Source organism: Pinus tabuliformis, chromosome 8 (genome assembly GCF_031772625.1).
Source record: "Pinus tabuliformis cultivar Carrire ecotype Pingquan chromosome 8, CPIR1, whole genome shotgun sequence".
Classification (NCBI taxonomy): domain Eukaryota; kingdom Viridiplantae; phylum Streptophyta; class Pinopsida; order Pinales; family Pinaceae; genus Pinus; species Pinus tabuliformis.
The window spans coordinates 1034353116-1034425204 of NC_142294.1; positions in this window are offsets into that span (position 1 = coordinate 1034353116).

Genomic DNA, 72089 nt, shown 5'->3' on the forward strand with positions numbered 1-72089 from the left:
AGTTTGGGTTGATGCTATGGTGGAGGAGTATGACTCCATAGTTCAGAACAGTGTTTGGGATATGGTTCCAAGACCGAAGAACAAGTTAGTTGTGAGTTCCCATTAGCTTTCAAGGTAAAACAAGCTACTAATGGTAGTGTGGAGAAACATAAGGCAAGTTTTGTTGCCCATGGTTTCTCATAGGTCGAGGGGATCGACTATGATGAGACTTTTTCTCCTGTAGCAAGTACTCATCTATCAGATCGATGTTGACACTATCAGCACAGATGGGTTGGAAGATACATCAAATGGATGTGAAGACTGCATTCCTCAATGGAAATATTGAGGAAGAGGTGTACATAGAGCAGCGGAAAGGATTTGAGACCTTCGATCGTGAGTCGCATGTGTGCCAACTCAAGATAGCTTTGTACGAGTTGAAGTAAGCATGTCGTGCTTGGTACACCAAGATCATCAACTACTTCACCGGGTTGGGCTTCACAAAGAGTGTAAGAGAATGCGAACTTGTACCACATCATGGTGGAAGGTAAGTAGATGATCAATGTTATTTATGTTGATGATCTGATATTGATAGGTGATGATTAGTTGATCATGTATTGCAACAAGGAGGACCTTGCAAGAGAGTTCGAGATGAAAGACATGGGTCTCATGCACTACTTTCTAGGAATGGAAGTGTGGCAGAAGGAAGGGGAAGTGTTTGTGTTTCAAGGCAAGTATGCTAATGAGATACTCAGGAGATTCCACATGGAGAAGTGCAAGACCATGCAGACTCCTCTAGCAGGTAACTAGAGGAAGGAGGATGCTACTTCAGGAGAAGTAGTAGAGGCTACTGGTATCAGTAGCTTGTGGGTTCACTAATGTACTTAGTGAACAGATGACAAAATTTGTGCTACACGGTGAACCAACTGAGTCAAGCTATGGTTCAGCCTACCAAGCTGTTTTGGAAGGCAGCGAAGCTTGTTTTGAGATACCTCAGAGGCACATCTAAGTATGGATTACGGTATAGACAGTCAGAGGGAGTGAAGCTACAGGGCTTCATAGATGCAGATTGGGCAGGGAGTCCATCAAATTAGAAGAGCACATTAGGAGGAATTTTCAACCTTGGTTCAGCTGCAGTTTCTTGGTACAACAGGAAATAGAGGTCAGTTTCATTGAGCTCAGTAAAGGCTGAATACATGGCTACAAGGTAGGCAGCATGTGAGGCCATTTGGATGCGGAATATTCTAGCTGGTTTGTTTCCTCAGAGGATGGATCCAACTGTGATCTATTGTGATAATTAGAGTTGTATCAAATTGTCTGAGAATCCAGTATTTCATGACAGGTCCAAGCACATAGACATTCGGTATCATCATCTCAGAGACTGTGTGACGAGGAGGATCATGTTGTTGCATTATATTTCGACCAAGGAGTAAGATGCTGACATTTTGACTAAGGCATTGTCAAAGTGTAAATTTGAGTTCCACAGAAACAGGATCAGGGTGGCAGATAATCCCTTTCTTATTGAGAGGGAGTGTTGAACATAGCAACAAGAAATGCTAAAAATAACATTGTTATAGATAGCACTTCAAGATATATTCCAATTTTAATTTGTCCTTGAATTAAAATTCCAATTTAGTCTTACCAGTTGTTTGAAAAATAATTAATTAATTCATCTTGAGTTAATTAGTTGAAGAAATTCAAACATGAAGTCTTTGTGAAGACATTCAATAACTATCCCTTTGATTGAGGAAGTTATCCCTTAAATAAGGAGATAAGGATGAGTTTTATTTTAGATGTAATTAGGTAGCTCAATTAACTGAGTTAAGTCTAGTTAAATTAGTTCCAAATAGTTTGTGGAGCTAATTGTGAGTTCAATCAGTTAATGCATGCATGCATGCAACTAGTGTTCTCTAGATAATTGAATATTCTCTCATAAATAACCAATGCATGTCAGTTCAGACAAAGACTCGGTTGATATTAAAGGTAGGGACAGTATACTATCAGTTGCTAGAATATTCCCATGTGAATATCTCTTGCATGCAAAAGTAATTCATTCCTTGAGGATTGCACAGTTACTACAGAGGTCATAGTAGTGTGTGAGTTGAGAATCACACAAGTGGCAACTGGAGGACCCAGGAGAAACTATGCAAGGAAATAGGAGGCTTGGAGGACTGAAGGAAGGGATATGTGTTGTCTATTCTATCTATGAGCAGCAATGAGGGATTGTACTGAGAGATGGATAGCTTGAGAGCTAAAACTTTGTAATATTGAGATATTTCCACTTGTATGATAATACAGATAGTAGGGTTTTTAGCTGAGGCTTTCTGATCTGATATTCACCCTATGAGTGACATCAGTTAAAGATTTATTAAACAAAGGTATTACAGACTCATGTGCTGGTGTGTGTTCTGTGTTATTGAAGCAATGAATCGATCATATTTCCAATACACAAACATTAAAATGGAAAAGATAGCAGAGAAATACCGTAATAAAACACGACGACACAAGCAATTTTAATAAGGAGTTCACCCTATTCTCCAGGGCTACGTCTCTGGTCCAGCTCTCATGGTGGCCTTGTTTTATTGTGCCTTTGGGCAGAGAATTTATAATATAGGGACTCAATGTGAGTTCTCCTGAAGCAGGTTTGCTTGGCAAGGTGGTTCTTGGATTCCCCAAGCCATTGGAGTGCACAGACTCTTCTTCTTCCTACCAGCTCTGTGACCTTCTAGTCTACAGTGGAAAGAGCCAAATGTGATGCTCGGTCCGAACAGATTCCTCTATGGGATGGCTTGAATCTTCAAGCTCTCTGGTGCTTGATGCTGCCTTTAGTCAGCTCGGCCCTTTGTCTCCTTCTGCTCTGCTTTATTGTTCTCTTTGTTCAATCCTCCTCTCAAGGTTCACTATTCCACTTCTTCATCTCTCAACTCTACATTGACTAATTCGACTGTCTCTGTTAAGGGATTTATCCATTCGAATCCTATGCCTGTTTGGTTCCTCTTCCACCTATCGATTCACCTTCTGCAGCTGCGCTTGGAGTTCCCTGTTCGGCGTCATCATCAGAGCTCAAGGAGTGGCCACTTGTCTTCCTCTAAATGGCACCAACATGCTTCGTCAGTTTGTTTCTTCAGTTACTTCGTGGATGCATTCTTCCTCCACCGTGGTAGTCAAAAAGATTCCAAATCCCTTTAAAACGCGGCTTAATTCCCTATCAGTTCTTCTTCCTCCATCGGGTGCGATCTCAATCGTCCGATTTGGGCCCTCCAGATCCAACGTCATATGCACGTTTTGCACAGTTGAGTTGCTCGACCAATAGCACACGATCAACAATGATTTTCTCTCACCTCCGTCTGCCACACGATGTATGGAATCTCTCCGCTCTCATCCAAAACCTCTTACCGTTTAAGGGCACCCCAATTAAAACCATCGGTTTCCAGAGTGCAGGTCCCGCCATTGTATTTTAACGCTTTTTCCTTTTTTCGCCTGTAGTCCTCCGGTTCCCCCTGCGATCGAGTGCTCGGGCTTTTCCTTCATGGCCCTGTTCACCTAGCGATGCGTGGTTAGTCCTAAGCGCTAATCACGCATCAAAAATCACCTCTTTTTCCCATTTTGGGGCTCCCAAGGGCTACTTTGGCCTCCTGCGCGGTCTCCATGGGCCTCGGTCAGCGCGCTTTGACCAAGGTCCTTTTTGTTCCACGATGGCTGCCATTGTCACTGGTTCAAGGTGTTTCTAATCACAGTTTTTGATTTCTTTAGAGATTTGTTCGACTTGACACAGTCATGGTACTTTTATAGTCTTCTATGGATCCGATTCGAATCATGGCCTTCCCACTGAAAAAGCTTTTGGACCACCAAAAGTTGGTTTTCAAGCATCAACTAAGTGAGGATATCATTTCCTCACTTGTCCAATCTCAATCCACTTTGCACTGCTTGGCTTCGAACCTTTGAGCCCAATCCTGAGGTACTCAACTTCTCCCCTTCGCGTTGTCCTCACCTTCCTGTCCAACAATGTGTCTTCCTGCAACTCATTGAGGTATTCAGATAGCAGGTCATCAATAGAAGGAAATTGACTTTACTCGTCAGGGTCCTCAATCATTGAAGGTTCAAACAATCTCAAGCAATCTGCATTTACGACTGAGTAGATGTGCATGTAAGCTGGTAAATCAAGGCGAAAAGCATTTTCACCAATTTTCTCAAGTATCCTAAAAGGTCCATACCTGATAGGTTTTAGCTTTTGACCTTCACCTTGCATCCTGTCCTTGCTGATATACAACCAGACTTGGTCTCCAACTTGAAAACTATGTTCCATCCGATGCTTATCATGCTTGGCCTTATAACTGGCCTGGCTCTTTTCCAGTTGTTCCTATACTGCCTGGTGGATCTCCTCGATCTGTTCAATGAACCTAGTTTCCTTGTCCACATCAATGTGTCCATCAACCATGGTATCTTTACCAAAGACAAAATCCAAAGGATACCTTGGTGTGAAACCAAAATAGGTCTGAAAAGGAGATCTCTGTGTAGAATAGTGTTTGGCTCTGTTGTAAGCATGCTGCACATAACACAAGTATTCATCCCAAAGCTTAGGATGTTTACTGCAATATCCTCTCAGTAACTGGATCATTGTCTTGTTTACTACTTCTGTCTAGCCATCTGTTCGTGGATGAAAAGTTGTGCTTTTCTTAAGTTTGGTGTCCATCAGTTCCCACAAACTAGACCAAAACTTCCCCACAAATCGGGTGTCTCGATCAGATACAATGGAAGTGGGTAATCCAAAATGAACCCATACATGTTCAAAGAACAATTTTGTAGTCTCTTCAGTTGTGATCCGTTTACTACAAGGTATCAAAATACACATTTTTCTGAACCTATCCAGAACAACATATAGATAATCATGACCTTTCCTAGATTTAGGCAGTCCTCCAACAAAATCCATGGAAACACTTTCCCAAGGATGAGAAGGAACTGGCAATGGAGTGTACAAGCCTAGTTTCTATTTCCGGGCTTGCTTTTAGCACACATGGCACACCCTCTTACATATCTAGAAACTGTCTCATTCAGTTTCAGCCAATAGAAGAATCTTTGCAGTTGTGAAACTATTTTACTTACCCCAAAGTGACCTGATATTAGAGAAGTGTGTGCTTCCCTAATTATCTTTATCCTCTCAATTTGTGGAATGCAGAGTTTCCCACAATGATATAAGAGTAAGTCCTTTATATGAGATTCCAATTCTTCTACTCTTTTTCCTTGACTCAAAGTTGCATATATATCATTAAATTCCATATCCTGAGCATATTATTCTATGTAGCTTTCATGTAGCACAGAATTATGCTTAAGTATGGTAGATGCATTTATAATGGGTCTAGATAACATGTCTACAACCTTGTTATGTATGCCTTTTTTATATCTGATGAATAAGTGAAACTATTGTAGAAAACCCATCTATCTGTAATGTCTTGATTGCTGCAACCTAGTTTGGGAGTGTAGATATTGAAGTGGCTGATGATCAATATGTATAACTATCTCTTTGCCCATTAAGTAATGTTTCCACTTTTTCACACTCTGAACTAATGCATACAATTCTTTATCATATGTAGGATAGTTAACTACTGCAGGATTAAAAGTCTCGGAATGATAACATATGGGTTTGCGTGTTGTGTCAACACTGCTCCCATGGCATAGTCACTGGCATCAGTTTGGATCTCAAATGGTCTTTGTAGATATGGCAGTGCAAGTACATGCACTGTACTAATTTTCTCTTTCAAGGTGTCGAAGGGTTTTTGATGTTTTCCTCCCCACTAAAACACCTTATTCAATCCTGTTAAAGCATGTAAGGGAGCTGCAATCAAGGAGAAGTTAGAAATGAACTTTCTCCAATATTCTGTTGCTCCTAGGAAGCTTCTCACTTCTATGGCAGACCTGGGTTTAGGCCAATTCACAATGACTGCCACTTTAGAGGGATCTATTTTCAATTCACCTCCCCCGACTATATGACCCAAGTAGTTTAGATATGTTTTGCCAAATTCACATTTTGAGAGTATAACATAAAGTGTTTCTCTTTTCAAAACATCTAATGTCTGCTTAACATGCTTTAAATGTTCTTCCCACGTTTTACTAAAAATCAAAATGTCATCCAGATACACAATAACAAAATCATCAAGAAAAGGTTTGAGTACATCATTCATTAATCTCATGAAAGTCAGAGGAGCATTAGTTAAGCCAAAAGGCATAACCAACCATTCATACAATCCTTGCTTTGTTTTGAAAGCAGTCTTCCATGCATCTTTCTCTGCAACTCTGACCCGATGGTATCCACTGTGCCAATCCAACTTGGTGAAATAAACAGCTTCTTTCAATTGATCTAATAGATCATCTATGCGAGGAAGGGGATAATGATTTTTTATTGTTATCTTATTCAATGCTCGGTAGTCAATGCACATTCCCCAAGAGCCATCTTTCTTTCTCACCAAAACTATTGGTGACCCACATGGTGATGTGCTAGGCCCAATGAATCCCTTCTCGAGCAACTCTTGCACCTGCTTCTTGATTTCATCATTCTTTAAAGTAGACAACCTATACATCCCAATGTTAGGTAATGGAACATCTTGCTGCAAAATAATATCATGCACTATTCCCTTTTTCGGTGGCAGACCTTTAGGTTCTTGAAATAAGACATCATACTCTGAAATAACTTTTTCTATATTAGCTTGTTGTTCAGCATTACAACCCTCAAATACATTGGTTTTATCAAGATTATTTTCCTTTACAACCATCAGTAAGAATTGTTTACATGAATTTATCATTCTTTTCATCTATCCTGAGTTTATGAGAGTGTAATTATTCTTGAGCTTATGAGCTCTTACAAAGTATTTGATTCCATATTTGACAAGTAGATACTTGTTCTTAGGTCTATATAAATAGATTTTCTATCATACAAGTAAGGACTTCCTAAAACAATTCCACATATATCCAAAGGAATTATGTCTAACTCAACCTCATCTACAAATGTTGACCCAAAAGAAAACTTGAGTTTTCACTGTCTAGTCACTTGTAGTTGTGCTTTATCATTCAACCACACTGATGGGTATGGTTTCTTGTGAGGTGTAGTTTCTAATCCCAATTTCTTTACAATTGCTTCAGAAATCAAATTTACTTGTGAGCCACTATCAAACAAAGCATCAATCTTTTGATTTTTGGAAATAACTCAAATATGGAAAAGCTCATGTCTTTTTCTCTCATTTTTTTCATCAATAATAGATTTAGCATAATTACTAGTAGATGCTTCAGAATTCTTACCTTTTATACCTATGGCTGCGATAGTTGTTTCATCTCCCGAGTCAGACCCCAAATCTCTCTAAATAGCTACAGCTGTCTTCTTCTTCTTGCCCTCGGGCTTCTTAGGTCTCATCTTTGGATGCAGAATCCAACAATGCTCATCATCATGCCCCTCCATTTTACAATGAGTGCATGAAGCTTTGGCTTTCTGTGCAGTGTTAGCCTTCCTTGCTTTTCACTTTTGTTTTCTTTTCTCCTTGCTCTTGCTTATAATGGGTTTGGATGGTCCCCCAACTTCTGGATTGCCATTCTTTCCTCTAGCTTCTAAATGAGTAGCTTGTATAGATACCTCATCTATACTAGTGGGATTAAACATGAGGATGGTATGCCTCATGTAGTTGTGTAGACCACCAATGTACTTCAAAAGAGTCTCTGGTGAGTCTAGTGAGATACCCAACATCAATGCTCTCTTTCTGAATTCCTGAGTATACCCTTGCACACTTTTCCCTTTCAACTATCGAAGAGTTTGCCAACTCATCATGGCTTGTTGCATGTAGGCCAATGGATAGAATTGCTTTTTGATTGTAGCAACAAATTCACTCCAGACAGAGATGGTCTTGCCATGTATTTTCATATTAGCTTGGGTTTTGCGTTCCCACCAAACCAAGGCAGTGCCACCTAGGCGTAGGCTTGCCAACTGAATCTTACTCTTGTCTGAGTTTATGTTTTGTACCCTGCAATACACATCAATTCGTCTAATCCAGTTGTCCAACTTTTCAACATTTAGCTCTCCATCATATATAGGCAAATCAAATTTAACATCTAACTTAATCAAAGGTGCTTTCTTATTATGCACAGGGCTATTAGGAGGTGTGAGAAAGTGTTCCTCTTTCCCCTTTCCTTTGGAGTTGTCATGGAAGTGAGACTCATCTTCTTCTTTCTCTTGCTTAGAGCCTGATGCATCTTCCACCTTTTTCTTTCTAAAGTCTCTATACATTTCTTCAACCATAGACTTTATAGATAGGAGAATCTCTATGAATTGAGGGTCTGGCCCTAGAGAACCTTCTTCTGACATTGTCTTTCGAGGATAGACTCTCCCAATTTCAAGATTAGTTTCCGCCAACTCTCCTTCTCCTAATTTGAGCTTTGATCTTGTGAGCATTCACAGCTAAACCAACACAAGATTGTCTAACCTTACAACCTAGACTGCTTTGATACCACTTGATCTGATATTCACCCTATGAGTGACATCAGTTGAAGATTTATTAAACAAAGGTATTATATACTCATGTGCTGGTGTGTGTTCAATGTTATTTAAGCAACGGATCGATCATATTTACAATACATAGACATTAAAATGGAAAAGACAACAGAGAAATACAGTAAGCAAACAAAGACACAAGCAATTTTAATAAGGAGTTCACCCTATTCACCAGGGCTACGTCTCCAGTCCAACTTTCAGTGGTGGCCTTGTTTTATTGTGCCTTTGGGTAGAGAATTTACAATACAAGGACTCAATGTGAGTTCTCTTGAAGTAGGTTTGCTTGGCAGGGTGGTTCTTGGATTCCCAAAGCCACTGGAGTGCACAGACTCTTCTTCTTCCTACCAACTCTGTGACCTTCTGGTCTACAGTGGAAAGAGCCAAATGTGATGCTCAGTCTGGACATATTCCTCTATGGGATGGCTTGAATATTCAAGCTCTCTGGTGCTCGATGTTGCCTTTGGTCAGCTTGGCCCTCTGTCTCCTTCGGCTCTGCTTTACTATTCTCTGTGTTCAGTCCTCCTCTCAGGGTTCACTGTTCCACTTCTTTGTCTCTCGACTTCTATGTTCTCAACTCTACAATGACTGATTCAACTGTCTCTATTCATGGCTTTAGCCATTCGAATACTATGATTGTTCAGTTCCTCTTCTGCCTGTCGATTCACCTTCTGCAGTTGCGCTTGGAGTTCCCTGTTTGGCGTCATCATCAGTGCTCAAGGAGTGGCCACTTGTCCTCCTCTAAACGGCGCCAACATGCTTCGTCGGTTCGTTTCTTCAGTTACTCCGTGGATGCATTCTTCCTCCACCATGGTGGTCAAACGGATTCCAAATCCCTTTTAAACACAACTTAATTCCCTGTCAGTTCCGCTTCCTCCAACGAGCACAATCTCAGCCATCCGATCTAGGCCCTCCAGATCTGACGCCATACACATATTTCGCGCGATTGACTTGCTCGACTGATAGCGCGTGATCAACGATAGTTTTCTCTCACATCCACCTATCATGCATCGATGGATGTATGCAATTTCTCCACTCTCATCCAAAACCTCTTACCATTTAAGGGCGCCCCAAACAAAATCGCTAGCTTCCAGAGTGCAGGTCCCACCATTGTATTTTAGTGCTTTTTCCTTTTCCTGCCCACGGTCCTCTATTTCCGTTGTGTGACCGAGTGCTTGGGCTTTTCCTTCATGACCCTATTCACCTAGTGATGTGTGATTAGCACTAAGCACTAATCGCGCATCAAAAATCACCTCTTTTTCCCATTCCGGGGCTCCCAGGGACTACTTTGGCCTCCTGTGTGATCTCCATGGACCTCGATCAGTGCGCTTTGACTGAGGTCCTCATCATTCCATGTTGGCTGCCATTTCCACTGGTTCAAGGTGTTTCTAATCATAGTTTTGGATTTCATTAGATATTTTTTCAACCTGATACAGTCATGGTACTTTGACAGTCTTCTATGGATCCAATTCGGATCACCTTCCGCAGAGTATTCTTCTGTGTTTCATGTGTGATTGATTCTTCTTCTCTGTTATATGTGTTATGTTTGATCTTTCTCAATATTTATTAAGCTTCCGCAAGTTTTATTTTAGAAGTAGGTTAAGTATTTTGCTTTAGTACATTACATAATCAGTTTAATCTAGAGTGAGAATTTCTACATGCCTTCCTATACCACACCAATTGCTTCATGATTTTGAGGACCTTATAGGAAGCCAAATTACGTCTTAGAGATGGATTTGGATAAAATGGGCTTCAGTATCATGGTTATAACTTTTTCAATGACTTTATAGATGCAATTGCATAGAGAGATAGGAATTAAAGCCTAGAAGAGTTCCAGAAAAAAAATTAACTAACCATCCATCAGGGCTCGGGGTTTTATCCCTTGAAAGGAGTGAAGAACCGATTTGAGTTCTGCGTCTTATACCTCCTTCACAAGTAATTGTTATCCTCCTCCTCGACAAAACTTGGGAAGGCTTGTTCTACTCGAATTATCTCTGCAAGAGAGACTCCTTTGGGTGCTTTGAAAAGTTCGTGAAAATGATTCTTTCCAAGATCGGCTAACTCTTTGAAGCTTGAGAGTTCATTCCCATCCCGATCCTTCAGGGACTAGATATTGTTGAAAGAATTGCAACCATTGACAAAATCTTGGAAGAATTTTGTATTTTCATTGCCACTCTTCAACCAAATTTCCTTGCTTTTAAGTCTCCAAGCTACTTCCTTCACTTCTAAGAGTGATATTCACGTACCGTCAACCCGAAACACTGCCTCCCTTGAATAAGAATTGGTGAATCCTTCATCCCCTTTATTTGATAATGAGAGTAGATCCTTCTCTACTTTTTGAAGTTCAAGATCCTCAGCCTGTCCTTTTTTGAAGGCCCATTCTTTAGAAAGACTTTTTGTGAGTTTGAGGTTGGTTTCAAATTGGCTTGCTGTAGAAGTTCCCACATGGAGGTCATAACTTTTCTAGTGCTTATTTACAGGAGAAACAAATTCCTCTACTTTTAACAAATGGGAGTTCATTTTGGAAGGGCTTGTTGGCTTGTCATCTATCCCTTTGACTTCCTTAAAAATTGGAGAGTGATTAGACTCCCCCCCACTACCAACCCATTGTTTGATTAGATGGAAACGCTCAAGTAAGTTTTCAAAAAAAAATGATCAGTTCTTTTTGTAATGCAATCATCGTCTGTTCGACAGTTTCTCCAAGTCGACTTGAGCTTCATCGGTTCGATATATACTAACTTGGAGGATAACAACTTACGAGTAAAGAAATCAGCTAGAGGATCCAGTTTAGCCCTCTAACCCCAGAGCTCAGAAACGCCTAGGGAAAAGTTGAGATCCCAACCAATAATTAGTGAATTTGAATTGACCAAATATTTTTGAAAAGAATATATACCAAAAATCCACCTTGTTTTGGTATGGGCCATAAATATTGATGAGAGTCAGGGAAGTTTCAAGTTCTTCGGATAATAAATCGATAACTAAACCAAAATCAACACTCTAAGAACTGGAGACTCTAGAGTGCCATCCAATAACAAGACCCTTGGAACCACCTTTGACATTGAGGCCTATAAATTCCACCCACTCAAGATAGATTCCAATGATTTAGAAACAAGACAACCATCCCCCAGAGTTTCTTGAAGCAAGATCTAGTTAGGTTTGTTTAATTCAATTAATCTACAAAAACATGTTTTTTGGAGGAACATGCTAAACTCTTGTAGTTGAAAGAAATAATTTTCATTGGGGAACATTGTTGAGGGCTATCATTGCTCTTAGTGCCCCATGAATAGATTGTTGTTTCCTTCAACAAGTTCCTCTCAAGCCTTTTCTTTGGATTTTAACAGATGAGATTTCCTCCCTTTCCCTTTGGCCCCATGATTTGATAGGGAGGGTTTACCAAGCCCCAATGCAATTCTTTCAGGTACATGGAAAATTGTTCGGGATCAAAGGTTGCAAGCGATTTCCTCCTCTAGTGCATTGTTAGAAAGGTTTTGTGACACCGAAATCACTAGAGAAGTGAAATTGGAAACAACACTTAAGTAAGGGCAAGTGGGGTTTAGAGGAGGGGGGAGGAGACAAGTGGATTCAAGGAATGAGAAGGGAAGACAAAATATTCCAAACCCCTATAACCCCTTTCAACTTAACATGAGCTTAACACAAGAGAAACAGGGGAAGAGGAAAAAATAAAGATCTAAAATGTTTGAGTACCTTCATGTGGTCGCTGCATCAAGTCCTCTTCCGCCTGGTCTTGAAGGTTGTTCTCCTTTGAATGAAATGCTTCCACCTATATTTGTGGTGACTGTGGATTTATTGCTAGCGTTGCTTGTTCTTGGACATCCAAGACCAGTTCATCAACCCTTAAATCCGAGATTAAAGGGCCCTGATTCTTGGTGTTTCCCTTCTTGGAATCATAGGGCTCTTTGTGCAGAGGGAGCATGCAGTCTTTTGCTAGTTTTCCATACTTGTGACATCAATGATACCTAAAGGGGACTCCCTCACAGTTGAGAATCTGCCATTGGCATTCATGCTTGCTAGACCGTCATGTAGAATTATATTTAATAGAATTTTGGCCATAGACTTGTTCCTTGTTTGTTCATAAGATGTATCATGTTCCAAATAAAAACCTAAAGAATTCTGAAGGTCTTTAAAGATCAGGTTGTCCCAATATTAAAGGGGGGAGCCCTGGTAACTTGACCCATATTAGGACGACATCCATTCATTCTCTGCTTGCATCAAACAAGGGGATCCAAAATTTGAAAAGAACCAGGGTAGAGGTGATATGCCAAGCCTTTTGTGTTGTCCACAAGGATTCTTTTCCGTCCAACGTTTTTTTTTCGAAAGAGGTATCATCTTCTTTCCTTTAGGACATGGATACTGACCTACTTTGTCTACACTTCCATTTGAGTTTTGCCCTTCACTTCTTGCTATAGCCAAAACTTCATTTATGAAACTATTGGTAGTTGGATGTACGGTTTCATGAAGAGGGAACGGACTGACAAATGGCAAAGAAGGTTCTGCATTTAGCTGAAAACCACCTAAGCCTGAAAATCAATTGATTGGCATAATGGTTCTGATGTGGGGAGACCCCCTGACAAACCAAAATTAAGAAAACCACTCTAACCCACCAGCAAAGAATCTAGCTCATGACTGGAAAGATTAAAAAAGATAGGGGAAGGATGTGTGGAGAAAGTACCCAGAAACCTTGAGGAGGGTAGGACTGGTACCTCCATGGTAGAGACAAGGTTTTGTGAAAACCCCAAGTTTGGGTCAACCAAAAAAGAGACATTTGCATCGAAGTCGTCTACTTGGCCTTGGACCTCTATTGTGTCTAGAGCTATTGAAGAGGATCGGGGAAACATAGATAAGCCCACCACATCCATGTTGCACAAACCGACTGAGCTGGGCAAGAATTCTTGGGAGGTTTCCCATATTGGACCATCTCCTTTTGCTTCTACCTCGTAGTCAATGAGCTCTTCCTCCTCTATTATTCCACCTTATGCCAAATCATCAAGGTCCCAGGATCTCAACTTCCTATCCACCTACATTGCTGCTAGCTTTGACAACCCTCTGTTTACAGACTGTCTATACAAGTCCTGTCTACCTTTCCTCAGATTGTAAGAGTCCTCCGTTTACTATTTTTGTGGTTGCACTCTAACATTGGATCTGACTGCAAACCCTCGACACCTCCTCAGACCTGCAAACCTTGGTCCAACTCCCCAATTGTCATTATCAATTCTAGCCTCATGGTTATCATAATGACTATAAAAGCCTTCCATTTAGACATGGATCATATAAAAACCCTAGAAATAATTCAAATATATATAAAACAATGAAAATATACAATAAACCAACAATTCTTCCATGAAAAGGCTTTCTTTCAATCCCAAAAAGACATCTCAAAAACACAAACCAATCTTAAATATCAAAAAGATAAAACAAATAACATCTTTCCGAGTAGCAAGTTACATAAAGGCTAAGTTGAGTGTTAGAAGAGAGGTCGGAACTCAAGTGTGATGATGAATAGAGTCAAGTGAGTTACTCTATTTATATGAGGCCTATCACTCACTTTTACAAATCAAAATTAGACTACAAACCCTAAAACAAGTCTAATTTTAAGTGTTCATCAAAATACGAGGTTACAAGTCAACCCCATAGCTCAAAATAATAAAAGGATGCCATAAAAGCCCACAGGTATGAGCCCTAAGGGTTAGTTGAATTGGTCGGGTCCTCATCGTTAAAGTACCTTTGTTATTGACAAGTCATGGGTTCAATTCTCTCGACACCGTCGAGGTCAGGATCTGTGGTTGAGCTGATAGTTAGTGATCCCTTTAGGTGGATTTGCCTAGTACAAATATTTCGTGGACGTAGCAACCACTGATCTCCAGGGTCCATGAACCACATAGAAAAAAAGAAAGCCCACACATGTGGGTCAATACTATCCATAAACATGACATCATGCCCTTTTTTGGCAATAAATGTTGTAAAAGTGAATGGATGGGCTAGTGGAATGTCCCATCACCATAATCACCTTTAATAATTGAGGGGAAGCCCTCAAGAAGTGCCTTAAAATTCCTCCAAGTGTGAAAACCATGCTTTGGGTACTCTATGTCACCTTGTCAAGGGCTAGAAGGGCAACATGGCATCATCTCTCTCTGGCATTGGGACCCCAAGTGCTATTACAAGCCCTGCCTTGTCAAGTGCTATTACAAGCCCTGCCTTGTCATCTTTGGGATGACCATCATCTAGACTTTCGATGAAGCCATGTCCATCAAATAGTGTCAAAGCGAGCCTGGATGCAATCATCAAGAATCTCCAAAACCAAGCAATAGGAGCTCAATGTTTCAGCATTTGAGGGTGCTCTGAGGTGTCAACCATTTGTTGGAGTCTTCAAAGTGCCCAATGTTTTGCTCTAGAGGGGCAACAATGCATTTTCAATGTTATCAATACTCATAGGAAATGTAAAATGGCCTGGGCATGATGTGTAGTGGAGACATGAAATGTTCCCTCAAGCCCTCTGTTGTTGTGTGAACCACCACCTCGCAAAACCATCTCAAGATCAAGTGTGGGTTACCAATCATCTGGGACAATGACCATAGATGCATCGAAGTGGACTGTACTTGATTGTTAAAGGCATAATAATACTTCAAACTGGGATCACCTTCAAATATCTAACTAGACCAAGTCATGTAAGTGTTCCCTACCTGTGTGAGGGATGGATGGATGGTCAATACTATTTGGTTCGTTCAACCCCTAAGAGAAGGTAACATGTCCTAGATCAGTGATTTAATCCATAATTGTTTTTGATAATGTGGCAATGGAGGGGAAATGCTTCATGGCAAGGTTCCACGGTCATTGGACCAATTGATGGAGGTCCATCATCTTGAGTGTACAGATGTGTGGAGGGAGCAATAGTGGAGGCATGAGTTTCACCCTGCTAGCATGCCTTTTAATTACTTTTGATAATGCTTTGATAAGAAGCATAACTTAGGTGCTCAAGTTTGGTTTTAATGATATGACATTTTATTTACCCCTTAATGAAGAGTCAACTCACTGATCGAGGTTGGGACATGCAAGGGTTCGTTTATTATGTGATGGAGAATCAAGTGCTTAGGAATCAGGTGATGGCTAATAATGGGGTAGAGCTCACTGTAGGATTTTCCCGATGTGATAATTAATGTTCTAGCCATCATTTGCATTTTATCTTTTTTTTTATTATGGCCATCTTATGCTTTTTCTTTTCTTTTAGCTGCATTAACCTCTATGACAAAGTTTCTGGATAACATCTGGCTCCAACTCAAGGACATATCCTTATCCAACTCAAGGACATGTGCTCATCGTAAAGTGTATGAACCATATGCTTGAACGGGGAGTTCATGAGAACTACAGTGTTCTAGTATTCCATAGGCTTGTTGACCTTTTAAATGCACACCCAAATCAACTTGTTTGATAGCATGTGAATCGGTGTTGATCATCACTGTTGTGATTATATGAAATATAAAAAAAACCTGGAAGGGAAAGTTAGCGAAATGTCATCTAATCTAGTATGCAAACACATTAACATGAATACTTAATAAGTAGGTTGCACTCACAAAAATGTAAACATGAAAATCCAATGCAACTATCCAAATATGAATGCATTAGGTTCCATTAAACAAAGTAAGGTGTTTTCCTCGAATAAGAGAGGGCAACATCTCACAATCAAGTTTTGCAATGTAGAGATACGTAACCCCTACTTTTCCATAGATCCTAAAAGGATATGGGTTGTTATTGACACGTACCCATGGACCGTAAAAGGATATGGGTTATTGATGAGGACTACAAAGGCACCAACTTGAAAATCCTTTCCTTGGCTTTAAACCCATTGTTTCTGTTTTAATGTTTTGGAATGTTTGTTTCTTATTCTTGTTGACAGGGGTTGTTTTGATTTGACATACATTCCTTGATGTTGACTCAACTTGCTTGGGTCTATCACTAATCTTTGGCTCAAAGTGTTTTTTTATTTTATTTAATTGTTTATTAATTTTTTTAGGAATGTAGGTCTTTGGGAGAGGATTTCCACATGATCAGGCATGTGGGTTTCTCTATTCAGAATAAATGGTTTCTCATCCACGGTGTATGGTGGAGTATGACAAATCCATCTATAGTTTCCCACCTATAGATGCACACCATTTCTTGGACACAAGCATACCCCAAGCATCTGGCACATCAACAACTAGAATATCCATTAGCACTGAAATATCCTTATTAGTAGGCAGTGTTTAACTTCCTTCATCAAACCATACACAGGGATAAACTTTGAGTCAAAGCCACACATATTCCTATATAGTCTAGTGATTTGCATTTCCAACTAATTCATGACTCTTAGAGGTGTAGCATTTGTGAAGGCATTGTAGTTAAGCATAAAATTGTGTAAGATTAGATTATTTACTACTAGAGATAACAAGAAAGGCAGATGCCCTCCATTTTGTCCATTAAGTCCCTTTCTAACTTTCCCTCTTTGGGGTTCAAGTTTAGCTGATTCTAATAGCGGCACTTGCACATTCATCTTTACTAAAACACTTCCTAGGTCAACATCCAGGGACATGTTAGGATTAGGTGCATTGGGTTTTAGGATGCTCTTAGGAGGTGGGGGTAGCATCTCGCTCTTTTGAGGGATACTATTATTGATAATACTTGCTTGAGGGTGGTTTTGTTCGTTATTTCTCCTAGAGTAATGCAAGCCTTTAAAACTTCCTCCCTCTTAAACAACTATGATTAGTTAATCACAATCATTACTAGGTTATTCAATGGTTTCTTCATGCTCTTGTTGAGAACAAAAGAATGATTCACCCAACAAAGTATTAAATGGAGCATTATCATTTATCATATTAAGATGTTCTCGACTTTCCTCTTCTTCCATGTGTTTATATGGGCACTCCTCTTGACTATGGAATTTGTTACATGTGTGACACCAAGAGGGTCCTTCTTCACCAACCACGTTAGTTGGGGCAAGAGTATTAGGCACATTTTGTTGTGAGACATTATTTCCATTGTAAGGGTTCTTGTTGGGTGACCTATCTTTATTAAATTATGGTTTGGGAGGGAAGTTTTGTTGGGAAGCTTTTTCTATTTCTAATATAGAGGGCTTGTTCATCATGTATAGTTACCCTTGCATTAGCTTAGTGTTAAATTTATCAAATTCTTGGGAAAAAACTTGCAAGGTAGGGTCAACTTCGGTAGTAGGCTTAACTTTAACTTCAACATTAGCTCTTGGGTAGGAAAGCAAACCAGTGTTGGATGAGCTTATGTTATTTTCAATTTTCATAGCTAGGACCTTAGCTTTGTCCAAGGTCTTAAGTCCCTTGTCCTTTAAAGCATAATGCAAGTGTTTGTGGAAAACCTCTATGTATATGTCAAAGATATTTTGATCAACTAGCTTGTATAGGAGAGGGCCTTCCTTGAGTAATTTGTCAAATATTTGTGTAAACTCTTTAGTAGTTTCATTATTTGTTTTCTAGACTCCCTATAACTTATCTGTAAGTTGTATGCCTTCTTTGACCATGGCCCATCTTTTTTTGAATCCTTGATGGAAATGGTTCAATATTTTAAGGTTGCCTGTAGGAAAATCTAAGTACCAATCCCTAGCACTTCCTTCTAAGGACAAGATAAACAACATCATCACAACATATTCCTCTTCAATTAACTTTCCACTAACAACCCAATAAAATGCCCTTGCATTAACTTAGTGGTAACTTTAGTAAATTCTTGGGCAAAAACTTGCAAGGTAGGGTCAACTTGGGCAATAGGCTTAACTTTAACTTCAACATTAGCTCTTGGGTAGGAAAGCAAACCAGTCTTGGATGAGCTTATGTTATGTTCAATTTTCACAGCTAGGACCTTAGCTTCATCCAAGGTCTTAGGTCCCTTGTCATTTAGAACATAATGCAAGTGTTTGTGGAAAACCTCTATGTATATCTCAAAGTTATTTTGATCAACTAGCTTGTATAAGAGAGGGACTTCCTTGAGTAATTTGACAAATATTTGTGTAAACTCTTTAGCAGTTTCATTCTTTATTTTCTCAACTCCCTAGAACTTATCTATAATTTGTATGCCTTCTTTGACCATGGCTCATCTTTTGTCAAATCCTTGATGGAAATGGTTCAAGATTTTAAGGGTACCTGTAGGAAAATCTAAGTACCAATCCCTAGCACTTCCTTCTAAGGACAAGATTAAAAACATCATCACAACATCTTCCTCTTCAATTAACTTTCCACTAACAACCGAATAAAATCCGTGCTTATGTTTTCCAATGGTGATATAATTAGTACCATTGGATGACTGAGAGGCCATATATTAGGTTGATCTATTGCAAGGGAGAGAAGAGCAATTTTCCAAAGGTTGAATTGGATCTAGAAAGAGCGAGATTCAGGTGCTAGGGAATATTTTCAAAGGAGGCCAAATTTTTCCAGCCAAATCTTAATTTTCGAAGAGGCCAAATTGGAGCCAACTGAATTTTCCAAAGGATTTGTAGCTAGGGAATCCTCAAAAGGAGGCCGAATTATCTCAATTGTCAATTTGCCAGGTTTTTCCAAAATAAATTAATGTAAACTTTCCTAAGTATTATTAATAAATTTTGTTGCGTTTTTGTTGTAGCATTTTTCAATAAAAAAATTGTGATTAATCATTGTCCAATTTTTTTAAAATATATTAAAATTTTCAACAAATTTATTTTTGGAAATTTTATGAAGAAATTTGCTAGAAAATTTGTGAATTATATTAAAAGGGATATTCCATCTACATTGATTTGCACATAATCTTCTCACCCACATTAGAGCCACTTTTCACTTGATTACCTGATTCTGTGGTTATTGTTAGCATTTGAATTTTCCTCAGGCTGAGGAAGGCAAAACTCGAGGCCACATCAAACCACGCTCAACCTCGTAGCTAGCCCTACGAGGACAGGAGAGGGCTCTCTCCGGTCAATCTCGACAAAAGGTAATCAAAGAGGCTCGAGATGACTGAATTGATGACTAATTTTAGGCTAGGTATGAAGTGTAGAGGTTTAAAGGTGATTTTTTGGGATTTTTGTTCAATCAAAGGGAAAAGCAATTTTGGGTGCGGGGATGAGACACAGTTTTTGTAGAGGTCTGATTGGAGCAAGGTAAGCAATTGTTTTGATGCTTTTAAAGTGATGAGGTGAATAGATCAGACAGGTGAGGAGCTAAGGAGAGCAAGCAAGCGTGAGGGTTCTCCTTAAACTGAAGAAAACATGGAAAATTAAACAAATTTAAAGGCAGAGCATAGCAAATTTATGGATTCTACCTTAACACTTCATTTGTTCAATTGTAGAAGATGAGAGAGGGAAAATGATACACATAAAAAACTTACAAGTACTGAAAGAAGCACACCATCAAGACATAAAGCCACACGAATTCCAAATAGTGCTGCAAATCCTTGGTCTTCCCTTTGCCAAAATGCTGAAGTAAAATGTACAATAAAGTCTCAAAGCCTCTTCCCAAAGAGTCCAACCATGAAAATGATTAAGAAGATCCATAATATAGGCAAGCTAACACATTTCCTTACCTCTAGGGGTCGAGCTCATCATCCTAGGAGCTGTTTCAACCAATTCTAAACAAAGCACTACAATCTAGGCAATCAAAACAACTTGCCTCTATAAGCTAGGAAACCAATTCATTCATTAATTTTTTGCTATTTTATGAATGAATCTTCTAGAATAGGTAAATAAGTGTCATGTCAACATAAAATTTCATTAATTACATCAAGGAGGGTGAAAAATCCCACCACAAGTCAAAATTGGTCAAACTGGCTGCGTTTTCCTGAGCTGAAGATGAAAATTTTGGAAAATATCCTGATGCGTAGCACGCCAAAACCCTACGCATAACGCGCCTTTCCACCCACTTTTGGGGAACTTCCCGGCATCCAAATTGGGCTCAGGTGGGCTTGTTGGAAAGGTCTAGATGTCTGATTTCCAACCCAAGTAGAATATTTCAATTTGGTGCCCATTTGCCCCTACAAAAATGCATTCTCCCAAGACTGCTTCCTGTGTGTCCAAAAAGGGGCAGTGAGGTCATTTTTTGCATGTTTTTTGACCTTTTGGGGACCCAAAACTTGATGAAATGCCTTGGAAGTGGCTGAGAAGCTCTATTTCATCATGAAAAATCCAAAAATGCAAACCTTTCTTGAGTTGGACCTCCCCATCTTCAGGGTAGCACGCGGCGTGCTACGCGTTGAGGGCAAAAACCTGTTTTTAATACAAAAATTTCAAAATTGACAAAAACTTTTCCAATTTTTTTGAAATTTGAGCTGGGGGTGTCTCATCAAGTACCATGCTCCTTCAAAGAGGCTTCAGCCAAAAGTTGGAGTGGATCGGGCCTTTTTCTCCGTTTTAGTGCCTTGCTCAATCGCCCTTTAAGGATCTTAATTTTGGCCTTGCAAACATGCATGCGGGCCCAGTAATGATTCTTCATGTGACGAAGCAAGTCTTTGTCTCTATTGGATTTCACCAACAACCCCTCCAAGTGTCGGTTGACCTTCTCAAGCACAAATTTCCGCGCAAAAGGTGTCAAATCACCCGGTATTTTACGAGCCAACCTACGGTCTTCACGAATTCGTTGCAGCTCTATAAGTGTGTGCTCGTCCTCTAACTATTTATTGCGCTGCTCTAGATACCTGATATATGAAGCTGTCTCATCATGACTAGTAACAAAACCTGATGGCTCACCTGAAGGTCTCTCCTCATGCTTGGGCTTCTTGCCCTTATCCTGTACCTACGGTGCTGCTGTCGAAAGCGAGGCCCCTTCCACACGAGGTGGAGATAACACTCGTTGTGCTGATGAAGTCAACGAGACCCCTTCCACCTGATGCGGAGATAATACTCGTCGTGCAGATGCAAATAAGGCCATGTGGCCTCTCTGATATGTAACATATGAAGGAGCGCTAACATGCTCGGGCTCAAGAATTTCAAACTGATGTGAAGGCCCTCCCTCATCATGGACAATCTCAAGAGGTGGCTGTGGCACTGTGAAAAAGTCGCGAGAAATGAACTCCTCCCAAGCAATACCCTGCTATGCCAATTGATGCATCACTATGATTTTGGTCAATGCATAATGATAGATGCTTTTATGCTGATGTGCTGGGCTCTTCCTTTGTACTAAGGGCACCATCCTCTCTATGTTGCGACACATGAAAAATGGGAGGTTCATCATACGTACCCTTGTAAAATGCATTAAAAAATGGATATGGTACAAATAGAGACGTGAAAATCTGCCCTCACAAGTGAAATATCGAATGATGAGTCTCATCAATGGTGCATACTCATCCCTTAGGAATTTGAAAGGAAAAACAACGGTTAAATGTCTCATACACCCGGGCTTGATATATGGCTCATAGTGAAATCTGTCTAACTACTGGCGCTTATTCCATTCCTCCCCTACATTTGGTATCCTAGTGGCCTGAGCAATAATCTCGGGTGACAAGGTGAAATCCACTCCAGCAAGGTTTACATGACCATTCTGCAAATGTAGAACAAATAAACGAACTAGTTCTCGGTGATGCTGGATTTGTGAGATCCTCTCACAATATTCAAAACATGATTGATACCGAAAACAATTCATTGCAAGTGGACAAGCTTGCAAATGAACCAAAGAAGTGGGCTCCTCCCTAACATGCCGACCACCTTTTCCACCTTGGTGATACCTCCTTGGCACCTCTATTTCTGGTGTAGAATCACTGTCATAACTCTGCTCATAAGCTGACTCGGTTTCTAACATATTGTTGAAGACAAGATGGCTGGAATATATATGCTGACTGTGCACACAATTGACTGTAGACTTTTTCCTGTTTTTCAAAATGTTGTGACCAAGGGGACACAAATACAAGGGAATTGTTAGGGAAGGGGAAACATTAGGGACATAGGGGCAATGGAAATAAACAAGGAATTTAGGGAAGGGAAAGGATATAGAAATTCTGATAATTTTTAGGGTTTGGGGTGAATTAGGGGATATTATGTTTGTAATAGAAGGGAGGGTTTAGAATTTAGTAGAGGGATAGTGTAGGGTTCTATGAGGAATTTTTTAAGGAAAATGTTGGTGAACATGGGGGGTAGGAAACACAAAAGTGGGAAAACCTTGCCAACATATAATTTTGAAAACCCTACAGCAAACTAGACCTTTGAATTCTCACAGCAAACTGAGGGTTTTTACATTTAATTTTCATGGCATAGATAGCATAATTTATTTACATACATCTTGCAAAACTGAGTACAAACCATGGACATGAAGCCTACCTGTGTTTTAACTGAGTTAGAGGAGGAGTTGCACACTTGCTGGCAAATTTCTGAGAAAAAATCCCAACGCGTAGCGTGCCTCACCCAACGCGTAGCGCGCCCCTGGTGCTTAGCGCGTGATCAAATTTACACTGAAAAAGGTGTGCTGATGCGTAGCGTGCCCTGGGTGCGTAGCGCGCCAATGCTGATGTGTAGTGCGCCCCTGGAACTAGCCCGATTTGCTCACCAGCTTGTAAAATCGCCCTAGAATGGATGCACTTTGCTCTTGAGATGTGAATGGGTTGGTTATGAGGAGAAATGCCTTTATATAGACTCCCTTTTAATTTTTACTTGACCAAAACCCATTTTGTAATGTTTGGTTGTTGACACTTTTTCAGATTAAATAGGCTCTAATTTTTTGGTTTCCCTTTAAAAACAATTGGTTGAAATAATGATTTCTTCTGATAATTTTTTGCAGGGATAGCTCTGATATGCTCTGGCAAAGGAGACCAAGGCTGTGCTTGAACATTTGAAGAACTTGAAGTTTTGACAATTCTTTACAAAAATGAGATGGTGATTTTTTTTTTTTTTTTTTTAAACAAAGTTTTGAAAACAAAGTCTTGATTTAGCTATACAATGATGAAAATTATTGAAGTGATGATCTATCAAGGACATCCCACTGGCCTGCTGGTCTTTCAAGACTTCTCAAGACAAGATTGACTCAACCCTATACCTAAGACCTCAAAATTTTAAAACATGATGGTGAATGACCTTTGAAGACTTTATTTAAATAAACAGGCCTGAACCAGCAGTGCCAAGCACAAGGGGAATAAGTGACACAACCCACTCGATCAGAGTTATCGCATGCCTAACGAAATGCAACTGATCAAAACTGGTGGGACACCTAATCATAAAATGCAAAAGAGCTTTGATCTCTGATGGAGGGATAACTAGACCGACTCTAACAGTTATGAGATTTTCTTCTTTGTGTCCTTACGGTTCTTTGGGTTTAGATCTAGATGTAATTTCTAGAACTTCTCTTCTATGTGACCCTTAATGTTGTAGTGGTTGCTAGGATCTTTTCACAAGTGTGTTGTGGTTGCTATTTTCTTGTCCTTCCCCCTTTCTACTTCTTCTTCCCCTCCTTAGAAGCTTCCAAGTGTTTGATCTGCATTGAACCACTTGAGTATCGTTTCTTCAAGCCCATGTTTACCAAGTAGTATGCCTACACAAAAACCTCATACATTGTTTTGGGTTTGAACAACATCACTTGCCTTCGCAAATGGATTTGTAGACCGCTTGGATACTTGAGGAGTATGTTTGAGTTCTTGGGAGATATACCTAGCTTTATTGCCATCTTCTTGAATTTTGTGGTTTACTTGTGTAAACTTTTCCCTTGTCTTTTCCTAAAGAAATGCCATTAGATCCACTAGTCCTCTACATGCTCGAAACAGTAGAATTGGGACATTATGAGAGTTTTAAATTCTCTCACTTGGTTAGTAGAGGATCTCCCTCTAGTTTAAGGTTTTTCATGTGGCCCTCTAATTTTTTGTTCCTCATCTATGCAGTGAACACTAAAGTAAACCTCTAACTGCTACAACCATTGATTTAGTTTCAAAGCATTAGTCTCACCTTGATATGGCTCAATGTTGATATTTGCTTCCATCTTGTAGAGGGACTGTGAATGGTTCATGGTGCTCAAAATTGACTACTTTTTTTTGGGTTCTTTCTGGGAGTCCTTTGGTTCTTCTCGATCCTATAATTATCCTTTCGATCTTAACTCAAAGTTGGAACCTTTTTCTTCTTCATATCCAAGCTTATTTGTTGGAGTTTCCATAATGATGTTGATACTACAATTGTAATAGCCCCTTGTTGATTTTCCATGTAAATAAAATAAGACCAAGCTGAATGGTTGACAAATATTATAGTGGGCATCACTTGTGGATTAATTATGGCTATGGAAATTGGAAAAATCATTGGAAAAAGAAAAGAGATAGTAAATGGAATTTAATTATGAAAATAAAGAAAAATAGGAGAAAAGGAAGGTGAAGAGACAAATTTGCATGGAAAGGAAATTAGAGGAAAAATGAAGGAAAATGAAGAAAAAATGAGACATCAATGATAAAAAGGCATCAGAGAAGAAATTCACATCTTTTGGCTTAGTTTTTGGTCATTACAACTTTTGTCAATTTAGTTTTGGTTATCTCCTTTCACACTCTCATTCTCTCATATTCTTGTATACTTAGAGTATTCTTGGAGCTCTCTAGCATTCACTTGGATTTGGAGAAAGAAAGTGTTAAGTTATGGTATGTTCTATGCTTAGAGCAGTTTCCTTATCCTTCTTATTATTACCCACAGATTATCAATCACGTGTACATAAAGTAAAGTGCAGATAGAACATTAAACGATCAACAGAAAACAAGCCAAAACAAGAGACAGAAGATGTGGTGGCTAGCCAAGGACAAACCCCAATATGGGGAAACCCTTTGATCAAATCTTCCTTTATCTTCAATAATTAAGTAGAGAGAAATAGTACATAAATCTGATTTACATCAACAGCAACAAACCCTAGATCAGCCCTAAACTAGGGCAGACAATATCTTGCAAACCGACCATTGGATCAACTTGATTCCTTCACCAAAAAATGTGGCCTTCAGAGGAGAGTTAGTTCCACCTACAACGCAGTTCTGAGAGAGACTCTAATGGTGAACGTTAGTCAAACTTCCGATCTACAGTTGTAGCCCTAAATTCTGTGTCTTCCTTCCACACGTGTGAGAGAAGAGTCTCTTTCTGCACAGTAGGAGAAGAGCCTCTTTTCTGCGCAGGAGAGAGAGAGAGATGTGATGAGATGAGTGAGTCCAAATGATGAAAAGGCCTCTTGTATTTATACACAACTGTTGATGATTGAATAGATGCGACTGTTGGGCTTTTGAGCCTACATGAGTTTCTGGTCGGCTTGATAATTATTCCATAATCAAAACAAATTCATATCTCCATAAATACCTATCGGAATCGGATGATCTTTAGATCAATCCTACACCTCTCGACGAGCAGGCCCCTAAGCCAAGAGGGCCTCTTCCTAGAAGAGGAAGGCTCAGGTGGATCAATAGGATCCATGGGTTCTTCCACATCAAGCATTGCTTGATCATCTTTTCTTTCGGTTCCCTAGTGTTGGTTTCTTGAGAGCTCCTCAAAGTCGGAAAATTGTCCACCTTGCTGAGAGCTATATCTTCGTCAAAGGTGACATCATGACTAATCACGACTTCCCTTTGACTGGCTACATAGATTCTATAACCCTTAGTATTTTCACCATAGCCCACGAAGATTCATTTCTTTCCAAATGCACCCAATTTATTCCTTTTCTCTTTTGGCACATGAAAATATACAGGGCTTCCAAAAATTGTAAAATGAGATACATCAGGTTTCTTACTGATGAACATTTCTTCAGGAGTCTTGGAACCCAATGCTTGATGAGGGCATTGGTTTTGTACATATACAGCGGTGTTTGCAGCTTCAGCCCATAAAAACTTCGGAAGTCTTTGATCATGGAGCATGGCATGGACAGCTTCCACAATCGTACGGTTCTTCCTTTCCTCCACACCATTCTGTTCAAGAGTATATGGTGTAGTAGTCTCCCGCTTAATGCCAGCCTCTTTACAAAAGTCATGAAACTCGTTAGATTCATATTTAGTCCCATTATCAGTCCTTAATATCTTGATCTTCTTTTCGGTTTGATTCTCGATCAAGGCTTTGAAGCATCGAAACCAAGAGGACGCTTCATCCTTCTTTTTCAAGAAGTATATCCACGTATTTTGATAATAGTCATCTATAAAAGTAAGGTAATATGAATATCCTCCCAAGGAGTTCACATGCATCATACCAGATATGTCTGAGTGAACCAGTTGTAATATATCAGAGGTCTTGCTTTGGCTTGAGGGGAATGGTCCCCTTTTGAGCTTTCCTTCGACACATCCTAGACATACACCTTCTCTCTCTACTAGGAATTCGAGCATCCCTATTACCATTTGTCTTACATCGGGTAGAGCTTTATAATGAATGTGGGAAAACCTTTGATGCCAAAGTTCGGACTGAAGAGATGTGTCACAAGACGTGACACCTAGTGAACTTCCACCAACTTGATATAATGAATCAACTCAAAACCCAAGAGTGAAGGCATCTTTAACATTATTTTTCCATATACATACCTTGCCATCGCTGAAGGTCACCTTGTAGCCTTTGTCTTCCATTGCCGAGATGGAAACCTGGTTCTTTTTGAGCTCAAGTACATATAATACATCCTATAAGTGGATCATATTACCTTGATTCAATTTAAGAGAGACATTGCCTACACCTTTCACGAGATATTTCATATTATCTCCAAGGACAATTTCCAGGTTAGTTTCTTTCTCTATCAGATTATGGAGAACTTCTTTGTAACTAGTGAAGTTCCTTGAGGTACCACTATTAATAAGCCAAATTCCCAGTGAGTCTGAAGGAGCAAAGGTAGATAGAGCAGCTGGTAGATAATATTCATCCTACTTGTTGTCAACAATGTTAGATTCATACCTAGAATTTCTAGCCTTCTTGAATGGTTTTCCTCTTCCTTGATTTCCAGCACTCCTTTTACCTCTGCTATTAGATTTTCCATTCTTTGATTGTCATGAGAGGGATTTTGATCATCGTCCTGGTGTGAGTCCCTTCTATCAAGGCATTCCATTGCATAGTGACCTGTGTTATCGCAAATTTAACATCATCCTTTTCTTCCACCCTTAGGTCCAGCCTTTCTTTTTGGTTTAGTCCCGGAATTATTTCTTTTCTTAGCATGACAAGAAAAGGCAGTAGGAGGACCTTTAGGCATGGGAATTTCTTGCTCTTCTAACCTTGTTTCTTCTTGAATGCATCTTGAAATTAATTCCTCGAAACCAAGAATTATATTATTGTTCAGAAGAGTAGTTCTGAATACATACCATTCGGATGGTAATCCTTTAAGAGTCATGAGTTCCATTTCCCTATCAGTTATAATCTCCCCAATAGATAGAAGATCGTGCCTGATCTCGGTGATTCTTAAGAAGTATGCTTCCATACTCTCATCTTTCCCCTTCTTAATTTCCTTCAGCTTATTTCTAAGAAACAAGACTTGATTTGCATTGTTAACTTTAAATAAACTCACCAGTCTATCGTAGATTTCCTTGGAGGTGTTTAGGTCAGAGATGTAGGCCACCAAGCGCTTATCAATAGAGTCCTGGATGATCTTCTTTGTTTTGACTTCGTTGGTTTTCCATTTGTTCCTGGCAGTAGTGGGTGCATTTGATGGGGGCTCAACAATATTGCCTCTCACATGGTCCAACACTCTTGGATCTTCTAAGGTTAGATCGAGAGTCATCTTCCATCCATGATAGTCAAATTTCTCATGGAGCTTTTCTTTGGTAGGGAAGAGTGTTGAGGACCCCATAGTTCTTTTAAGATAGCCTTTCCAATCTTCTCTTTGGTGATTACTCTTGCTCTACTTTGTCTTCACCTCAATTCTGATCCCATGTTAAGTTATGGTATGTTCTATGCTTAGAGAAGTTTACTTATCTTTCTTATTATTATCCACAGATTAGCAATCACATTTACATAAATTAAAGTGCAAATAGAACATTAAACGATCGATAGAAAACAGGCCAAGACAAGAGACACAAGATGTGGTAGCTAGCCAGGGACAAACCCCAATATGGAGAAACCCTTTTATCAAATCTTCCTTTATCTTGAATAATTCAGCAGAGAGAAATAGTACATAAATCTAATTTACATCAGCAGCAGCAAACCCTAGATCACCCCTAAACTAGGGTAGACAATATCTTGCAAACCAACTGTTGGATCGGCTTGATTCCTTCACCAAAAAATGTAGCCTTTAGAGGAGAGTCAGTTCCACCTACAATGCAGTTCTAAGAGAGAGTCTGATGGTCAATGCTGGTAAAACTTCTGATCTGCAGTTACAGCCCTAAATTCTGCATCTTCCTTCCACACATGTGAGAGAAGAGTCTCTTTCAGCGCAATAGGAGAAGAGCCTCTTTTCTACACAGGAGAGAGATAGATGTGATGAGATGAATGAGTCCAAATGAGGAAAAGACCTCCTATATTTATACACAACTGTTGACGATTGAATAGATGCGACTGTTGGGCTTCAGAGCCTACATGAGTTGCTGGTCGGCTTGATAATTATTCAATAATCAAAATAATTTCATATCTCCATAAATACTTATCAAAATCGGATGATCTTTAGATTTATCCTACACCTCTCGATGAGAGGAATATAATAAAAATATTATCATCCATGAATAAGATGACCCACATGGAGTTTGGCCCTAGTTACCAATTTTAACAACAAGCAAAGGAAAGCAAGGAAGTGCAAGGAGATAGTTGGATCAATAGTTACAATAGACTGAATTTGTAGGTAACAGGTTGCATGTGTGATCTCCTTGCAGGTTTTTGGATGCCTGGTATATGCATGTGATTCCTTGGTTATGTGTTGTCATTGGCATGGATATTTGCCTGGATTGATAGTGGCTTCAACCTTGCCTTGCCATTTCTTGGATAGCTATGGTGTAGTGGATTTTCCATTTGGATTTCTAATTGGTTCTCAGGTTCTCTATAGTTGTGTTTGAGTTGGAACAAATTCTCTGGAGCCCTAGAACAACTTGGGCTTCCTATGGTTGTGGGTTGAGTTACTAGTCCCTAGAGCCTGTGGGTTGGGACAAACACTCTGGAGCCCTGAAACAATGCGGGTTCCTTGGAGGTTGTGGGTTGAGTTATTAGTTCTTAGAGCCCTGGACAACTTGGGTAGAGACCAATCTAGTTGATGTTAGTGATTTTTGGACTGTATAGGTGAGGTCACTGTGCTTGAGGGTTGAGGTGGCTTGGCCTCTGGAAGCCTTGGTTGGTTTATTTTTGTTTAACCCTTATGATCCCACATTCAAGCTTGGAATATGGCGTGGGGGTGATTGACTTAAAGAGAGATTTGGGTTAGCCCAATCAATGGCCTGGTGGTACATGGAAGTCCCTAACTTTGTTGGCCTTTTCATATGTTAATATGAGCTATTTTTCTATTGTGATCTATGAGCGCTCGTACTAGTTATTATGGTGATATTATAGCTGATTTGTCATAGTTTCTATTATGGTTATATTTATGGTATTATGATGTGTTCTAGATATGACTCTTGTTCATGATTTGATAAGTTACTAGATGATTGATGAATGCATGGGCTAACAAGTGTTATTGCAGCTACCTAGAGAGTTGATAGATCCTTCTAGGTAATCCGCAAATGAAGTTCAAAAGGTTATGATCATATATGCATTCATGACCTCTAACTTATATGTTTGTCATATGTTTGATGAAATGTCTATCTTGCATTAGGCATGTCTAGGTCAAGGTCTTGCTGAAGTTTTGATTGTTTAGCATTGTTGTCATCATTCTCATGATTTCAGAAAGTTGCAGGGAGTTCTGGGCAGTGGTATGGAGGCTAGCCTAAAAAAGTGGCATAGATCTCGCGATCCCATGCATTGAACTGAGGAATTTGGGTCACAACCGCATGCAAGCAGGCTTATGAGTGCGGTTTGAGCCTCATAACCACATGCATAGTGTCAAGTGTGTGATTGGGGAGTAAACCTGGTGAAAAAGAGTTCCAGTTAAGGGATTGATCACTTGGGGTGGTTGGTAGGGTCCTGAGTGGTCTATAGTTCTTGCGGGATGTCAGTTTACTTTTGGTTTGTAGGCCCCACTTCCATAACTGGAATTTGAAGGTTAGGTCATATCATAATGACACTCAATGCATGTTTACCCTAGAGAGCTTTTTTCAAAGTGGGTAAATGTGGGAGGGCTTCTAGGTTTAAGCACTTGAACTGGATGGGCTAAATGAATATTGTTATGCATGAATGTTAATTGTGTATGTGTCTGCTATGGATGCATTGTGGTGGTTATTGTTATTATGCATATGGCCATTATTGCAGTTTTGTGTTATCATGCATGATGATTGAGATGTTGATGTCATTATGTATCTGTATCATGCTAATATGGATTGATTGTGTAGATGAGATAACCTCCCCTGAAATACACTAATGTATGATTTTGATTATGTCTCTATTTGTTGTATCTAACATGACATGTTTACAGTAGATAGAAGATCGGAGATGAAGAGTAGAATGGTGGACTACAGTTCACATGACTCCCCTTACAGGCCTGATGTGTACTCAATGGAATGAGACAAGTTAGTTGAGCAACAAGGAGAAGAGTACTTTCCTTATATATTAGATACGCTGAGAAGTTTGAAGGAAGAAATCAGAAGTTGTAAGGCAGAGAATAATAGGTTGATTGAGGCACTGGAAAGGCTTTCGAGAGCTCAAGAAAAGCAAGCAAAGGTTAATGCAGTTATCCTTTAGAGCCTTTCAGTTTTGTAGAAGTAGAGATAGTTGAGGATCAATTATGGACAAGAGGAAAAGACTAATGGGGCATATGGCAGTAGGTCTCGATCCAGATACAGGTTGGACAAGGATGACATAGTCAGAGGTGGCAGATCTTTGGATACACCTGACAAATGGGCTAACACTCATGGATTTTATTCTAGTTCCATTTCTGAGAGACATCATTGTCATTACCGCCAACATCCTTATAGGAGGAGTGAGAAGTAGTGTTTGCCAAAAGAGTTCAACAAATCCAAGCCTCCTACTTTTCATGGGGATGTGAAGAAATTAGAAGATGCAAAAGCATGGGTGCTTGGGATGAAGAAGTTCTTCGGATTGCATGATTATTCAGAGAATATGAAAGCCAAGATAGTGATCTTCAGGTTGAAGGGAAAAGTAGATATCTTGTGGGAAGATGTGAAGCGTGTCAGAGTCATTAGGGTAGAAGAGCTTAGTTGGCATGAGTTTGAGAGATGATTCAAGAAGTACTTGTCTAAGAGATATTATGAAAGAAAGGTCAAAGGATTTTTATGAGTTGAAGATGGATTCCATGATAGATGAAGAGTACACAAGCAAGTTTTTGGAGCTGTGTAGGTATGTGCCCTACCTCAAGGATGAGAAGACAAAGGTCCAAAGCTTCATCTATGGATTGTCTTTAGCATTTAAAGATCAGATTGAGTATGATGAGCCTTAGTCATTGGAGGAATTCATTGTGTTGATCAGTGGTTGTCATTGATGTTAATCCAAGTAGCATTAGGGGCTACCCTAATCTTGCATGGGAATTTTGACTTGAAAACTTACTCTATTCTGAGTCAAGGATCTTCTGTATGGATTCTACTCATCAAGATGTTTCCGTTGATATATGGCATGCCATGTAATTCTTCACGGTTTGAGAGATATTCATGTTTGAAGTTAATAACCCAAGTTAGTGGGCTAAATCCTATGGATTTGTGGCATGACACTCATAATTGGTTGTGGTCATTGAATAGTCAATATTAAATAATAAAAAAACACGCCATGCAATTCTTCACGGTTTGAGAGATATTTTTGTTTGAAGTTAGTAACCCCAGTTAGTGGGCTAAACCCTATGGGGTTGTGGCATGACACTCATAATTGGTTGTGGTCATTGAATAGTCAATAATTAATAATAATAAAAATTGCTCCTAAAATCCCTCCAAAGTTCACTTGTTGAGGAACCTCTCAACTCAGGACATTCATAAAAATAATGATCCTCTGTTAAAATTGGCAACTAGGGCCAAACTCCATGTGGGTCATCTTATTTATGGTAGCTGATATTTTTCTTGGATCCCCCTCATTGAGAGGTGTAGGATTGATCTAAAGATCATCCAATTCCGATAAGTATTTATGAAGATATGAATTTATTTTGATTATGGACAAATTGTCAAGTCGGCCAACAATTTATGTAGGCTCAGAAACCCAACAGTCATGTCTCAACCTCTACGTTTTTAGTATAAATAGAAGAGGACTTGAAGTCATTTGTCACACTAACTCTTCATGTGATCTCCTCCTTGGGTTTTGGTGAAGGAGAGACACTAAGGGGATATGCTGACCTAAAGATGATGCCCTAGCTGCAGATGATGCCCTAGCCGTAGATGATTCCCTAGCCACAGGTGATGCCCTAGCCACAGTGATTCCCTAGCCGCAGTCAGCTATGGGCTTATGAAGAGATCTACATGCAGAAAAGAGGAGCCTTATGTGCAGCATAAATAAGCCCCTATACGTTGTCTCAAGAGGCTCAATCCACAAATGAGAGTAGGGCTAATATAGGACCTAAATGAAGGCCTGAATCTATTGTCTATTGACCCTATACACAACAAAAAAGAGACTCCTTATCCGTAGTTAGAAAGAGGATCTATACACAGTCCTAGATGAGATGATTTAGCTGTTGTTATAGCAAGGAGACATAGCCATAGCTTAACCGTAGTCATGAAGCCTAGACGTAGTTGAAGGAAGCCCTTGTAGCTGACTTATGAGGAGGACCTATTCCTTGTCCAAGGGAGCTTCATACATAGCCCTAATCCACAGTCAAAGAATATCCTCTAAACAAAATTGAAGGAGACCTTATTTTGATGTATTGAAAGGCTCCTATCCACAGCCCTAAGAGCCCTATTCTGTTGTCTAAAAGGAGTCACCTAATTTGTTGTCTATTGAGATATCAAGCTGCAACAAGGCCCAAAGAGGCCCTTATCTCAGACATGAAGATGACCTCGTATGTTGTCACATCTAGCCATAGCTACAACTATCTCACTATTGGTCAAAAGCATGGATGAGATACGTTTAGGAGCATCTGTCATCATATTAGAAGTCGGAGGGCTAAGCTGCTACGTTGGGTCTATGAATCTGGAACTATAGCCTAGCTGCTTTGCTAGGCTGCAAGCCATAGCAAGCAGCTAAGGCTGATATACATATGGCAGCATGATGTAAGTATTGCAGCATGATGACGATGATGTATTGAGTTTGCCTTATTAAGTGAAACACAATGTAGCATAGCTTTCATTGAGTGTTGATCAACGATGAGTAAAACATTAGATGCAGGTCCATGATAAGAGCAACTCAATGATTGGAGTAGCAAAGTGACAAGTGTAGCAACATGAAGAGAAGCATGGTGCATCACGGTGAGGTGCAGCATATGGACAAGATGCAACACAATGATAGGTGAAGGAGTCACCTTGGATAATCAGTTGAAACAGCATGTCTTCAATCGATCTCATGTAGAAATGATCTAGTCTCTTATCTAGAAAGTCAAAGTGTTGAATTCTGTTGTAAATGTACTTTCTCTCTCTCTGTGATGAAATATTGAAGAACATAAAAGAAGAACTGATCAAGTTTGTTCCCACATTGGGGTTTGTCCCTGGCTAGCGCCACATCTTGTGTCCTCTTTTCTTGGCTTGCCTTCTACAATTTATGTTTATGTTCTATCTGCAATTTACTTTAATGCTGATGTGATTTCTAATTTGGAAAAGATATGGAGCTAAATGTGAAAATTGAAATAAATTGCTCTAAGCATAGAACATACCTAAAATTAACATGGTATCAAAGCTGAGGTGAAGAGATTGCCCAAGCTAGAGTGGAAGACAATCACTGAAGACAATTGGGTAAGGAAAAAAGGATCAGTGGATTCCTTATCCCTCTTCGAGTTCACCAAGGATGAAGTTGAAGCAGGAAATATTATCAGAATGGTGCAACGGAATATGGCCTACCTAAAGATCACTTCATTGGAAGACCGGATCTCAGGGTGGAAGGAAATGCAGATAACTAGTTCGACCATTATGTGAAGGAGTTTCTAAATGGAAGGGAAACATCACTTGATGATGATAACAATAGGGACATGATCAAAGGAATGACAGGTAATGCAGATCATCAAGGAAATGACCGACTCTTCAGAGAAAGCAGGGAACCCCAGGTATGAAGAATCAAATGTTGTTTTGTGATAAGATAAAGAGGCATTATCTTGTATTGGCCCTCTCCTTTAGATTCTTTGGGAATCTGGCTTATTGATTTTAGTGCTTCAAGGCACTCCATCGGATAGATGGATGCACTCTCTAATTTACTATAGATGGAAACAATCGTGGGATTATACTTGGAGCCAATGCCACCTATCCCGGAAAGGGTGTAGGGAATGTTAACTCTTAATTGAATGAGGGTAACTCGATTCATTTACGAAATCTCTTTTATGTACCTGATCACAAAAAGAACCTAGTGTCCATTTCAGCAATGGAAGTCAAAGGTTTCAAGGTGGCACTCATCGATGGAAAGGTACGTGTTTGAAAATGTAATTTTCAAAGATGTTTTTGAGTTCAGGGTTGTATCAAGTTGCAGGAAGTCCACTGGGGATGATCTCCATTAACACATTGCACCAAAAGTTTGGGAGTTAGATGGTGACAAGAATGCCTAAATTCAAAAAGAGCATGAAAGTACATGTTTGAGATGTACCGAAGGAATATCTTTCAAGGGGACCATTCCCCTCTTGTAGCAGGTCCATAGGTTTGGAACAACCCAAGGGGTTTGAGATTGATGAAAAGGAATCTCACATATGCAGGTGGAAGAAAGCCCTCTATGGCTTGAAGCAAAACTCCCGGGGCATAGTATGAGAGGATTGATAGTTGTCAGATGAAGCTGAGATTCACTAGGAGTGAAACCGATCCAAACCATTACCCGAAGGTTGTGGATGATAGACCTCTCATACCGGAACCTTATGAGGATGACCTATTTCTAACAGGTGCAGACCCTCTCATTTTCAGAAGTAAGAGGGAGTTGGAATCCAGAAGTGGAATGATAAACTGCAAGCCTGTGACTACCTTGAGGATCTTAACTTTTAGAAGTTATATGGTAGTGATGTCGGACCAGATTTGGGAAATTCCTATGAGTTTCATAAACTCATTTCTGTTGATGTTTTTGGTGAACTTTCGTCCGGACATATGTTTTGCAGTTAGCATGGTGAGCTCATATTTGGTTGAGCCTCACTGGATTGATGCCAAGAATCCTTTGAGATATCTTCAGGGCACAATCTCTCATGGATTGAGATACACTGCCGAAAATATGAAACTGCATGATTATTCAAATGTTGAGTGGGTAGGCAGTGTGGAGGATCATTAAACCACTTCTCAGTGCTGGTTCTCTTTGGATTCTGCTTCAATATCATGGATGAGCATGAAGCAGAAATCAGTTGCTATAAGCACCACCGAAACTGGATACACAGCTACGAGTATGATCTCGTGTGAAGTTGCATGGTTGTAGAAGCTCTTAAGTGAGCTGTTTGTACACATGATGAATACCACTTTGATTCTCTATGAAAACCAGAGGTGGGATTCGATTATTGAGGAATCCTATATTTGATGATTGCTCCAGCAGATAGACATCAGATACTGCCTTATCTGGGATATGGTAAATCGATGAGCAGGGAGGCTCCATCACATTGAGGCTGATGTACAGGTCATAGACATTTTGTCAAAGCCCCAGGGAAGGTCAAATCTATGACTTTCCTGAACAACTTGGAGTCATTGAGAGACCTTCTTATAAGGATCCTACATGTTGCATGCATTGATATCTGGGAGCTCTGGGGGGCTTGGAGTAGTTATTGGGGCAACATACGACCATAGGGTGACTCACCCTCCCGTGTTGGTGCCTTATGAATAGGATGATTAGTTCTCCTATGGGCCAGGATGATTCATTCTCTATGGTGATTGTGGAATAGGATGATTCGTTCTCCTATGGGCCATGATGATTAGTTCTCTGTGGCATCCACTGGATAAGATGATTCATTCTCCTATGGATAGGATGATTAGTTCTCCTGTTGAGGCATCCTACCCATGCAGTCTGGGACTCATGGGAAGTACCTCTCATTTGATCAATGAGTAGGGAAATGAGGATAGGGACCATAGTAGTTCTATTGATGGACGCATCATTGTATCTACCGTACTCCCTATTCTAGGATGACCTCCATTGATCTAGGATCAATGATACTGGTCTAGGACCAGTGAGAGTGGTACACCCTCAGAAACTAACTTCACATCAATAGAGGACTGGTATGGGACCAATGAAAGTGGTACACACTCCTGACTCACTTTAGGTCAGTGGAGGATGGTATGATACATCCTCGATCACTTCTTCTTCTTCATACTTTGAGGAGAGCAGAACAGAACAAAGTAGAGCATAGCTAAGCAGAGCTCAGTAGACCAAAGCAGAGTAGTGCAGGGCACTGATGGCAGAGATAGTACATTCAGACATATGGATCAGAGAATGGAGTTCTCCCTAGTTGAGAGGGAGTGTTAAAATTGGCAACTAGGGCCAAACTCCATATGGGTCATCTTATTTATGGCAGCTGATATTTTTCTTCAATCCCTCTCATTGAGAGGTGTAGGATTGATATAAAGGTCATCTGATTCCGATAAGTATTTATGAAGATATGAATTTATTTTGATTATGGACAAATTGTGAAGTCGGCCAGCATCTTATGTAGGCTCAGAAGCCCAACAATCATGTTTATTCAACCTCTACATTTTTAGTATAAATAGAAGAGGACTTGAAGTCATTTGTCACACTAACTCTTCATGTGATCTCCTCCTCTCCACGTCTTTGGGTTTTGGTGAGGGAGAGACACTAAGAGGATACGCTAGCCTAAATATGATTCCCTAGCCACAGATGATGCCCTAACTGCAGCTGATGCCCTAGCCGCAGCGATGCCCTAGCCACAGATGATGCCCTAGTCGCAGTGATGCCCTAGCCACAGTAAGCCGTAGGCTTATGAGGAGATCTACACGCAGAAAAGAGGAGACTTATGTGCAACATAAATAAGCCCCTATACACTGCCTCAAGAGGCTCAATCCATATATGACAGGAGGGCTAATATAGGACCTAAATGAAGGCCTGAATCCACTATCTATTGACCCTATATGCAACAAGAAAGAAACTCTTTATCCGCAGTCAGAAAGAGGATCTATACACAGCCCTAGAGGAGATGATTTAGTTGTTGTTATATCAAGGAGACTTAGCCATATCTTAGCCACAGTCATGAAGCCTAGACGTAGTTGAAGGAAGCCCTTGCAGCTGACTTATGAGGAGGACCTATTCGCTATCCAAGGTAGCTTCATACACATCCCTAATCCATAGCCAAAGAAGATCCTCTAAATGATGTTAAAGGAGACCTTATTCTGCTGTCTTGAAAGGCTCCTATCCATAGCCCTAAGAGCCCAATTCTTCTCTCTAAAAGGAGTCACCTAATTCATTTTCTATTGAGATATCAAGCCGCAGCAAGGAGGCCCAAAGAGTCCCTTATCTCAGACATGAAGATGACCTCATACACTGTCACATCTAGCCATAGCTACAACTATCTCACTGCTGGTCAAAAGCATGGATGAGATACGTTTAGGAGCAACTTTCACTAGATTAGAAGTCAGAGGGCTAAGTTGCTACCTTGGGTCTAGGAATCTGGAACTATAGCCTAACTACTTTGCTAGGTTATAAGCCATAGCAAGAAGCTAAGTCTTATATACATATGGCAGCATGATGTGAGTATTGTAGCATGATGACGATGATGTATTGAGTTTTCCTTATTGGGTGAAACACAGTGTAACATAGCTGTCATTGAGTGCTAATCAGCGATGAGTACAACATTAGATGCAGATCCGTGATAAGAGTAGCTCAATGATTGGAGCAGCAAAGTGACAAGTGTAGCAACATGAAGAGCAACATGGTGCATCACAGTGAGGTGCAGCATATGGACAAGATGCAGCACAATGATAGGTCAAGGAGTCACCATGGATAATCAATTGAAGCAGCATGTATTCAACCGATCTCATGTAGAGATGATCTAGTCTCTTATCTAGAAAGTCAAAGTGTTGGCTTCTGTTGTAAATGTACTTTCCCTCTCTCTCTCTCTGCTAAACTATTGAAGAACATAAAAGAAGAATTGATCAAGGTTTCCCCACATTGGAGTTTGTCCCTGGCTAGCGCCACATCTTGTGTCCTCTTGTCTTGGCTTGTCTTCCGTGATTTATGTTTATGTTCTATCTATAGTTTACTTTAACATTGATGTGATTACTAATCTGGAAAAGTTATGGAGCTAACTGTGAAAATTGAAATAAATTGCTCTAAGCATAGAACATACCTAAAATTAACACCCTCATATCCTCCTCTAGTAGGGATTTTGTGGCTTCAAATAGGTCATCGTGGCATTTTCGCTATAATTTTTTTCTTCGAAGCTTCAAAAGTTGAAATTAAAATCCGTTTGAGCCAAAATCTTGATGAACCTCGTGATCGAATTTCAGATCTTGGTTCACTATAGTTTCTGATTTCGTAAATAGTCATAGAAAGAGGACGGATTGTAGTTTGTTGATTATCATTTTCAAGGTTGAAGGTCACAACAGTGACACGTGGCACTTCGTAGAAGTTCCCTTTACTGAACCAGTCTATAATCAAGTCATCGTGGGAGATTGGGCATAACTCTTTCTTGAAGATTCCAATTTTGATTAGACCTGTGGGGTTGGAAAGAGGACTCAGAGAGCTACCACAAGATGAAATTTCAAACCTTGGAGATCCAAAATTATAGATACAACAGATTCAATATCGAGCTCCTAGAAGGCAGGAAAAAGCATTCATTCAAGGATCACTACAGTAAGGACCACACATCAAAAGTCAAGGGTATAAGTCTCCTACAGCAAGGTATGTATGATTAGTGTTTATATTTCAAATATGAGCAAGGTATGTATGATTAGTGTTACTAGTCCTTGAAGTTGGTTGAACAAATGCTTTGGAAGCCCTTGGTGTGTTGAGTTACTAGTCCTAAAAGCCCTGGTTAGACAAACACTCTTGAAGCCCTACGTGTTAGGTCCCTATAATACTAGTGATTCCTCCATTACTATTGTCATTGTAGCCCTTATTTTTATTGTTATGCCCCTATTATACCCATATTATTATTATTGTTCCCCATAGAAGCCCACTATTGTTATTGGTGTGCCCTTATATTATTATTTTATGTTAGCTTTGATTATATTGTGACCCGTTAGACTCCTATATATAAAAAAGAGGTTTTTTCATTTGTATCATCCAAGAATTGTTCATTTATGTAATGTAAAGGAAGTTTCCTCCTCGAAGGGGTTAATTTTGAAGGAGTTGATCTATCTTTTCTTCTATTTTGTGAGCTGGTTGCATAACATTTGGAATCAGAGCTTTGGATTATAGGGTTTCATTGCTCCAAAAAGTTCATCGTGGAATTTTAGCTATAACTTTTTTCTTGCAATGTTTTAGAAGCTAAAAAAAAACCATTTGAGCTTAAATCTCTCTAAACCTTGGGTCTTAATTTCAGATCTTTTCTCGCTGTATTATCAGAGATATGATCCAAAGAATTTAGGGTTTTTGCAGGATCCCGAATTATATCTCAAACAGGTGACTTGGGGAAAACTGTCATAACTTTTTTTTTTTTTTTTCTGAGCATCAGATTGAAATTTTGTAAGAATATACAAAAGGAGGATGTCTTTTAGTTTTCTTTGTATTGGTTTCAAGTCGTAAGATCGAAATAATGACATGGGGCACATCGTACAAGTTCGCTCTACTGAACTAGTCTATAATCAGGTCTTCATGAGAGATTTGGCATAAATCTTCCTTGGAGAATCCAATATTGATCAGACTTGTGGAGTTAGAAAGAGGAATTAGAGGGCTATTACAGGATGTAATTTCATACCTTGGAGATCCGAAATTACATAGATACAAAAGATTCAATATCGAGCTCCTACAAAGAGAAAAAAGGTGTGTAGTGTTTTTAAAATGTTGCATAAGTTTTGTTTGAAAAATTAGTTTGAAGGAATTAAAAGGGCATAGTGAAAATTTATTATCATTAATTGATGCAAGAAATGAAATGGAAACACCTAGTAAGCAACCTGAAATCTCTAGCATGACTCATGAAGAAGAGGAAGAAATGCAACATGATATATCAAAATTACGAGACTAAGTGCAGCAAATTTCACTCTCACAAAAAGTCACAGAAGATAAGATGGGCGGTTTAAAGAAAGGTGTGGAAGCTAAGAGAGATGGTATGAAAGAAAATATTGAATATTGGAAGAAAGAAATGGAATATTGGAAGGAAGGTTTGACAAATTTTCTATAGGAAATGCTTCCTAATGGCGAAAAGGTAGTAGAGGAAACTCATAATGAGAACAAAAGAAATGTTAATCATGATTCAAAGAATGACAACATTGTAGATTTTAATTAACACGTGGAAGGTTTGAAGGAACGTTTGAAGAAGTTGCTACAAGAAAGACTTCTTAATGACGAAAAGGTAGTATAGGAAACTCATGATGAGAACAAAAGAAATGTTAATCATGATTTCATGGACTCTAACATTGGAAATTATACTCACCACATTCCAAAGATCGATATGAGGATGTTTGATGGCAAGGATCCTGTAGCATGGATACTATAGATGGAATAATATTTCGATCTCCATAATCTGAAAAACACACAAAAGGTACACTTTGTAACTTTATATTTGGAACCAAATTAATTTGTATGGTGTTAGTGTCGGTATCTTCATCCCTCCATCAGAGATCAAATTCTCTTGTTGCATTGCATATTAGGTGTCTCGCTCAGTCAGCTGCATTCCATTAGGAGCACGGATCATCTGACGGTAGTGGCTTCTCCTATAGTTTCCCTCATGTCATTTACCTGATGGCTCATGATTACTCATTAATATCATGTACAGTCACTTTTTGTCTTAAAAATTGCAAAAGTCTTTTCTAGGGTTTCATTGTCATTTAGGTCTAGGGTTTCATTAGGATTTCATCAAAAAGGGTTTCAAAGTGTCCAATAGTAACCATCAGGCACATGAGGAGGTTCCAGTACCAATAAATTCATAATCACTTGTTTAGAAATGTATTTTTCCTGAAAACTCTGTTGAGGAAAAACAGAGTATTCTAGGTTTTTGTTTTATAAATTCATGTAATTTCAGTTCTCTTGTATGTAAATCACTTCAGTGGCAACCCTGGTCACCTTACCAAGCTTCAGTTGCTCCATCACTTGAAAGGCAAACAAAAAATCAAAGCATTCAGTTCATCACAGGCAAAAATAAAGCAAACTGGCCAAACATGGTTTGAAAAGCAAGTTAAATGCAAACATTACAAAGTGGGTTGTTGATAAGTGAAAACTTAAAATCTCTTGTATATAACTCATTGGTCATGTTCAAAGAGCTCATTTGCATTCAAAGAAGACATATTAAGCAAGAGAAGGTCGTGTTGGAAAAATGAAGCAATTTTGAAGCAAAACTGTGCAAATCCAAAGGCGCGACGCATAGGGCCGTGATTTTCAGTGTTATTTTGTACTGGCGCAGCGCATACATTGGCTGGGGTGCATTGGGTTTGGTGCACAACGCACACAGCCAGCAAGCTCCAAATTTCAAATAATTGCTCCAAAATCGCCCAAAGCACGTGGATTGTCACCTGTCCAAGTAGGTTGACCCTTTGCCATTGCTCTTTGTCCAAATTTGATGTTTGTTTTATGGTGCTTGTTGCATGGTGAATGTTTAAAGGGAAACAAACCCTATCTCTTCAAAATTTTCAAAGGAGATTGCTGCTAGGGTTTTGTATTGACTGTTTTTCTACCAAGTATCCCCTCACCTCATCACTCCCTTATTTCATATTTCCCTTGTTTTCCCTATTCCCCAAATTCACATACCCCTAAATTCACTCATCCCTATCCCCAATTCCCATTTTCCCAAATCCCTAGTCCTAACTATCCCAAACCCTAGTTAAAAATTCCCAAACCCTAATGGCTGTCCCAAGAGCTTCATGTCACCATTCGGCTAAGTGTACCATCATTCAGAGGGTTTTCATCATCATTTCCGGGTCCAACGAGTCATTTGACACCTTGTTCATGCTTCAATTGCACCTAGGTAAGGTTCATTTCCCTCTCCCAGGGTTTTGAAGGAAATTTCTCTTGGATGGTCAATTCATCAGTAAAACTTGTATCCTGATGTTCATACACCTTCCCCTATCCTTAATATACCTTATTAAACACTTCCCATCACTGATATCCCTCAAATTCCTCATTTTCGCACAAACCCTAGTTTCTTGCTACAACTTGACAATTTTCTGGGCTAGGCCTGTGTTTTGCCCTTTTGGACCCCTTCCCCTCACTCAATATTTGAAATTCCACTTTCCCATTCTTCCTAACATCCCTCCCTAATTCCAAGAATTTTCCTAAGAATTTAGAAGCCCCTTATCCCCTTTATTTCGCTTCATTTCGAAAAATCCCCTATTCCACACATCGGGATAGGTTTTACTTCAATGATGTTTCTGAGAAATAAAAGATTAATTTGGGAACACTGAGAGAGTTTTTTGTCCAAAATATTCCAAGAAAGAAAAACCTCCTTCACTTTTTACACAAGTGTCATGGTTTTAGATAAATGTCAAAAATATAGTTGCCTCAGGAGAATTGATGCACCTCTGAAGTGACTTTGGGAAAATCAAGATTTATCCTAGCTTGGTTGGCCAAATGACTTGCTTGATGAGTCAAATGATAATTAGACACAAAGATATTTCCAATGAGCTATCATGAGCTTAATTTGGGATTGAGGAAGACCTTCAAAAGTTGACTGCAACAACACTCTGTGTTGAGGCAACCTCATTTGGCACATTTTGACTAGTCTTGGGAGATTTGACTTTTGACAGGCAAAATGAACTCCAAATTGAAAAATTCCAGTTGGGTTGAAAATTAGACTCAATAATATTTCCAATGAGATATTGTGAACCTAATTTTGACAATAGGAAGGCCCTAAAAACAGGTTTTCAAAAAGGCACTACGCACAGAACTTTTTAACACAGGGTTTTCTGTTCTATGCGCCGCGCCACGTGGCGCTCGCTTTTGCTAGGAACCTCCAAAGCACAAAAACTCAGAATTTTTGGATTTTGAATGAAAAAATATGCTTTCCTACCTATGGCTATGAATTTTGTTTCAGTTTTTTATCCCTCAAAAGGGTAAAAAACACTCAAAAAATGACCTCACTGCCCCTATTTTGACACACAGGAAGCAGTGATGGGAGAATGGACTTTTGGAGGGGAACATGGAGGAAAAATTGAAGCATTCCACTTGGGTTGGAAAGTAGACAGGTAGACCTTTCCATAAATCACACCTGGAGCTCATTTGGACCTCAGGAAGGCCTCCAAAAGTGGGTCCAAACAGGGGCTACACATAGAGAATCAGGCGTGGCGCATAGAGGAAAAATTGCCATTTTGACCAAGTTTTGCTCTGTTTTTTGTCCAGCTTCGCCTAGTTTGACTTTTTCACTTTCCTAATGGAAAATTTATAATGTAATTTGATGAAAATTGATGGATTATGATGTAAATATGTTGGATTTTCACTTGTATAGGTAGATTCATTAGTTTAGAGGTTGTTTGAAACTGAATGAATCAGTTCCCTAGTTTATAGAGGCAGGTAGTTTCATGGCCTAATTCATAGTTCCTAGTTTAGAATCAGTTGGATCAGCTCCTAAACATGTGAGCTCGACCCCTAGAGGTAAGGATGAGTTATGTTTGTCTATATTATGTTGTTTTTCAGCCATTAGCATGGTTGGACACTCGGGATTGCTTGGCACTCCATTATACATTTGATTTCTACATTTTTGGCAAAGGAAAGACCAGGATTTTGCAGCACTTGTTGGGATCCTTGTGGCTCTGTGTTTTTATGGTGTTTTTCTTCATGTAATTGTAAGTTCATTGATGTTTTATGTATGCCATTTCCCTTCTCTTTACTTCTAAAATTAAACAAATTGAGTGACAAAGGTAGAATCCATGAGTTTGTTGTGCTCTACCTTAAACTTTGTTTAGTTTTACATGTTTTCATCTGTTTGGAGAGGATCCTTGTAGCCTATTTCCCTCTTCAGCTCCTCAATGGTCTTTTCTATCCATTCATTGAATCTAAAGCATCAAAACTACTGCCTACCTTGCCCCAACCAGAACTCTGCAAAAATTTGGCCTCATCCCCGGACCCAAATTTGCCTTTCCCCTTTTCCAACAAAAAACCTCTGAAAATTCAAATCAAATCCTTGCACTTCATACCTAGCCTAAGATTAGTTGTTAAATCAGTCATCTCAAGCCCCATCTGATTATCTTTTGCTGAGATTGACCCGGAGAGAGCCCTCTCTTATCCTCGTAGGGCTAGCTACAAGGCTGAGCGTGGTTTTATGTGGACCTAGAATCTTACCTTTTCAGCCTAAGGTAAATCTAGGCTCTAACATATGGTATCGATGGCTTTGCTCTCATAAACAAATTGTAATTTGGGCAATTTTTACGGAAGAAATGATAGCACATTATCAGGATACAAAAAGGAACACCTTTTTTAGCCAATTGATAAATCTCAAACAAAAGGGTTCAATGATGGAGCACATTGAGGACTTCGAAAAATTGGATATAAGGGTAAAATATATTCTAGAGGAGCATAGGATTGGTGTGTTCATAGGGACTTTAAAGGATAACATCCAACATGAGGTTCACTTATGGGAACTTGATTCATTGGAGAAGGCATTCAGGTTGGCAAGAAAAATGGAAAGAAATTTAAGTTATGGCAACAAGCCTACCACTCACAACTATAAAGATGGAAGTGTTTTTTCTCCTAGCCTTCCACAACCTACAAGGTTGACACCACAACAATTGGAAGAAAAAATATCAAAAGGGCTTTGTTACAGTTGTGATAGCAAATACACTAAAGGTCATAAGTGTGCTGAGAAGAAATTATTTTACATAGGTTGTGAAGAGGAGGAAGAAAAGGAACAAGAAACGTCAAAAGAAGGGGATATACACCATGAAAAAACTCTAGAGAAATAATAATTGAATCCAATCATATCATGTAATGCATTGGCCATAATTACCACTCCTCAAACTATCAAGATAGAAGGACATATCAAGAAGAGAAAGGTAATATTGTTGATTGATTCAGGCAATACCCATAATTTTAATCATTGTAAGATAGCCAAGGAATTGAATTACTTCCTATATCCAACACTAGAGTGTCAAGTGATGGTTTCAAGTGAAGGAACCATAAATTTATCTGGAAAGTGTCATGATATCAAGCTATCCATGTGAGAATATTTATTGAATAGCCCAATTATTTCCATTCTAATGGGTGTTGTTGATGTTGTGCTATGATTCCAATGGCTACAATCCTTGGGTACAATAGCTTTTAATTTTCAAGAACTTTTCATGAAATTTTGTTCAGAATAAAAGGAAGTTGAATTAAGGGGTATCATGGGGAAACTCGGAAAGATAATCAACTCTAATGGAATGACAAATCTTCTAAAGAAATAACAATGAGGCATAATTGCACAATTATGTTCTCAAGAGGTTCCCACATCAAAATCATCTATTTCTCTAAATCTCCAAAAAGTCTTGGACAATCATCCTAATGTATTTGAGACTCCCAGAGGCCTCCCACTATTCGTGATCATGATCATTTTATTCATTTGATTCTAGAAAGTTTTCCTCCGAACATCAAGCCTTACAGATATCCATCTTCCCAAAAGAGTGAAAATGAATGTATGGTTGCAGAAAATGCTAGAGGCTGAAATAATTCAACCTAGTCAAAGTTCTTTCTTTGCTCTAGTAGTATTGGTGCACAAAAAGGATGGTTCATGGAGAATATGTATGGATTATAGGGTCTCAACAAGCTCATTATTAAACATAAATTTCCCATTCCTGTCATTGACGAATTATTAGATGAATTGCATGGATCAATTTCCTTCACCAAGTTGGATCTTCATTCAGGATATCATCAAATCAAAATGAGGACTGAAGACATTATGAAAACAAAATTTAGAACTCATGAGGGTCATTATGATTTTTTTTTCATGCCTTTTGGCCTTACCAATGCACTTTCTACATTTCAAGGTTTGATGAATTCCATTTTCAAACCCTTCCTTAGAAAATTTGTGTTAGTATTGTTCGATGATATACTAATCTACAACAAGTCTTGGAAGGATCATGTTTAACATGTTGACATGGTTCTCAAACTATTGGAGGAGAAACAATTATATGCAAAAGGCTCCAAATGTTTCTTTGGAGTACAAAAGGTGGAATATTTGGGTCATATTATATCTCATGAAGGTGTTAAGGTAGACCTTATAAAAAATTAAATCCATTAAGGAATGGAAAATCCCCACATCCATAAAGCATCTACGAGGATTTCTCGGGTTGACATGGTATTATCATAAGTTTGTTAAGAATTATGGGAGGATATCAACACCTCTAACAACATTATTGAAGAAAGATGCATTTTTGTGGACTCTAGAAGCAACAAAAGTCTTTGAACATCTTAAAAAGGCAATGAGCCAAGCACTGGTCTTAGCTATGCCGGACTTCACAAAAACCTTTATTGTGGAATGTCATGTCTCAGGAAATGGAATTAGTGTTGTTTTAATGCAAGAAAAAAGACCCATTTCTTTCAAAAGTCATCCAATCAAAGGAAATTATTTACACAAAGCTATTTATGAGAAGGAAATGTTGGCAATACTACATGCACTTAAGAAATGGAGACCCTACTTAATGGGAAGACACTTCAAGGTAAAAACAGGTCATGATAGTCTTAAATTTTTTGAACAAAGATTAACTTCAGAAGAGCATAAAAAATGGGTCACGAAAATGTTGGGCTATGACTTTGAAATAATCTACAAAAAAGGGAAGAAAAATTTTGTGGTATATGCACTCTCAAGAAAAGATGAGGATGTGGAAGCATTGCTTTGCACCATTTCTATTATCCAACCAGATTGGATAAACGAAGCAAGGGATGAATGGAAGAATGATGAAGAAGTGTGGACACTTATTCAAAAGATACAACAAGATCCCAGAACATCTGATACATTTAGCTGGAAAAATGATTCATTATGGTACAAAGATTGCTTATACCTATGTAAGAATTCCCAACTCAAACAAAATATTCTTATGGAATTGCACACCTCTCCCTTTGGAGGCCACTCGAGATTTTTAAAAACCTACCATGGGGTTAAGAAGGAATTTTTTTTGGATGGCCTTAAATCTGATATTCAAAAGTTTGTGGTGGAATTTTTGGTTTTACAACAAAATAAAGTTGAAACAATTAAGACCCAGGGTCTATTACAACCTTTATCCATTCCAAGCCAATGTTGGGAGGAGGTTTCAATGGATTTTATCATAGGTTTACCCGAGTCTAAAGGAAAGAGTGTCATCATGGTGGTAGTTGATAGACTTACCAAGTATTCACACTTTTGTGCATTATTGCATCCATTTGAAGCAAGTATAGTTTCTACTACATTTATGGAAACCCAAGAGTGTCATTCAAAAGCTACATGGAAACCCAAAGATTATTGTAAGCAATAGAGATCCCATTTTCACTGGAAATTTTTGGAAGGAATTATTTTCTTGTCTTGGTACTCAATTAGCTCATAGCTCATCTTATCATACTTAATCTGATGGGAAAACTAAGATAGTAAACAAATGTTTGGAAGGATATCTTCGTTGCTTTGTATATGATAAACAGACACAATGGCTCAAATGGTTACCTCTGGCTGAACGATGGTATAACAATTCCTTCCATACTACAGAAAAAATGACCCCATTTATGGCACTTTATGGATATCATCCACTATCCATCACATCATATTTAAGAGAAAATTATAAGGTTCAAGTAGTGGAAGGTCACATCGAGCATCAATAACAGGTTCTCCAACTCTTAAAGGATAACCTCACTTTGGCACAGAATAGAATGAAACAACAAGAAAATCAATATCACAGTGAAAAAAGTTTTCATGTAGGTGACTGAGTATTCCTACTACTACAACCATATAAAGAAATGTCCCTCAAGCAAGCTAAGGATAATAAATTATCACCAAAGTATTATGTTTTGTACAAGGTGTTGTAAAATATTGGTACTATGGCATACAAGTTGGAGCTTCTTGCAGCTTCCCAAGTGCACCCAATTTTCCATGTTTCATGCTTAATGACGGTTATAGGTGACAAACTCCTAGTTCAAAAAATATTTCTAGAAACTGGCAAGGAAGGAAAAATCATATTAGAACCAGAAGTAGTCACAGAAACAAGAAATTGACATGTACACAATCAATCAATTTCAGAGTATCTCATTAAGTGGAAGAACTTACCTGCTGAAGATTCCACGTGGGAGGGTGAGAATTTTATACAAAAGCATCCAAAACTACTCAAGCGTTGAGGACAATTCTTTTTGGAAGGAGAAGGGCATGTTAGGTCCTTATAACACTAGTGATTCCCTCATTACTATTGTCATCGTAACCCTTATTGTTATTGTGGTGCCCCTATTGTACCCATATTGTTATTATTGTGCTCCATAGAAGCCCACTATTTTTTTTATAATCTACGATAGTTCCTTCTTTTTCTATTTATAAATCAAGTTGTTGCATGTACAGAAATTTGGTGGTCTCAACTTGCCCATATGGGAAACCAAGTCTTTTGGCCACCTGAGTCTGTTATATGCCATCCAATAACAAAATTTAACCAGTCTTTCAATCCAAGCTAAATAAACTTCACATCTAGAAACACTATTCAGGTTCCGAACTAACATAAAACACAGGAAAAGAAAATGATATCTGCTAAATGTTCAAAACTAGAAACTAAAAAAACTATTCCTTTCGATCATCTTTGTTAGATTCCACAGTAGCTAGTGTGGTAGCAGAGTTTCCTGGCACTGGAGACAGCTTCATCAAACATTGCTAGATCTCATCCAGCTTACTGTCTTGCATAATCAAGATAATTTGCAGATTTTTCATGTCCTTTTTGATATTGGGCATACCTTGAGCTATTTCTGCCATCTCCCCCGCCACCTGCTCCAGGGCTCTGGCCAGTAAGTGCTTCATAACCCAGTACATGTGCAGGGCTTGTCTGTATAGCGTCATCCTACCTCTGGTGTGCCCTAGGTCGGGGACAATATCCCCCCATTCTTCCATCTCTGGCTCAGAATCTTCTTCCATGATGCTATCCTCCATCTCCTGTATTAGCTGACGAATGTCAGCATCCATCCCTTCTCTATATGCGTGAGCGGCTTCATGGATAGCCATCTTGATAGATTTCTTGCCTCTTCTCTGACCTGCTAGTGTTGAAGTTGTAGGATCGCTTCTACACAGCTGGCTCTGGCACCCTTTGCCCCCATGACCCCGGCCTCTACCCAGGCATGCCATCTTTTCCTTTACTGACTCCTGCTTACAATTATCAACAGCAAACATTAGCTTTCTAGGAACTTCTATCTTCCCATAAGCCAGCATGTCCTTGTCACTTAGCATTCCTTCCCCACTCCAGCCTCCCCCATCACTTTGGAGAATTAATGGTCTTTCCCCCCCGAACTAAGGTTGGTGGTCAAGCCCTCTACCATCCTGTCCTTCGCATGGATTTCAGCCTTAGTTTTCCAGGGCTGACCCTTTTCCCTGCTAATACATTCCCCAGGCATGCCTATGCTCTGTTCCTCTTGCTACCTCACAATGCAGTCCTCAGACCCACTCAGACACAACCCCTCCCCTGTGAGTCCCAACCTTCCCCCCTCCTCCAACATACCATGCATCAAAGAGTGAATTGCAGGAGGTAAGCCAAAGGAAACATACCCAGAATTGAGCTCGGCCGCAGAAGATCTTGTCGCCCACACTGGCCTATTCCCCTCCTTCCTTCACTGAAAACTGGGCTCTCTTCCTACCCTTTCCACCCTCATGTACCCCTTCCCATCTACCCTACGTCCCATCCCACTATCACTGCCATTTCTTCCCACCTCTCCCCCCACACTCCTGCCACTTTGCTTCCTCGAAATTCCCGCAGTCATGTAGGATGCCACCACATTCAGTTGATCCAGATTGAGGGCAGTAGGTGGTCATCCTAGCCATCCTCTCCCCTGCACGGTCCCCCTGCTCGTACGCTCCCCTTTCATCACCCGATTGGGGGTCCATAGAAGCCCACTATTGTTATTATTGTGCCCATATATTATTATTTTTATGTCGGATTTGATTATATTGTGACTCGTTAGACTCCTATATATAGAAAGAAGATTTTTGTCATTTGTATCATCTAAGAATTGTTCATTTGTGTAATGTAAAGGAGGTTGTCCCCTTGAAGAGGATGATTTTGAAGGTGTTGATATATCTTTTCTTATATTTTGTGAGTTGGTTGCATAACACTACGGCAGTTGTGGGTTGAGTTACTAGTCCTGGAAGCCTTGGTTGGAGCAAATGCTCTTGAGCCCTGGAAGGCTTGGGTAAATACCAATATGATGATGGTTTTGTGATGTCTGAATATGAGGTGGAATCATTGTTTGATGGGTTGAGGTGGTTTGGCCTCTAGAAGCCCTAGATGGTTTTGCTTGATGTGTTTTATGAGATACCACATTCATGCTTGGACAATGGCACAGGGGTGACTGGTTGAAGAGATATTTGGTTCAGTCATGTCTACAATCAGGTGGGACATGGTAGTCCCATATCGGGTTGGATTTTTCATCATTAATACGAGGTTATTTGTCCTTGTTATCTCATGAGTATTATATTGGTTTATATGTGGATTATATGGTTGTTTTTTCCTTGGTACTTCTATTGTTATTATGATGGTTATGAATATGTACTATGATAGTGGCTATGTATGGCTACCATCATGATTTTACCTGTATATGCATGAACAATGTATCTATGGCCTAATGGATAAAACTGCATATAAAGTGATAAGGAAACAATGCCTCACAATGAATCTCAGATAAGTATGAGACCCCTATGTTTAGATTTGTTATTTAAACTTGTAGATTTCATTCATGCCAAGTGTTTGACAGAATGTCAGTCTCAGTTGGGGATGGTTAGGCCTAGTCCCAGAGTTTGTTTTTGGTTTATTATTTTTGTCATCATGTGTTTAATGGATTCTGTAAGTTACAACAAGTTCTGGGTAGTAGCCAGAATTATAGGGTTGAAAAATGACTTAAATTCAATGGACTCTGACATAGGTCTACTGGGAATAGTCCTTGGACGCAGGCATCTAGGTTTGTGGGAGTGTCAAGAGCACTCTCGACATTGTAATTCCCATATCATGGTAGCATCTAATGGTCAAGTAGTCTAAAACTCAGTGGGACTCAGGGATTGGTTTGAAGAAAGGTTGGGATGGTTCCTGAGAGTCCTACTAATGATGTTGAAGGTATATATGGTGTTTTTGTCAATTCCACTTCCTTAACATGACTTAAGAGGTTGACTCATATCATAGTAACTTCTCATCACATGTTTACCCCGGTTGGTCAGTTACATGAGTAGATGTGGGAGGAGGGTCTTACAAAGGAGCTCTTTTACAGGATCAACACCTATTTTTGGTTGTAATTAATTCCATTTCTATTAGTGCAAAGATTTATTTGTTTTCATATATATGATGTTATGGTTTCATATATTTCAATACCATGTTGATCTACTGAATAAAGTGAATAGATGGTGCTATGTACATTTTGTGGATCGTTCGCTTGTGTTTTCTAACTGTGCAGGTTCTAATAATAGTGATTTGAGCTAGGATTGAAGCATTCAAGCCAAGGAAGGAGTGAAGCATACAACATATTCTAGGTAGGCTTCATCCCATTATATATTTACTTTAAGGAAAAAATAGTGCCTTTGTATTTTTTGTTGTTCTAGGTCAATCCACCAAGCCTAGGAAAGATACTCCGGTCCGCAATTGTAGATTCTACCTAACACCCATGGTGACAAATCTAAGAAATTTGAGAGACTATTAATCATATTTGGTAAATCCATCCATGTACAGGAAGCTAATTGGATCATTGATGTATTTAGTTAATACCAATTTGTACATTTTCTTTGCAATGAACACCCTGGGTTAGTTCCAAGTGGAACCGAGATATGATCATTAGATTGCAGCAAATCATGTATTAAGGTATTTGCATGGTATAGTAGATCATTGTTTGAGATATGTCTCAAATGATGGTATAGAGTTGTAGGGATATATAAATGCATATTGGGAAGGGAGTGTTGAAGACAAAAAGAGTACATCCAAAGGTTTTGTCAGTTTGGGCTCCACTATGATTTTGTGGATGAGCAGGGAGTAGACATTTGTTGCACTCAACATTGTCGAGGCAGAATATATTGTAGCTAGTTTAGCGAGTTTTGAAGCAGTATGACTGACTCTCTAAGTTACTCGCAAGATTATTTGATCATGTGCTAAAGCCGACCATGATATATTGTGATCATCAAAGATATGTAAAGTTGATAAATAATCCAGTTTTCCATGACAAGTCAAATCACATTGAGATCAAGTATTGCTTCATCCATGACATGGTACAAAAGGGAGCATTGAAGCTTTAGTATGTCTCTACTGATGAGAAGATAGTTAATATTTTTACAAATCCTTTATCCAAAGTGAAGTTTGTATACTTCAAGTATAAGCTTGGACTTGATGAGAATGCCTCTCTCAGTGAGAGGGAGTGTTGATGAGATAGTATCATGGACTAACATTTTCCCTGTGTCAATTATGTTGACCCAAATTAGGGAGACTGATTGGACAGAGGATAGTTACTCTTCCTTTGTCTAGTATGTTGACCTGAATAAAGAAGAACACTCCTAAAGCCTCTATTTTTTTAGAATCATGCCCCAAATTACTCAATTAGAGTGTGGCCCTTGGAGATTCACCATGTGTCAATGATATTGATCTGAATGAGGGTGAACTAATACTAGTCTAGATACCATGTGTCAGGTACTAACCTAAATTATGGTGAATAGTTGATGATGTACCATGTGTCTAAAGTATAGACCGGTATTATCCTGAGGATATACCATAGGCATGAGATATTGACCTGAATTATGGTGTACCATATTTTTGAAGTATTGACCAAAATTATGGTGGGGTACCATAGGTATGAGGTACTAAAAAAAACTATGGTAATTTGTTGATGTTGTTGACTTACCATGTGTCAAAGTTGCTTGACAAGATTATGGTAAATGATTGATGCTACTTGTTTACCATGAGTCACATATTTTTTGACCCTATTATGGTAATGATTTGTTATACAATTTTCTTAGAGAAAATTGTCAACAAAAAGTACATGTGTCTATTCATTATGCCTACCTCCCTAGCTAAGAGGTGGTGTTGAATTTTGTAGCTATGGTAGATCTACATAATTTATATTTTAGCCCTTGAAATATATAATGTAATTGTAAGACATATTCTTCATGTCAGTAACAAAAGAAAAAAAAATGAAGTTTGAGTTTTGAAATTTTGGATCCAAACTTGTCAAGTAATCCCCAATGAAGAGTCACACCCATTCGAACAGGAAAAAAACTATATAAAGAGCATTCAACCTCCTCCACAAGGCACCACTCAAATTCACATAAGACAAGTAATATTTTGAGCATCTCATTGAATCAGTAGTGCAAGATGAAATTATAGTGCAGGACGAATAGGTGATGCAGGACAAATATGTAGTGTAGAATGAATCTATAGTTTAGGGATGAAATTTTGGGTATATTTTTCTAGGTAGCAGGGTCAACTTTCTATGCATATTTTTAGCACCAAGATTGTATCTTCCCTAAAGGTCCATAGGTTATGATTAACAGTTCATTATGCAAGGGTTTATGTAATGGCCTATGAATTTTTTTTTGGAAATGTAACATAATCTTAGGAACATTTCTAAACAATTATTTCACCTAATCCTAAGTGTTCCCTAAGTTTTTACAGCAAAATGAACCCATAAAAAGTCTACAGGGGGTGCTACGAAAATATTTCGTAGCACCCATAACAAGTTTAAAAATATGAGTTTCCAAACTACTTTTCAAGTGTACAAACCATTTTTCAAGAAGCTTTACCCTTACTAAACCTTGATAAGACATTTGGCAGAGTTTTTAAGCCTAAGATAGGGGTTTTGAATCAAACCCTAAACGATAGTTTACTGTAAATGGCAGTTTCCAACATTTTTCCTTTTTTAGTCATTATGTTCAAAAATAAATTTCAAATAGGTGGTGATGAATTTAAAAAAAAAAAAAGAGTTTTTTGTTGGTAACAATATTATTTCAAAAAAATTCTTTCATAGTTTTCCCAAACATCATGCTTTAGAAATTATAGAGGAATATTTGAGGCTTATTTTTTAAGATTTCGTAATTCTATTATTTTCCTATTTTAGCCATTATTTTCAAATTAGGTTTCTAAGTATATGGAGATGAATTTGTACAAAAAAAACTTGTGTTGGTAACATACCAATTTAAAAAATCATCTCTTATTTTTTACCCATATAGCACGGTTTGAAGGATATGAAGGAATATTTGCAGCCTATTTTTAGGATTTAAATATTTAATTATTACAGTTTTAGTCATCCACTTTGGGTGCGGTTTTCAAGAATATGAAGATGAATTTTCCAAATATTAAATATTTTTTCCTGGAGAATGATCTTATTTAAAAAACCTCTTTCATTTTTTAAACAATTATCACAATTTGGGATATCTGAATGCCTCTTTGAAGCATATTTTTTTATAAATTTGCCAATTTTTTGAAATTTTGTTTCCTATAAAAATTCCAAGTCAACAGCAAAAGGCCATCTCATCAAATTCGACTTGGAGATCAGACTTTTTGGATCGTGATGGTTATTGTAATTAATACTTTACCAAACATTGTGGATCTCAAATTTATATAGTTTTCCTATATAATGAATGAAAAAGAAGGAAGAAGGGTTGGACTTTGAAACAAAGTATTCTTTTGTTGTATGTGTGATCAAATTATTCTTATTTTAAAGTGCCAAGAGGACTAGCATATTATGTTCATGATACATAGATTCTTGTGACTGTATGCTCAGCCAGTTTTCTTGTGTGATAGTTTCCTTTCTATGTGATATCATTTATCTATTATATTCTAGTGTTTAAATGATATTATGTGATAGAATTCATTAGTTTAGTGCTTTGGTTCATATGATTTATACATCTGCACTATTTCTCCTAAATCTTGGAGGATTCATGTTTCATGCCCTACTATAGTGGATTGTTTTCTCCTTCTACTAGTATTCAGATCATGTTTGATATGTCTAAATTTTTCCATCTATCCTGCCTCTATCCCTCTTGATTCATGTAGTCAATATCTCGGTAATTGCATCCAAAAACCTGATTTGTTGACCCCATTTCCTAATGGATTAATTTCTTCATCCCAACCACACTTGAGGTGGAAAAAAGATACTAAATATCTAGCCATTGTTTGAAGAGACAACCATTTGCTAAGCTTAGTGATTAGGTTGTCAGAGAGAGCCCTCACTTGATTGAAGGGGCTAGATTTCAATCTACAATATTGGTTTGAAAAGCTTACCTTGGGGAGTTTTTTGTTACAACAAAGAAAACTTATTGAGTGATAACATCTTTGTGACCACTAGGGAAGAGTGACTCATCTTCCCATAACCTATTACTATTGTTTCGTATTTGATTCTTGATGGTGGACAAAAATCAAACACACAAAAGAGGTTGTACATCATTCACTTGGAGGTTCCATTGTCAACGAGATCCATAATTTAAAGTTTCATTGTTGATTCCAAAATAAAAATATGACTTCCATGGAGGCTTACGAATCTACAAGGTATGCTATAATGAACCGTGAACATATACTAGGTTTTCCATATCGCATTCTGTGCATATATTGGCAATCATATTTGCCAAAATTTAGAGATCAAAATGAGGATGATGTTGTGCTTCGTTTAATTAAATTTCATATATATGTACATAAACTTGGAGTTAAGTTTCATGAATATCATTTGATGAATATGTTCATGGCTACCCTAGAAGAAGATTAAATATCATGGTATGAAAGACTACAACCTAGTAGGTTGTATTCTCTGAAAGATTTCCACACGACATACTTTGAATATTATAAGGAAAGCTACCCTTCCTTATTATTGTCTAGAAATTGTTGTAAATATTATGGATACTTCATTAAATTTTTTGAAGATTTGTATGGTAATGAGGAGTGTATGGATGATGAAATTATGGAAGCCCTTTATGCATTTTCATCCCAACAACAAACACTAGTTTCTTCCTTGGCTGAAAGTAAAATAGATCAAGATCTTAGATCTGAAATTTATGATCCTTCCCTTGAAATTGATGGAGATGAAATAGTTTTACATCTTGACAGTCAAGTTACATCCCATGAATATTTGCAACATTATCAATCTTTATACAGTCAAAAGTATGAGAAGAATCATTCAAATTGTTTTTTAGCTCATTCATTTTCTAAGATTTTGTATCATGAAGAAACTTGTCAAAATCATATTTTTGAAAATGCATGTATGGAAACATTAAGCAGTGAAACCAGTCATGATGATAGTCACCTAGAACTACAAGGAGAAACTGAGGAAAAGTAGGATTTTTTAAACACCTTGAATGACACTGAAGTTATCTCTTATTTTATGCCTTTGGAATTGAAAGAGTCAGGAATTTTTAAGGGCCAAGATAACAGTCTCATTGAATCACAAGAAAGGTTAATTTTGATTGTTTTCAATGAAAATTATGTGGTTGTCATATTTGAACCTGTTCATGAATGTACAAAGTTTTTTTTTCTTATGTGAATAATGAACAACTTGTTGCCATGCTTTTTGAGAATGATGTTAACAATCAAGGTATAAAACTAGAACAAGAAGCAGTTATGAATGAAACTTTTCTTCCTCTTATTGCTCCTCAAGATGAGGAAAGTTTGCATGATTTTCAATATCATTTTTCTAGCCTGTTATGAACATTAGTGAGGGAATATTTTGTGATATTTAGAGACTATGGATTCAAGTATCAAAGTGAGTTGCCACTTTCTAATATTTTTTGTCTGCTCAAAGAAGGTGTCAACAAAATTCTAGCGAGTGGCCATCTCCTTACGTGGTTGCACTGGAAATTTTGTATCATCTAATTGAGCATAGATTTTTAGTAGCTAAGAGTAAATAGGGTGTGTGGAATAAGCTTGTATGGCCAAACATTTCTTTCAGGAAGATTTGAGTTTAGTTTTGTAAGTTTTTCAGTTTGCAGTATTGTACAACATGGATTTCAGTTTGGTTTCAGTTGCAAATAAGGTTACATGTTGCAGGGTAAAGCTTGATAATATCCTGATGGATCAAGCACAGTGTCTACATGTTCTTTACTACCTCTCGGGGTGATAGTATCCCCATTGGATCTAGTTGTTAGCACCAAGTGTGTACCTTTCCTAAAGGTCCAAAGGTTATGAGTATCAGTTCATTATGCAAGGGGTTATGTAATGGCCTATGAATTTTTTTGTGGAATTGTAACATAAGATTAGGAACATTTCTACATGATTATTTCACCTAATCCTAAGTTTTCCATAACTTTTTGCAGTGAAATCAACCTATCGGAAGTCTACAGGTGGCGCTACGAATATATTTAATAAAGGCCAAAGCAAGTTTAAAAATATGAGTTTTGAAACTTCTTTTCAAGTATCCAAACCATTTTTCAAGAATTTTTACCCTTATTAAACCTTGATATGACATATGGAATAGTTTTCAATCCTAAAAGAGGGATTTTCAATTAAACCCTAAAACGGCAATTTGCCCTAAATGGAAATTTCCAACATTTGTCCTATTTCAGTCACTATGTTCAAACATAGATTTCAAACAGGTGGTGACGAATTTCAAAAAAAAAAAATACATTTTTTGGTAACAGTATGATATCAAAAATCCTCTTTCTTATTTTACCCATACATCATGGTTTGGAAATTGCAAAAGAATCTTTGAGGCCTATTTTTCCAAATTTTGTAATTCTGTTATTTTCCTATTTTAGCCATTATTTTCAAATGAAGTTTCCGAATATATGGAGATGAATTTGTAAAAACAAAAAAAGGTTTTTGTTGGTAACATACCGATTTAAAAATTATCTCTCATATTTTACCTAGCTAGCATGGTTTGAAGGATATCAAGGAATATTTGCACCCTATTTTTCAATATTTAAATATTTAATTATATCTTGTTCTAGTCATACACTTTGGGCATGGTTTTTTAGAATATGGAGATGAATTTCCAGATATGAAATAGGTTATTATGGGTAGTGAGCTAATTTAAGCAAACATATTTCAATTTTTACACAACTATCACAGTTTGGGAGATTCGAGTGCCTCTTTGAAGCCCTTTTTTAGACATTTCCTAGATTTTTCGAAATTTTGTTTCCTATAAAAATGTGAAGTCAATAGCTGAAGGCCACCTCATCAAATTATACTTGGGGATCAAACTAAAGATAGGTGAAGAGTTTTTTCAAATCCATTTATTTTGTATCTTGATGGTTATTGTAATTAATACTTTCCTAAACATTATGGATCTTATATTTATGTATTTTTCCTATATAATTAATGAAAAAAAGGAAGAAGGGTTGGAATTTGAAACAAAGTATTCTTTTGTTGTGTGTGTGATCAAATTATTCATATTTTCAAGTTCCAAGGGAACTAGGATATTACGTTCATGATACAGAGATTCTTGTGATGATATGCTCAGTCAATTGTCTTTTGAGATAGTTTCCTTTCTATGTGATATAATTTATTTGTTATCTTTTGGTGTTTAAATGAGATTATGTGACAAAATTCATTAGTTTAATGCTTTGTTTCATATGATTTAGAAATCTACACTATTTCTCCTAAAGCTTGCAGGATTCATGTTTCATGCCCTGCCATAGTGGATTGTTTTCTCCTTCTAATACCATTCAAATGATGTTTGATATGTCTATAGTTTTCCATCTATCCTACCTCTATCCCTCTTGATTCATACGGTCAAGTTCTTGGTAGTTGCATCTAAAAACCCGATTTGTTAACCCCATTGCCCAAAGGATTAATTGCTTCACCCAACCACCACACTCAAGATCCAAAAAATATAATAAATATGTATCCATTGTTTGAAGACACAACCAGTTGCTAAGATTAGTGATTATGTTTTTAGACATATCCCTCTCTAGATTGAAGGGGCTAGCCTTCAATCTACAAGCTTGGTTTGAAAAGGTTGCCTTAGGGAGTTTTCTTTTATAGACAATAAAACTCGCTGGGTGATAACACATATTCTAGGAGGCCAAAATTCGGCATAGATAGATCAAATAGGGGCTTTTATGGCCTAAATCTACCTTAGGCTGAGAAAGGTAGGTCTAGGGTAACATCAAACCATGCTTAACCTGGTAGCTAGCCCTACCAGGTCGGGAGAGGACTCTCTCCTTATCAATCTCAGGAAAATATGGCAAGTAAAAGCTTAGGATGACTGATATAAAGACTAATTTTAGGCTAGGTATATGCTCATAGGAATTTGATTGAGTTTTATGGTTGTTTGCTGGATCAGATGAGGAAGGCAATTTTGGGTACAGAGAATGAACTCAGTTTTGTAGAGATTTCTGTGGGGCGAGGTAGGCAAGTGTTTTAGTACTTTAAATTAGGTGTAATGGAGAGTCTTAAGACTGGTGAGGAGTTTGAGAGGGCATGAAAATTTCATGAGTCCTCTTCAAACAATAGAAAACATGTAAAACTAAATAAACCCTAAGGCATAGCACTGAAACATCAAGGAATTCTACCTTTACACTTGATTCATTTAGTTATGAAGAAAAGAGAGAAATAATGGCGCACATAAACATATGAAAACTTCAATCATAGAGGAAAAAACAATACTAATTCACCTTGCCACAAGAATCACACAAAATGTTGCAAAACTTGGTTTATTTCCTTGCCAAATTGCAGAAATGATGTACAATATTAGTGCTAAAAGCATCCACAAGAGTCCAACCTTGACAAATGACTAAGAAAGTAAAAGATATAGGCATAAAAACACCTGTGCTATCTATCATGGGTCAAATCCATAAGAAAAGGGGTGGTTTCAACCATATCTAAACTAGAAACACAAAAATAGGCAGTGGAAAAACGTGCCTCTAAAACGTAGGAAACCAATTCATTACAACTCAAAACCACCTACAATTGATGTATCTACCTCCCTTAAGTCAATTTTCATCATTTTCACATCATAGTACATCAATTTACATCATATTACATCATGAATTTTACCATAAGAGAGAAAAAGTCAAACTGGAAGAAGACTAGGCGAAATTCTGAGCAAATAGGCAAAATTGGCAATTTTTCATCCTATGCATAGCGCCATTTTTTCTGTGCGTAGCCCTTTCTCCGAGCCCCTTTTGGAAGGGTTCTCGAAGTCCAAATCAGGTGTAGGATAGCTCATTGGAAAGCTTGGCCAGTCTAATTTCTGAGATGACTTGAATGTTTTGATTTGGAGTTCATTTGCCCCTCCAAAAATGCAATTTCTCAAGACTACGTCCTGTGTGGCCAAAAGTGGCAGAGAGGGCATTTTTTTGGGTTTTTTGCCCCTTTTGGAGGTCCAAAACTTCTCAAAATTTCTCAGCCATTTCTCAGAATGCATAACTTTTCATGATGAATCCAAAAATGCAATTTTTTTGCAAATGGAGGTCCCCATCAAAAGCGTAGCACCAGTGGCGCTACGCACCTGCCGGAAAAACCTGTTTTTCTCCTGAAAAATTCAAAAATGCCAAAATTTCACCAAATTTCTTGAAATTTGGTATGATTTAGGTGCTATGTTGGGCCAATGAAGCTTTAGCTAATATTTTGAGCTTATCTTTCTCTTTCTTGCTCCTCAAAGTTCTCTTTAACTTGGCTTTTAGGCTTCTTATCCTTGTTTTACAAATTTTGTTCTAGGCCAAATAATGATAAGCCATATGGCATAACATATTTTTCTCCTTGTTGGATTTCTCAAGTAATTTATCCAAGTGAATGTTCAACCTCTCTAGCCATGATTCCCGGTCAGCATCAATTTCTTGCTCAAGGGATGTCAATTTGACTTTCCTTCTTTTTGTTTCTTGCTTGTTTTCCCTTATGGTTTGTAGCTCCATGATTATTTGTTTATCCTCCAATTGTTTGTTCTATTGATTAAGGAAGTTAATAATCCACTTAGCCCTCTCAACTTCTAGTGATAAGGTATGGATGTCAACTTCTTTCTCTTTGATAACCTCCTTGAGTCTTGAGTTTTGGGAACCCAAATCAGTGTCCTATTCCTGAATCAAAACATAATCTCTATCCTGACCTTCAGAAGGCCCTTCATCATGCAATAGCTGCTTTCCTTTATCTTGTACCTATACTGCTGAAGAAGAAGGTAAATCCCCTTTCACCCCAAGTGAAGATATCATTTTCTTATGGTCTGGTGAAGGAAACGAGACCCCTTCCACCCTGGTGGAGATAATACTCGTTTGGCAACTGCAAATAGTCTCCTTGTGCCTTTTTCATACGTGATAAACACTAGCACACCTGTTGTTTTAGTCTCATGACCCTTTGGCTAATTTGAAGGCCCTCCTTCCTCTTGTAGCACTGATGAGGTCAACTGAGGGCTTTTGAAAACCTCATGTGAAATGAGGGTATCTCATGAAATATTCAACAAGCTTAGCTGATGCAAAACAACAATTTTGATCAATGAAAAATGATAAATGCTACTGAACTACTGAGGAAGAGGTTTCCTTTGCACATATTTAGCCATATTCTCAATATTTCTACATATGAAATATGGGAGTTTCATCATCCTCACTCTAGTGAAATGCATCAGCAATCTAACATGGTAAGTATACAAGTGAGAAAACCTCCCTTCACAGGTGAAATATTTGCTAATGAGTTTCATAAGTGGAGCATAAGTGTCTTGTAGGTATTTGAAAGGAAAGAGCCTACTGATTTGCCTTTAATAACTAGCTTTGATGTAAGGCTCATAATGCTCTCTACCTACATGTTGTCCCTTATTCCACTGCTCTCCCACATTAGGAATCCCTGTTGTTGCCGCAATAGTTTCAGGTGTCAAAGTGAAGGAGACACTAGCTAGGTTCACCTAGCCATTTTTAAGATGAAGAACAAATAACCTAGCAAGCTCATGGTGATATTGCACCCTCTCCACCATTTCACAAAACTAGTAGCAAGACTGATGTTTAAAACATGTCACTACAAGAGGGCAAGCTAGTAACTATGTGAGAGTGGTGGGCTCCTCCCAGATGTGTTTTCCTCCTTTATGTGGTTTTCTTGGTGCATGAGCCTCTTAAGAAGAATCACTGATAGTTTCATCATCCCTCTCATATGCTGAATCTGTTTCCATACTTACAAATGTGGAGTGAAGAATGATGAGTATGAAGAGATTTTCTTTTTAAGTATAGGGTGATTGCTGTTTTCTTTTTTGGGATTTGAGAGGTTGACTAATAGTATAAATGCAAAGGAAGTTTTTGATGATGGAGGTATGGTTTTAGGGAATGATAGGGTTTACGAAAAGGGAATTAGGGTTTTGAGAATGGTAGGAATTATGTATAGGGCTTAGGGTTTGGTGATAGGGGGTAAGGTGAGTGCCAATGGGAGAGGGAAAGAGGAAGGGATTTAGGGAAATTTAGTGCAGGGGGATGGGATATAGGAAAATAATCACAAAGGAGTGAAAACAACAAAAACAACAAAACCCTAGACAATTTTGGCAAGACAATTTTGGAGGAAACTAGGGTTTCATTTTTAAACACTCAAATCATCACCATAGATGAAACAATCCATTGTTAGACTAGATGGGGGAATGTACTTACTTGTTGAGAGATTATTTACAAATTTTGAGGCTTGTGAAATCAATACAATGCATTTTGGAGCTCATCCAACAGATGCACCGCGCCAACACCCAAGTGCGTAGCACACATTTTGTGCATAGCGCATGTTCAATTTCCTATGAAAAACCTGTGCCGGTGCATAACGCTAGGCAGGTGTGTCGTGCCAGTGCCCAGGTGCGTCGCGCCAGTGACAATTTGAAATTTTGCTGAAAATTTCACTCTTTCTCCTCAAAATGCGATTTTCTCCCTCTTGCTCTCTCTTTTGCACAAAATGAAGTTCTCAAACACCAAGGAGAACTTTATATCCATATTGAATTTAATTTTTCATTTAGAAACCCATTTTTCTAAAGTTCCTTTTCACTTTGCTTTAAAAACCCTGTTTTTTGCAGTTTGGCTCTTTCTTTTTATCATTTGATGAACTGATGCTTGGATATTTTTGTTTCTTGTAGTGGCTAGAGTGCTGGAGTTGGAAAGGTGACCAAGGACTATAGATGAAGCTTTATTACATATGAAAACATTAAAATTACATAAAATTTGTACATGAAATAAAAAAAACCTTGTTTTCACCTCAAAACAGAGTTTTGAGATAAAAAACCTTTATGAAGAAAATAATCAGTAAAATTTGTGATTTTATGAAATTATTAGACATCCTCATGTGGCTATTGACCTCTTATTGAGTTTTTGAAGACCATGGTGGCAAACCCTAGACCTAGTGAGACCTAAAAACCCTAAAATGACTTTTGCAAATGGAATAAAATAAAAATGACAGTGAATGACTTGTACATGTGAAAATAGGCCAGCAGATGAAAGGCATGAGGGAAATTGACAAAGAACCACTACCATCAGATGATCCATGACCTAATGGAGTGCAGCTGATCAAATGAGACACCTAATATGCTTGCAAAAGAGAAATTTTATCACTGATGGAGGGATGAAGATACCAACACTAACAGGGTCAAAGTTGAAAGGCATAAGTTTGACTTGACAAAAGGGCCACTTGACTAGTTTTTATGATAACATTGCTGGTCAGTTTGAAATAATAGTTGATTAGATGCATTAGGTGTATCTCTTGTTGAACTGAAGAATTTATCTAAATAAAAGGTTGTTGGTTTTTTCCCCCAAGTTGGTTTTCCCGAGGTAAATCTTGTCTTCTCTTTGTGTATTGTGATATATACTATCCTTGTTATTTTATGGATGCATTTATAAAGTGTAATTTCTTAATGATAAACTAGAGTTGTTAAAACGAGATCTATATCATTAGAAGTAATTATTAGTGTCTTGGGAATTTGTGCTAGTTTCTATTGCACTTGAAAAATCAATAAGGTTCTCCCCCTGAGTTTTTTCTTACTTTACTAAGATAAAGGGGAGATCACTCCCAACTTCTCCCTAAGATATTCAAAAGTTTCTGTAGGAAAAGGTTTGATAAAGATGTCAATAATCTATTCTTTGGTGCCAATATATTCCATCTTAGCATTTTTCTCAACAAATTTTTCTCTGAGGAAATTATACTTGATTGGAATATGCATTTTGTTTTAGTGCGTGATGGGATTTTTTGAGATATTTACTACACTAGTGTTGTCATAGAAAATGACAATGGCCTTATCATATTCCATTTTGATGTGTCGTAAAGAATGTTTCATCTAAAGAACTTGGGTACAACATTATGTTGCTACTATGTATTTTGCTTCAACTGTAGAAAGAGAAATTGATGATTATTTTCTTCTATACCATGATACAAGGAAATCTCCCAAGAAAAATGCACTCCCACTAGTGATTTTTCTATCATCAATGATACATGTCGAATCAACACATGTGTATGTTATTAATGTGAAATATTTACTCTTGGGATACCAAAACCAAAAATCTAATGTTCCCTATAAGTATTGAGGTACCCTTTTTACCGCTTTCATATGTGATTCCTTTGGTGTTGATTGAAATCTTGCAGTCATTCCAGCTGCCTACATAAGGTCTAGTCTCAATGCGGTCAAGTATAGTAGAGTCCCAATCATAGATCTATAAAGTGTTGAATTGACTTTAGGAGATTCATCATCCTTTCTTAACTTGCATCCACTAATCATAGGCGTACTGGCTAGTGCATATTATTCCATTCTGAATCACTTGAGCATCTCCTTGAGTTATTTTTCCAATGCATATTCCTTTATTGGTTTTAGAAACTTGTAGTCTAAGGAAGAAGGACAATTCTCCAATCATTGGCATTTCTTGAGAAAATCCATGACTCATATCATTGTTATTGCTTCCAAAAATGAGATATCCACATATATAAGTGTACATAGTAAGTTGTCCTTTTCCATCTTGATGTAGAGATTGTTGTCAGCTAAAGCTCTTTTGAAGCCTTATTGTTGAAGATAGTGGTCTAGTTTGGCATACTAAGCTCTTCGAGTTTATTTTAATCCATAAAGTTCTTTATTCAATTTTCACACAATGTCTTTATTTTTGGACAATTCAAAGCCTTTTAGTTGTTCAGTGTACACTTCTTCCTTTAAATATCCATTTTGAAAGGTTGATTTAACATCCATTCGATAAAATTTGATGCCTCTTGAACATCCAAATACTAAGAACACTCTTATTGCTCCTAATCTGGGAATCGAAGTAAAAGTAAATTCTTCAATTTGTGCGTAACCCTTACAAATAAGTGATGCCTTCTAACAATTTGTCCTTCTTCATTCATCTTGTTCTTGAATACCCACTTAGTCCCAATATGTTTTTATCTTTTTTTTCATGGAACAAGTTACCAAGTTCCATTTTTCTTAATTTGTTTCACTTCTTCTTCCATAATCTTCAGCTAATGTTGGTCCTTACTATATTTTACAAAATCCTTTGGCTCTGTTTTGGATAGCAAATATTTTTTTTCTTTTTCCTAGTTTACTAGTCATTTTTCTTTGGGTTTATATCCCTACATCAACATCCCCAATGATTTGGTTATGTGGGTAATGTTTTTGTACAAATTGGAAAGTTGTTTTGGATGGATATTGTGCTTCTTCTTCTTGTTATTCCTTTCACTACAATAAAAAAGGACAATGGTGAGGGTCAAAAACCGTCACCATAAGTTCATTATTGATGGTCAAAAGAGCCTTTGTTAACAAAAACTGAATGTCACCAAAGGTGGCATTGCCAAAAGTATTGGTATTATGGTGAAATTCAAAGTTTGTCACCAATAATGATTTATAATGATGGATAGTGACCATCACCATTTCATATGAAAAATGGTGATGGACCTTAGCATCTGTCACCAAAAAATTGAACATCACCAAAGGTGGTGCCACCAAAAATATAGGTGTTGTGGTGACATTCAAGGTCTCACATTAAAAATCATTATAATGACAGATAGTGATCGTTACCATTTCATATGAACAACAACAATTTATTGTGATGGACCTTTAATGGTCGTCATTATTGATGCATATATATAGCAATGTTCATTGACCGTCACCATTTCATATTTTGGTGAGGGTCAAAAAATGTTACCATAAGCTCATTGGTGATGGTCAAAAAAGTGTCTGTCACCAAAAATTGAATGTCACCAAAGGCTAAATCTCCAAAAATATCGATGTTGTGGTGACATTCAAGGTCCGTCATGAATAAGTATTATAATGATAGATAGTGATCATCACCATTTCATATGAACAACAATGATTTATGGTGATAGACCTTTTATGGTCATCACTATTGATGCATATATATATGGTGGTGTTCATTGACCGTAACCATTTCATACATTTGTGAGGGTTGAAAAATGTTAGCATAAGCTCATTGGTGATGGTCAAAAGAGCTTTTGTCACCAAAAACTAATTGTCACAATTTCATATGAATATCAGGGCACAATGGAATTGAACCACCAACCTCCTTCTTATAAAGCAGGTTCTCTTCCATTGAGCTAGCACCCTTTAAATAATTATACTTTAAAAAATTAGGTCTTGAAACTTTATAAAACTTTGTAAATGCTTGGAAAATCTTTTACTAAACAAGCAAAATAGCATTGAAATTGCATGTCCCTACCTAATGGTTATGGAAGTTACAAGAAGTGGGTGGAGGGAAAAATAGTTATGTATAAGATACTCAATATGTTCAATTGAATACTAAATTAAGAAGTGAAACTTTGAAGACATTTATAGCCTATAAATGATCTATAATTATCAAACCTAAAATATGCAATTACACCAAAGATTGATTTATGACCTTGTAAATTTGTTGTGATAAATAAAAATCTTCCTCTAAAAGACTTATTTTCATGTCAAAAACTAAAAAACAACAAGTATATATGATGCAATTATGAATAATGAGTTATATGCTTGAATCCTACTAGCTATAGGGTCTATAAAACTAATTGGGAGTGCTTCTCATTATTAATTAATTCTGTTAGTGTCGGTATCTTCATCCCTCTGTTAGAGATAAAATACTCTTGTTGCATTACATATTAAGTGTCTTGCTCAGTCATCTACATTCCATTAGGAGCATGGATCATCTGACGGTAGTGGCTTGTTGTACATTTTCCCTCATGTCTTTTACCTGCTGGCCCATTTTCATTCATCAAAATCATCTGCAGTCACCTTTTGTCTTCAAATTCGCAAAAGTCTTTTCTTGGGTGTCAGTTTCATTAGGTTTAAGGTTTCATCAAAAAGGTCTCCAAAATGTATAATAACAGTCAGCAGGCGCATGAGGAGGTTGAATAAGGTTCCAGTACCAATGAATTTCACTCAGAAATGTATTTTTCGAAAAACATAGTTTTTTATGTTTGTATGTATAAATTTGATGTAATTTCAGTTTTTCCATATGTAATAACTTCAGTGGAAACCCTGATCACTTTCCCTAGCCCCAGTAGCTCCAACCTCCTGCAAAACAAACAAAACATAGGTCATTTAGTTCATCACAAGCTCAAAGAAGTGAAAAAGTTCAAAAACAGAGTTTAAAAATAAAGTCAAATTCAAAACATTGTAAAAGTGGGTTTTATCAACCAAAAATTTGAAAGCTCCATATATAAGTCATGTCTCCAAATTTGAAAAGCTCATTTGCACTCTTGGAAGCAAAGCAAAGTCATTTTGGGGGCGAGCAAGGCAAAGTTGGAGAAAATTGCCAAAAAACAGAGGCACGACGCACTGGGAAGGTGGTGTGGCGCACATATCAGGCGCGGCACATAGAAACACAACCTCCAGTTCAAGTTTGCACAGGCACGACGCACATAGAGGGCACAATGCGTTGGGTTTGGTGCGTGGCGCATACAGCCAACAAGCCTGAAACCTTCATCAACTTGCTCCAAATTGCCTAATACTCTTGGATCTTCACTTGTACAAGTAGGTGGAGCCTCTATCACTATTTTTCATCCAATTTTGGTGGTTGTTTTATGGTGTTTATCTTATGGTGGTTGGCTAAGAAAATCAAACCCTACCTCTCTCTCCAAAGAAATCACTGCTAGGGTTTGTATCAAATATTTGGTTGCCAAGTCATTCCATCATCCTTCTACTCCCTCAATCCATTTTCCCTCATTTACCTATTCCCTAAACTCATATATCCTTAAATTCACTAATCCCATATCCCAATCCCATATTCCAAATTCCTAAATATAATTCCCAAACCCTAGTGCTATACCTAAAATTCCTAAATTTTTCCATAATCCCCTATTTCCCTAATTAAAACCTGTCCCAATAGTCCCCAAATCCCTCACTGTTTCCTCCCTCCACAGTTCCTGATATCACTTTTTCCCCTTGGTGGCAAAAGGAAAAGCACATCATAAATCACCTATTTCTCATCAAAACAGTTCATCCACTAGCAAAAATGGCATCTGATCCCTCATATGATTATGAAGAGGAGACACATATTGACTCGCCTACAGAGGTACATGCAACCAGGAGGCCTCATAGAGGTGGCTAGCATATTTGAGAAGAACCAACCACTCTTGCTGAGTTACAGGCCTGCCCTCTTGCCATCACTTGTTTTCAGCACCAGTCCTGCTATGAATTTTGTGAGAAGGTTGCTAGCGTTCAGTTTCATCATGAGTTGGCTCGTTTGTTTGTGTTGCATTTACATGATGGTCAAGCCACTCTGGCTAGTGTCACTTTCACATTAACACCAGAATCTATTTCACTAGCAACCGGTATTCCTAACATTGGAGAGAAATGGAATAAGAGGCAGCAAATTGACCAGCATCATTATAAACCATACATCAAACCTGGCTATTTGAGACAACTCGGTAGAGTATTTCCTTTCCGGTACCTCAAAGATGCTTATGCTCCTTTGATGAAATTGATCATGAAGTATTTCAGCTGTGAGGGCCAGTTTTCACATTTATATGCTTATCATATCAGGCTGCTGATGCATTTTACTAAGGTAAGGATGATGAACATCCCTTACTTCATGTGTTGAAACATAGAGAAGATGACCACCCTGGTGCAGCACAAGACTCCTCAATAGCAGTTCAACAGTATTTACCATTTTGATCTCATTAAAATTGTGGTCATCCATCAGCTTGGCTTATAGGGCATTACTTGGGAGGATTTCATCTCTCATGAGTTTTTCAGAGCTCCTCAGGGACCTTCAGAGGCTTTGCATGAGATAGGTGGACCTTCTTATTAGCATGAGGGTCATGGGACACAGACCGCTAGTATGTCGGTGTTTATCACTTATCAGAAGGGCATTAAACGATTTTTTACAGCAACAAAGCGAGTGTTATCTCCACCCGGGGTGGAAGGGGCCTCACTTCCATCATCAGCACAACAGGTTAAGGACAAAGGAAAGAGGCCACTTCAGGAGGAAGGACCATCAGGTGCGCATGAGACTGATTTCATTCTCATTGAGAGTGATGATACTGATATGGGCCGGTAAAGCAAAAATCTCAAAGAAATCATTCAAGAGTAGTAGGCAGACATTGATGCCTTGTACATCAGCTTGGATAGAGCCCAATGGACAATGTAGTACCTAGAGCAAAGGAATAAGTAGCTTGAAGACCATCAAGTGATTATGGAGTTGCAAAACATTCGGGAGAATCGCCAAGTTATCCAAAGGAGGAGGGTGGAGTTCACTTCACTTGAGCAGGAGGTTAATTCCAATCGGGAGCCATGGCTTGAAAGAGCCAATATCCAATTAGAGAGGAAGCTGTAAAAGGCCATCAATGAGAAGAATATGCTTAGAAACCTGTCATATCATTACTTGTCGAGGAACATGGTGTGCCAAGCTAGAATCAGGAGCTTAAAGGCAAAGTTGAAGAGAGCATCAAGGAGGCAAAAAGAGCATGAAGGACTTCAGATATTGGCTAAGGATTCCTTGGCCCAACACAATGTTTGATGGAGAAGACTCAGCCCAAAGTTCAAAAAAATTTGGGTACTTTTTGCATTTTTGAAATTTTTGGCACAAAAAACAAAATTTCTACCCTATGCGCCGCACCACGTGGCACTCGCTTTTGCTAGGAGCCTCCAAATCACAAAAACTCAGAATTTTTGGATTTGCATGAAAAAATATGCTTTCCTACCAATGGCCAAGAAATTTAGACAGGTTTTGAGCCCTAAAAAAGGTCAAAAACACTCAAAAAATGACCTCACTACCCCTATTTTGACACACATGAAGAAGTGTTGGCAGAACTGACTTTTGGAGGGGCAAATGGAGGAAAAATTAGAAAATTCCACTTGGGTTGGAAAGTAGACAGGTAGACCTTTCCAACAAGCACAAGAGCGAATTTAGACACCAGTAAGGCCTTCAAAAGTGGCTCCAAACAGGCACTACGCATAGAGAATCAGGCGCGGTGCATAGAGGAAATTTGGCCCAGTTTGACTAGGAAAGCTCTGTTTTTCGCCCAGCTTTTGCCAGTTTGACCTTTTCACCTTCTTAGTGTCAAATTTTTGATGTAATTCAATGTAAATGGATGGATCATGATGTAAATATGTCAAATTTTCACTTATGGAGCTAGATTCATCTGTTAAAAAGTTGCTTGAAACTGAATGAATCAGTTCCCTTGTTTCTAGAGGCATGTTGTTCTGTTGCCTGATTTCTAGTTCTCAATTTAGAATTAGTTGAAACAAATCCTAAACATGTGAGCTCGACCCCTACAGTCTAGGGTGAGCTATGGTTTGCCTATATTATGTTGATTTTCAGTCATTAGCATGGTTGGACTTTTGAGAAAGCCTTGAGCTTCATTGTACACTCATATCAGCATTTTGGCTAAGGAATTGAGACCATGGTTTGTAGCACTCTTTGGGATCCATGTGGAAAATTGTCTTGGTATAGTGCTTTCCTTTGTAATTTTGCATTTATTTATGTGATTGTATGCCATTATCTCTCTTATTTATTCTCAACTAAATCAAACAAGAGTGTAAGTAGAATCCATTGAAATTGCAGTGCTCTACTTGAGGTTTGCTATAGTCTTTGATGTTTTCAGCTATTTGGAGAGGATCCATGAGTTTTCTTTCCCTCTTCAACTCCTCACCTGTCTAATCCCTCCATCTCATTTGATTTGAAGTGCCAAAAATATTTGCCTACCTTGCCCCATTGAGATCTTTGCAAGACTGAGCCTCAATCCCCGTACCCAAAATCTACCTTTCCATCTGAGCCAACAAAAACATCATTTTATTCAATCAAACGTTTTCACACATATACCTAGCCTAAGATCCGTATTTCTATCAATCATCTCAAGCCCTCATCGATTATAACTTGCTGAGATTGACCCAGAGAGAGCCCTCTCTCGACTTGGTAGGGCTAGCTACCAGGTTAAGCATGGTTTGATGTTGGTCCTAGATCCTACCTTCCTCAGCCTAAGGTAAATCTAGGAACTAACAAATTCAAGATGTCCAAATACAACAATCAAT